Below are 72,089 nucleotides of genomic sequence, written 5' to 3' on the forward strand. Positions count from 1 at the left end.
AATACCCGGTCAGTAGGATTGAGGACATCAGGCAGGGCACCTCGGGCCTGGTTCAGAGCTTCTAGCATGACCGAGATGCCCTTATTGAGACTCTCCTGCTCTATGCTCTCGGTAGCATCGTCGAGTGAGAAGAGTCTCGACGTTGGGTCTCGTGGATCCATCCACTAGAGCTATGACTCACCCCATGTAGGTGAGCAACTGGCCCCAATGTCAGGGCCAAGGGTGACCCCCACTGGTCCTCTCCACCACCACCATGATGCCCGGGGACCCCTCGGCCATGCCCCCCTCCATTCGACCCACGTCAGGCGCCATCACTTGGGCCGCCGGTGGCATGGATCGTGTTGCATCCTTGGGCACCACCGTGGCTATGTCTGGCTGTGCCTAGCATGTCATGGTCATGACCACATCCATTTGTGTCGATAGGGCCTCGACCGGCGGCAGCGCGCCCACCACAGTCGGCGCCATAAGAGCGAGTGGTAGCTCCATCTGCTCTGACGTCGGTAGCAGAATCACCTCTGTCGCTAGTTGCTCGGTGACCTCTGAGGGCACTCCTACAACCCCAACATCCGCTTGACCTGCCAAGGGCATGGGCACCACCGTGGGCGGTGCCTGATAGTTCGATGAGGCTGTGATGCCACCTCCGCTTCCGCCCGCGATGAGAGCGACATCGGGCGATGGTCGTCGTCTCGCCTAAATGGTGATGCTCTTCTTGGGCGCCAGCACCAAAGAAGTACCCCGTCTTAGGACACTGTGAGAAACAGAGGGCGTCAATCTTGCTAAAAATAGAAAATAACAGAGAAAATAGAGTCAATGACTTACATCAACGCTGTCGAGCGGAGGATACGTTTGGGGGATGAACCCCCAGGACCCTGCTTTGCCTCCTCAGGATGGGGCCGTTTTGTGCCCGCCCCCTGCTCTCGGGCCGAGGTGCTCACCTCCCTTGCACTCAGGGGCATGGCGGCGGATCCATCCCCCTTCGTCGGCACCTCGAGCGTGGCGGCAGATCCGCCCACCCCCGCTAGCAACTCGAGCGCGGCAGTAGATCCACGCGCCCCAGCTGATTCCTAAGGCACAGCGGTGGGGCCGCTCCCCTCCACTAGTACCTTGGGCGTGGTGGTAGATTCGCCCGCCCCTACTTGTTCTAAGGGTAGGCCGATGGTTCAGCCCATCTCTTTCGGCCTCACAGACTCACTTCCCCCGCATGAAACAGGAAGGGTACCTACAAGGACGAGTGGATACCTGTCAGTGTATCCTCGCTCTCTAGGTCATCCCACTCTATGTTGGCAACTACCTCATCATCTTCTTCCTTATCATCATCATCGCCACAATTGGTTTCCTCCTCTCGTCCTCCATCGCCTTCCGCTATCGCTCAACCACAGCGCGGTTGGGCGCCGTCATGGCTGGATCCTTTGGCAGCAGAGCCGGGTGATCCATAAGGACGAGTTTCTTCGGCTGGTCCCCCTATCTCAATATCAGCATCAAGAGGTCGGGAGGTCAATAAAAAAGGAGACATGAGGAAAGAAAACTTACGAAGATGATATATCCCAGTTTCGGTCGCATCGAGGGGTGCGTCGGCACTGGATACATGAAATCAAGGACAGCGCCGATGTCATCCCACGGAGGCTCCATCGCCTCCTTGATGCATTGCGCCACTTTGGAGGGGGAGAGTGCTCCCTCAGTGAGTGTTGACCCATCGAGGGACATGCTAGGCACCATCATGCGTAGGGGAAGCGCTCCCTCATTAGCGGCACCACCTTCTGCGTGTGGTAGGCGCCGATGATCCTTGACGCCTTCATGCCCCTCTCCTTCAGGATGCGGATGGCAGTGAGATGGTCCTAGACTCTCTTCTTGTCTTTCTATAGGACCCCCACCTCCTCCACGATTCTGGGACCTCTTCGATGAGGCGCCCAGTGAACTCTAGCAAGGGGGAGGCTGCATCATTCTTGACGTAGAACCAATGCGAATGCCACCCCTTGTTGGAGGTCGATAGATGCATCGGTGGGTACTCGCTGACCCAGTTGTTGTGGAGTTGAATGCCGGCACATCCCATCGGCACGTTCAGCTCCTACTTCTTCTCCCACTTCTTCAAGATGGTGATGATGAAGAAGTACCACCATAGGTCGAAGTGGGGACTAATCCCTAGGAACCCCTCACATAGGGCGATGAACACCGCAATGTGTTGGATTCCATTAGGATTAAGGTGCTACACCTCTACCTTGTAGTAGTGCAACAATCCCTAGAGAAACTTGTGGGTGGGGGTGGTGAATCCCTGCTCGTGGAAGTGAGTGAAGGACATGATGTAGCCGTCGGGCGGCAATAGCATGTCCTCGCCGCCGGGTAGCCGCCACTCCTCGGTGGTAGTCCATGCGTAAAGAAGACCATTGCAAACGAGGCCCTCTAGGGGCTGGAGGGTGATATTGGAGCGGCACCTTGGCTCCATTGGAGGATTGGGGTGGGTGGATGTGAATTTGATGATGGCCAAGATGCGGATGCGGGAGGCTTAGGCGATTGGCGGCAGAGGTAGTAGATGCAAAGGCAAGGAGGCAAAGTATGAAACCTTGGGGGCAAACCCTTTGGTTTTATAGGAGCAATGGATGCGAGGAAGGGAACTGTCTACCTAGATCTCCACGCCTTCCATGATCCACCACCACATCATGTCGTGGGATATGCGCTCCCAATCCCTATCCTTTACCACTGAAGTCGCACCGGACGTTTCACCTCTCCGGGCAGACTAGGACTCTTTACCAGCAAAAGGATATGGGTCAAAAGGTGTTCCTTCAGCCCAGCTGGGCCTAGGAGTTTGAGGGCTAGCCCATCAATGGTTTTGACGGCCGTCCCAAGGCACCCTTACGACAAAGGATGGGCCCACGATCGGCCAAAACTTAGGTGCACAATCTTCATGGGAGTCTTGGCCCGCAATCGAGTCTTAGTCGGGCTGATCCTGACCAAATCCCCATGAACGGGATACCAGGATCCCAATTGAGCTATCCTACTAAACAACCACCAAATCTCACGACCGTACCCGTGAAGGGTCCAACCTCAGCAAAGAAGAAATTGCCATCTTTAGGGCATGCCATGGGCAACAAGAGAAGGCTAGGGCTCACATAATCCTCTCTTTCAGAAAAACATCCGAAGGAGTATCCTACTCCTCCATAGGCTCAGGGGCTACACCCACTAGGTGCGCTTGCGCACACCCGCTGGCATGTCAAAAAATCCCCCAGACAATTCTACTCGAATCGCCCGAGGGCTCAAGGGCTACTATCGGGGACCAATATTAGGGTACCCGAAGAGGAGGAGCTAATAACCATCAAACATTGATTCATCCACGCGATCGAGAGCGCAACTACACCATTTACCGGGTCACTCCTCGTCCATCCACCGAGACCATGGGCCCCGCCCAAACTGACATCCAACATCTAGGGGTAGACTTTGCCTCACCCGATGTCTAGGGGCTAGCTCCGCCTCACCTGACATCTAGGAGCAGACTCCGCCTTGCCCGATGTCTGGGGGCTCGCTCTGCCTCGCCCGACATCTAAATGCAAACTCTGCCTCGCTCGACCCCCTAGGGGTTGGCTCTGCCTCGCTAAGACATCTAAGGGCAAACTCCACCTCGCCCGACTCCCTGGGGGCTGACTCTGCCTCGACTAACGTTTGAGGATAGACTCCACCTTGCTCAACCCCTAGGGGTTGGCTCCACCTCACCCGACATCCGAGGGCTGGCTCCACCTCGCCCGATGTCGGAGGGTAGACTCCACCTCGCCCGACGTCCGAGGGCTAACTCCGCTTCACCCAATGTCTAAGGGTAGACTCTGCCTCGCCCAACATCCGAGGGCTGGCTCTACCATGCCCAATGCCTATAGACAGACTCTACCTCGCCTAACCCCTAGGGGCTGGCTCCACCTCACCTGACGTCTGAGGGATGGCTCCAGCTCGCTCGATGTCTAGGGGCTGGCTCCACCACGCCCGACATCTAGGAGCAAACTCTGCCTCGCCTGACGTCTGGGGCTAGCTCTGCCATGCCTGATGTCTAAGGGCAGACTCTGCCTCACCCGACATCCGGGGTAGACTTCGCCTCACGACATTCAGGGGCTGGCTCTAGCTCACCCACCATTAGGGAGCAGACTCTGCCTCGCTTGACGTCCGAGGGCTGGCTCCACCTCACCTAACGTCTAAGGGTAGACTCTACCTCGCTCAACGTCTAGGGGTAGACTCCACCTTGCCCAATGTCTGAGGGCTAGCTCTACCTCACTCAACGCCTGCACACTGCTCCTTCATAACTACGCACACAAATAAGGCAGGGCACTCAAGTGAACCGCAATACCAAGGACCATACCCTGCACCCCTATAGAAAAGTACCATCAGGATATGATAAGATGGGCGCTTTAAAGCCCTTCTAGGCATGTCAGAGCCTGAATAGTGTTATAGGCGCCGACATTTGCCTTACAGTGTTGTGGGCACCGCCATTTACCCTCGGGCATAGATCCTGACAGAAGAATATGACAACCACTACGATCTAGGAGGAGAATCGCATCCTCTATAGTGATGGACGTGTGGTTACTATGCTGTCCACTCCCTGTAGGGTCACAGATCAACACCCTGGTTCATCATGCCGCCCGTCGAGGTGGGATTGGACGTGACCACTTGCTGATCAAGCTAGAGCATGACATCATCAGTGGACAGATGCCTAGCATGGAGCTATCCCTAGCACCATCTACCATGTCAGCAGGGCCTGCTTAGAGGAAAAGGAAGACCCGACACCTTCGAAGGACCTTCTTTGCCTCTGGTTTTTCTTCTTTCTCCCATCTGTAATCCCTGCTTCCCCTTGGTCTATTAAAGGGAAGGCAGGGCACCCCACTAAAGGGACGGATCTATTCAACACACCACACATCTCATCACACATAGCTGAGCACTAACCAAGCTCTCGGCATCCATTCAACCTTTCCATCAGAGACTTGGGACCTGTCCGTCTCTTGCCCATTTGTAACCCCTACTGTAAACTTTTCGGTGCTAGTAACACGAGCAGCAGCCACAAACTAGACATAGGGATATTCTGCCTGAACCAATATAAACCTTGTGTCCTTTACCACACCATCCGGCTCCAACACGCAATAATACAAATTTACTCGTTGGTGTTTATTTGAAACACCAACAGGTATATATATACCCTTTCTAAAACAGTCATTGTGCCCGACCTCTTTCTCATGTTAAAAATCTATAGGCAAGGTTTGTGGAAATGAACGACTGAGTAAGGCTGGTCGGACTACAAGAAACATATGCCCTAGTGGCTATGGCACTCTTGCTTACCAGTGTGATCAGAGTTTCTTGCCCACACCTTAAGCTCTACAATCTTAACAACAAGAAGGGTCAGAGCGCTTTACCCCTTTTTACCCATAAAAAGGGAAGAAACAACAAATTTGTTCAAACCAAAACAAAAGAATAGACTTGTTCAAACAAAACAAACGGGATGGAACTTGTCCACTTATTACAAAAATGGCCACCCAACCTATTTAACTAACTAGCCCCTCCGGGTGAGAACTATGCCTTCTTTCCTGTCGGCTAGGTCCTATGAAAGGGGAGCCACTGCCATTTCCATCTCCTACAGCTCATGGACTTCTTAACCAGGCACATAGCCATGGCTCATCGCCTCCAGATCGATGTGTCCCCATAATGAGAACGACCAATAGCAAAGGACTGGTTGATCTCAGTGTGAAGGGCATTCCTCTCGAGTTGGCGCACCCGAGCCGTGATCTCGACAGCACAAGCCATGAACAAGCTAGTCCCCTCTGATAGCACCACCTCAAGGTCATCGCAGACCACTCCAAGGGTGGTGCTTAGGATACCAAGCTCGTTACTCTCTGCCTAAAGATTTCTTCTCACCTCAACAAGATGCACAGCTAGCCCGACAGAAATGCTCCCAGCCTCTAGCTTCTAGGTCATCTCCCTTTTGAGCTTGGCCTAGAGGGAGCCCACCTTCTGTTGTGCATCATCATGCTCTTGGCAAGCCTGGTAACGCTATTCGAAAGCCTAGTCGTGCTCCTCGTGAGCCACGCCATGTTCTGAGCAGAGCCTCTCCATGGTTTGGATCAGCTCATCCCACTCCTTGCATAGCCGAGCGACTGCCGTGGCATCTAGGCTCACCCTTTTCTCTAGGGCCGTGAGCTTCTCCTCGGCCCTTAGCTTTAGTTCCCTTTCTTTCTCCACCTTGCCTAGTAGGTCAAAGATCCATAGGCAGGTTTCATCGTCCTTCTAGAGCAACTCATCATGCTCCTTCCTAACCCTAGTGGCTTCTTTGTCATCCATCCGCGACATCACTGATAGGGCCTCTAATGCCTTCTCGGCCTCATCAGCATCCCGACAGGCCTTAGCCACCCGCAACCAAAGATTGGTTGCCTCCTCGGTGAGGGGAGTTAGCTCAACCACCCTCTGCTGGGTGGCAACAAGCTGAGTTGTCACCTCCTTGTGTAGCCATGCCTCCTCAGTGAGGTGATCCCATGCTTCCTTTTGTTGACAAAGGAACCGAGATTTCCCTCGGCTATGAGCTATAAGGGACTACAGGGAGACGATGGTCAGGATACAAAAAGGATATATAGGAAGAAAAGGGCAAGAAGCAGGACCAAGCAATACCTGGCCGAAGGGAACAACAACGTCGCGCAATGCGCCCGTGGCGTGGTCCAGGGCCTCGAGCACATACGCGATCCCTACGTCAAGGCTCTCCTTCTCCATGCTCTCTGTGGTGTCATCAAGGGTAAAAAGCATCAACGCCGAATCTTGTGGATCTGTCCACGGGAGCCGGGGCTCGTCCTATGCGAGCGAGCCGCTACCACCTGACATTAGGGTCAAGGACAACTCCCACCAGCCCTAAGCGTCGCTAACCCCTCTCTCCATGACATCGCCGTCGGGGTGCCCTCTCCGACAATGAAAGGGGTCAGTAGTGCGAACATGAACCTCTCTCCTAGCACCATGACTCTCTAGGACCCCTTGGCCACATCCCCTTTGTCCAGCCCATGCCAGGTGCTATCACTTGGGTTGCTAATGTCATGGGTTGCGCTAATGCCTCAGGCGATGCTGTGGTTGTGCCCGGCTGTGACCCATCTGTCATGGCCGCCACCACCTCTGCCTGCATCGATGGGGTCATGACCGGCTACGTCGCACCTACCATGGTCAATGCCATGAGTGCGGTCGGTAGCCCCATCCGCCATACCATCGATAGTGGTATCGCGGCCATCACTGGCTGCTCTATGACCTCTGAAGGCGCCCCTTGAACGCCCATGTCCACCCATCCTACCGAGGGCACAAGCACCACCGTGTGTGGCACTTGACCGGCCAGTGACACGGTCACACTGGCATCGCTCCCGCCCGAAATGGGTGCGACACCAGCCGACAGCTGCCGCCCTGATTGGAGGGTGATGCTCTTCTTTGGTGCCAGCACCAAGGGATTCTGCTACCTGTCGATGCTGCAAGGGATGAAAAACATAAGTCATGATGAAATCCGACTAGAATAGGAAAAATAGAGGAATTGATAACTCACCTCAGTGTCGTCGGGCGGCAGATGAGTTTGGGGGACAAACCCCCTGACCTTTGCTCCACCTTGTCATGAATGAGGCCGTTTTGAGCCCACCCCCTGCTTGTAGGCAGAGGGGCTCACACCTAGCAGCTCCTGGGGCACGACGGTGGAGCCGCCCACCTCCGCTAGCACCTTAGGCATGACGATAGAGCCACCCACCTTTGTTGGCTCCTAGGTAGGCTGATGGTACGTCTCACCTCCATCGGTTCCTAGGAGGCATCGTCAGAACAGCCCGCCTCCATCGGCTCCCTAGACATACCCCCTCTATGGAACGGGAAGGGTCCTGACGCCTACAAGCACAAACGGATGCCTATCAGTGCATCCTCATTCTCAAGGTTGTCCCACTCAATATCGGTGGCTACCATTTCTTCTTCCTCCACCACCTCATCATTGTCACCATCATCATCATTGTCAGTGTCCTCCCCTCATTCCCATGCCCATACCTTCTGTTGCTTCTTCCTCTTCTTGTCCTCCTTTGTCTTCCTCAGCCGCTTGCCCTCGGTGAGATTCATCGCCCTCACGGCCGAATCCCTCGGTAGCGTCACCGGGTGATCCATGAGGATGAGGTCCCTCGGCTAGTACCACCCCTCTCAAAGTTAGTCTCACCGGGTTAGAAAATCAATTGAAGAGAAGGCAAGAGAAAGGGAAACTTATGAAGACAATGTAGCCTGGCTCTAGCCGCAGTGGAGGTTGCCCCAACACTGGGTAGACAAAGTTGAGGGCGGCACCCACATCGTCCCGCAAAGACTCCATTGCCTCCTTGATGTGTTGCGTAATCTCGAAGTTGGGGAGCTTTCCCTCAGTGAGCGTCATTCCATCGAACGACGCCTCGGGCGCCATCACATATAGCGAGAGCGCGTGCGTCATCAATGGCGCCACCCTCCTCATGTGGTAAGCCTCGATAATGCCCAACCCTTTCAGGCCATTCTCCTTTAGGATGTGGATGGTGGCGATGTGGTCTCAAATCTTCTTCTTGTCCTTCTCTAGGATGCCCCACTTCCTGCATAGCTCTGGGGTCTCTTCGATCAGGCGCTCGATGAACTCCGATAGAGGGGCAGCAACATCATTCTTGAGGTAGAACCACTACAAGTACCACCCCTTGTTAGACGTCGAGAGCTGCATGGATGGGTACTCACCGACCCGATTGTTCTAAAGTTGGATGCCGGTGCACCCCATCGGCATGTGCAGCTCCTGCCTGCCGCCCTTCTCCCTCTTTTTCTAGAGGTTGATAGTGAAGAAATACCTCCATGCTGCTGGGCACCAACCACATAGCCATCGGGCGGTGACGGTGAATCCTCATTGCTGGGCATCAACCACTCCTCAACCGAGGTCCGCATGCAGAGAAGACCATGATGGACGAGGCCCTCCATGCGCTGGAAGGTGATGTCGGAATGGCACCACAGATCCATTGGAGGTGGGGGCAGATGGATGCGAGCTCAATGGCGGTGGAGATACGGAGGTAGGAAACCTAAGCGTTGGCAGCGGCGGTGTGGCTATGGAGGTCGACGGGTGCGAGGAAACCAACCGCCTGCCTTGATCTCTGCGCCTGCCATGACCTGTCACCATGTCTCGTCATAGGGCATGTGCATGCAACCTATGGCTGTCCTCTTAGAAAACATGCTAGACATTTCGCCTCCTTGAATGGGCCATGAGCCATCATAGGTAAGAGTGATACGGAGTTGAAAATGCTCCTACGGCCCATCTAGGCCTAGGAGTTTGAAAGTTGGCCCACCGACAGGTTCGACAACTACTCGGAACACCTTTAGAGTGATGGGTGGAAAGGGATGGGCCCGCTAGAGGCTAGTACCTAGGCACACGAGTGCCGTGGGCATCCTGGCCCATGTTTGAGTCTTGGCTAGATACGATCCTTGGTTTTTCCTTGAAGAAAGGCAGAGAGCCCTTAGGACCCGTCGAACGGACCCGATAACTATATGGATTGACTGCTGAGAATCTAGAGTCGGTCACCAACTGACCCAAGCTAGACCCCCGTGAACGAGATGTTGGGGCCCCACTCAGACTAGCTCGTTAATAGCTCACCGAGCACTATGATTCATCCATAGAGGAAAATCATGGCTCAGCTCAGCCCCTATGTTTTTATCAGAAAAAAACGCTTGAGGGAAGATGATCACAAAGATGAGCCAACCCTCGACCAGACCCCTACAATGGGCGAGGGCTTGAGGAAAGTTGGACTCGCAAGGAGACTGAACGTGTGGTCGCAGAATGATAGTGTTGGCACAAAAATGTGTCAATGCACCTGACACACAGCAAGCTGGAAGGATCTGCATGATGGAGCAAGGCTAGAGATCCGCTTGGCTTCAACGCAGGACTAGTCGACCCTACGAATTCCCAAAGGTGTGCTAGTCAATTTGACCTGCAATTGAGAAGGAGAGAAAGTTTATCAGTAATTTAAGGTGGAACATATCGGTCTTGCAGAGATAGTTCCAAGTGTGCTGCTATGGGAGCAGCCGGACAGGAAAAATTGACTAAATGGCTGATACGCGAAGAAATCAGCTATTAAGGACTGTAAAGCTCATGGGTTGCAATTGATTTTATGATGACAAGTACAATGCACGCAGATGTAAGTAAAATAATCAGCTAGGTGGATATTACCAGTGTAAAGCATTGAGCCGATGAATCTAACAAGAAAAGATATAACATGCGAACAAATCGACCATCTAGTATAAACGCTCTAAATCTAATATGTTACTATCAATAGTGAGGTTCGACTGGATCGATGGCAGCTATGATGATAATAACAAACTAAAAAATTAAAGAATCCATAAAACAATCTATACATTGACAGGTTTTCTGAAAGACATGCTATATGTGTGAAAGCACAAATGAATCCGCTGAAATAGCCGATTTAGGTAGAAAAGGGACTACAGTATGTGAACAATTAACTATTTAACATGGATAGACCTATAAACTCATCAGACCTAGCCTATTATCTTAAATAGTGAGGTTCGATCAGATCGATGGCAGCCATGATAAAGACAACAAATCCACCCTTTAAAGTAAATAGATCTATTCACATTTAACAGAATCATGGAGACACACTGTAGGCATTAAAGCATAAGCGATCGACTATTTAGCCAATGTGGTCATAGCAAATAGCCAGGGTCATGCCTGGTCGAAAGCAAATCTACCAGCTAGCATCCTCTGATCTAAAGTACTAACAGCGGCGGTCGACCGGATCGATACATCCATAATAGCGAGCTATGGACCAGATTCAACTAGCTAGTAAACCTTCTCAAGATCAGACATGCCTTGACCATGTACTATGCATGATGAAGATCGAAGCAGAACGACCGATGAAACATAATCCATCATTTAAAGTAAGAAACGTCGCAATGTAACAAAATAAACGATGGATTAAAAAGGATGTGAGGGCGATCTAGATCGATGTCGATCAGGCAGGTTGATATTGTTGAAAACCAATGACAATAAGAACATCAGCAAGATCGGTAACTTAATGAATCTATCAGAAGGATGCCACCCTTAGGTAGAACCGATAACTTGACCTTAATCTAATTCGAGCAGTGGAGGTCAAACTTAACTGATGCAGCCATACTTGAACTAGACAAGAATCGATAACTAGCTTATGCTAGAGCTCATAGTGGAGGTCGAACTTAACCGATGTAGCCTTATAAATAGAAGTATAAGCCTTGACGGTACTTACAGACAAGCAGGAGGTCGGTCGGACCGATGTAGACCTGCTTGTTGAAGAACTCATTGAGATCTACACTACACCTACTCCTAAGGGTTGGCGTGAAGCCAAAAAAAATAATTGGTATTGATTGATTGGATGTCCTTTTTACAATAACCGGGGTCCAATATTTATATCTAGAACCTAAGCATGAATCCTACTCAAGTATGACTCATTACAATCTTTGATATAAAATAAAACATTCCTAACTTAAGATAACTTGGACCCTAATCTTTCCCTTTTTGTAGAGTCCAACATGTCTTTCCGACGTCAATCATAGATCATTGGCATTATCTGCTGATGTCATCCAAAGAGAGCCGATTCCAGTGCTGCATCTGAATCAGCTGATATCGGTCCTTATGCAATCGATTCAATACTGACCCAATCCTGGAAGCTTTGAGTTCATGCGTTCTTCTTCCCAAATTTTGTTGTAAACACATGCCCCTGAATTTTCAGATAAAATGATTTTATTCCAAAATTTCTATTTACCTGTTCACCATGCTGCAACCGTTTATTCCGAGACATAGGCGTGACTCCTGACTTCTCAATCCGAGTTTTATATAATATCCCAATAGTAACATTTCCAACTCATTTGGTCCATTTGTTTTCCTCTTCTTTCTCGAGCATCGACGCCACCATCGCTAAAGCCTCTGTCACAGAACCGACCAATTTATAAGAGCACAAGTACAAAAAAAACAATCGCCGAAACGATCAAATTCTCAAACTTGAGCCCATATAAACCCGGTAGTCAACTGAAATCTCGAAGGATTTCAAACCAACTTGCATACAACCAAGATCACAGTAATTCAACATAACATATCATACGTTACAACATTTTGTAGACGTTCGCAAATAGATTACATTATCACAGAGTCATCGTTATTACAAAACAAGTCTTGTAAAACATGCGGAAGCAAATAGTTTGACTTACACACCTGAGTTCAATACAAATACTGGTTGACTGATCATAATCTCGTAAAAGCATTCAGATAAGAGAAATGGAGATCATGCCCATGATCTAGTCTTCATAACCCGCCGGGTGGAGACAATACTTACAGAATCCCTGATATAGAAGGTCATCTGCAACAAGAGGGAATAAACCCTGAGTACGAGAATGTACTCAGCTAGACTTACCCATCGAAAACCAAAACAAATGACACCAAGGATTATGCATAGCTTAATTTAGTGGATCTGGCTAACACTTTCTTTTTGCGGAAAAGCATAAGTAATAAGATCAACTCTTAACCTGAACTAGTAGTGACTTTTAGCCATTAACCTATCCTCTACATTAGCACTTGTACTAAGCAATCATTTTATTAGGGTGCAAACATTAATAACCATATCAGGTATTCATTGTGGCAACCTTATCATCATCATCCATTTAACCATATCGTTAAATTAATTGAATCTACATTGCCACTGCTCAGTCAAGTTCTCACTATCCGGGAGAGACGGCAATTCGAATCGATTCCTATCCAGCTAGAGGGGTATTCCTAAACACAAACCCTGCTTCCCCCATTAGGGTCACAAATGAGTCACCTTTGGTACAATTTAGGAGTCGTGAGTCCGAACAGATCGACATTCTCAGAGAACCACTCTGCCAAGGTTGTTCGGGACTCTAACCCGCCTTGGACTTATGCCAATGGCTCTCTGCACATCCTTACTACCTCCAGAATGCACGCCACTACTCACGTCCCTGGCCTGAGTCGAGCTACTAGGCTTCGTGGTTGGAACGACTTATCTGGCTAGCTAAGTGTTAGGCTGCGTTCAACATGACATAAGGACGTATAGCGTATCGGTCCTTAAACGACTCAGACGGAGTCACTATGTCCAAACCTACAAGACTCCACCCGGTCTTAATTCATTATTAACATGGTTCTTTTCCACGATAGCAAATATAGCCAACCGTGATCCTTCTCATCCTAAAGCTCGCAGGTGATAGGAAATCACCTGACTTCTACCGCACTAAGCATGGCTAAGCATTTAACCCGTTCCTAAACTTAAATAGGATTCCAATGCGATATCTGGACAAGGAGGGATATATATAATGCAACAATTGGTTCCAACCAATTCTTATACTTAATGCATCACCAACAAATAAAAGATACTCAATGTATTTGTAAAAGCATGGGAGGCTTAATATGCTTCGGGGCTTGCCTTACAGGAAAGAGGAAGGGCGGTGGTCAGGGCACTCGGGCAACTCCTCCGTGGCTGCTGCTTCGTCGGCTTCCTGCACCTCGGGCTCCTCCTCCCAGTCGGCTCCCCCAAACTCCAGCAACGTCACTCCTTTCGGCACACCTATTGCATGAATGCACAAGATAAATATCATGGATGCACATGACGAATGTCAGGGATGCTCGGGGAATGCACATGTTCGCTGTAGTCTGCATACTCCAACTTAAGCCCTATTCAAATCACTTTACTTACCAAGTTTATACAACCTAATGTATAATTGATCATCTTCAGTTAATGACCTAGTACCTGCACCTAAGCATATTCTCAAGTTAGGCTAACCCCTAAACGATCAACGAGAACATTGCAACAAGCATATACTCAAGCATTTGTATTTCAACAAAATAAAGACTATGTAGCGGTACAGTAAACTAGCCATAACTGGAGATTTATAAATCCAAATGACATACAACAAGACAATTTCGAAAGCTTATGAAATTGTCTACCATTCATTTTCAGACCTCAAAGTATGATTCAAACCTTTACCAAGTCGAATTCGTCACTCAACAGAACTCTGTCCATACAAGACAGAGAGTAGGTAAAACTGGAACCTAATTTTAAACAGATGTAGTTCCTAAATTACTGGGCCAAATGCCCTCAAATTTTGACAGGAGCTAGATACATAAATTATCCACAACTTTTGTATTCATCACATTCACAGCAAACCAAAATATCATGTGGAACTTTCTAAAGTCCCCAGATCTGTCCCGAGGGACATAATGCAAACACATAATTATTAACTCATGATGTAAACAAATAATTGGACAAAACTAACTCTACTCACTTATTACACATATCACAAGAACACCAAAAAGTAAGGTGTTCATCACCAAAACATTTCTTTTAATACCTTTCTTAATTTATTTAATTAATTAGAGGAAATGGTAAACATATATGAAAACTACACCATTAAATCTACAAAAATTACAGTAGATACTACATGCTCTAAGTAGACTACCATAAACATTTCACACCATTTGAGCAAGTATGACAGCCTACACAAAAATGATAGAACATAATGGCTTAAAATGACATAATTAGGAAACCTTAGTGAAAAGTGTCAAGCAATAGATTTCATATTTTTCCTAGCATCCTTAAGGTACTAGGATACTACCCACAAAGTTTCATGGTCATAGGATTCCTAGATAATTTACAAAAATTCACACAAGTATCAATTAATGATAAAAAGAAAATCTATAACTTAAAAACCCTACATGTAATGACTCTCAAATTTTAACCAGAGCTTCTACTAAGCAAGACTAGCTTACCCACCAAATTTCATAATTTTTGGATCACAGAAACTCAAGATGTGATTTAAACAAGTTTGTATGCATTTAAAAACATATTTCAAGTTCCTATTTAATTCTTCCAAAATTTCTACATCATATGCTCATATCATATTTTTCTTAAATACTAGACTTCACTATGAGTCTAACAAAATTTGAATCACACCATTTGGATCTACACATTTGGAGTTACAAAATTTACAAAACAACATTCAAAACTAGAATTTTAAACTATCCTTTTGGACAAACAGTCACTGACGCATGGGACCCATGTGTCAGCCGAACCCGCTTGTCAGTGAGACGAAAACAGGGGAGGCACACGCACGGTGTGGCAGCAGTGAAGCTCGCCGACGGCAACTTCTCCGGCGATACCGAGGACACCGGCGTGATCTCCGTGATGAGGTGATTCTATTGGTGCTACCGGCGAGACCTAAGACCTAGCAGAGGTGGCTTGTCGCCGGTGATGGTGGCACGACAGAGCTCCGGCGCAAGCTATCGGTGACGGCAAGCCATGGTTGCCTCAACTGAGCTCAGTATGAGCTTTAGGAGGTCACTACGATACTACCCAAGCAAATAGAAGAGGACGAAAAGGTTCCTAGCCACCCCGACCACAGTGGCCTCAACTCTGGCGAGGACACGCTCATGGCGGCGGTGGCGGGAATGGTCAATGTGCCCTTACCAAAGCTTAATCGGCTCAGCTAAGAGGTGGAGGAGGTAGAGGAGAACACGGCAGAGCTGTGGTGAAGATGTAGTTTGCGTTTTTGCGGCTGTGAGCAAACTAGGCGACGGTGAGGCTTGGTCGGCAATGGCGGAGCAGCTGAGCTCTATTGTTGTGCGCGGTGGAGGCAAAGGAAGTGAAAAATGGACTGACGAGCTGGTCAGGCAGGCGCGTGGGGGGTTCAAGCACTGGCCTACGATGCCAGGACAGCCACGGCGCGTGGTAGCGCAGTCAGACGGTCGGCGACGAGTGTCACCCACGCGTCGGTCGTTTTCTAAAAACTGTCAGGCACTGTAGCTTCGATTCAGCTAACGTTCGACGCTTGACAGTGAGACTTGATGGTGCTTGATCTCATAAACCATGACGAATTAGTGAAAACTATATACATGAAAGTTGTAGAGCTATAATTGGGCTACAACAATGCTTTAGACATCATTAGCTAATTCACGACGGATCACAAGTTATATCAAGCCAAAGTTGAGTTCATGAAACTGAAACTGCAACTAACACTTTGAAATATTTTCAAGTTTTGAATTAGCTTTCAATTCTTACTTGTGGGACCTTTTTGAGCATGTTGTGCACATTTTCATGACTTGGCTTCTAAACAAAGTTTGTTCCTTATAAAATTTTCTACAACTTTGCTTTAGGTTGCTCAAACATGCAAACACTCTAAGCTACACTTTTTAAACAGTCAAACAAAAGGGTTTAGGGGTCAAAACAAGTCAAACCACTTTTTGAAATCCTATTTAGGCAACATGATCAATATGAACAATGTTCCAAATGACATTCTAGGTGTCACTAAGTTGTTTAAAAGAATTATTAGCCACACCACACATTGGTCACACAAGAATCAAGCACTGTATGTACTGAAACAATGAAAAACACATGAAATGTTACCTTTGTTTCATAGTCATGTTTCACATGTTTCATGATCTTGTTGCATGGAATTAACTAGCTTTGTTTCACTAAAGTGAGTTGCACATGTTGCACACTATTCATTTCATAAAGACAACACACATGAAATATAACGATACGTTGCAATGTTTCGAAATCATGTTTCATGTGATATAAGCTTATGAATGAATGAATGATGCTCATGTTCATGAAATGCAAGTGCAAATGTGGAAGCCAAACACCTGGGGTGTTACAGCCTCAACCCTAGCAAATCCTCTGCTCTATCAAGCTTTTATTCAAGCAATCTTCCTCAGATTCAAATCTATTTTCGGCTACAATGGCAGCCAGCGACCACGTCCCTGAGGTATGCTTTCAAGTTCCCGTTCTCCAAGTATCAGCCGCTACCCTGCATTTCCTTTCTTCTCAAATTTATTTTATCTGGTTTCTAGGAAATGAGGAATGAAATCTTGATTCCATCGGCTGTTGCTCCCAATGTCTATTTTCATGGGCCTATGGGTGACCCTGATCCATCTGACTTTATCCGTTATGAAACCAACCGAATCCCCTTCAAACAATCTATAGTGGATTTGCCCTCTTGGAACACCAAAACTCCCTTCAGAAACTGGCCCAAAATGCCTAGGGGTGGAGAGACTGGTTTTGTAGGGTATCCAGGAAAAAGGCTAGAGATTAGGAGATTTATGACTTGAATCAATGCTTGACACTCTCGTTGTTTGGAATGGAGAAGAATGATTCACTCTTAATTTCTGCATCTTATTTATGGTCTAACACCCTAAATGCTTTCATTTTTTGTCATGACCCAATGACCATCACTTTGGCCGATGTTTATATGTTGACTGGCCTTAGAATAACTGTATCAATGCAGCCTTATGACTATTTAAGTGTTTGTTCCAAGAAATTAGCCAAAATATCATACTGCACAAGATGGGCAAGCTACATTCTAAACCATATTGGAGATGGATCAACTGTTAGCGAAAGAGAATATGTGGCTTTTCTGAATATGTGGCTAGAAAGATTCATCTTCTATGGGTCATCTTGTGGTCCAACTTACAATCATAAACTCATGGCAGAGCATCTAGCAGTAGGCGTTGAGATTCCTCTTGGCAAATATGTGTTGGGATCAACTTACCATTTGATGCATCAGGTGGCTGCTCAGCTGCTGAAGAAAGAAGTGGTGCACACCATTAGCGGCCCTTGGTGGCTAATACAAATGAGGTTAAACTTGTATATGCATAAGATTGTAAGGCCAAATCTCTAGAATTTGAGCTTTCCCTCCTCCAACTTTGATGAGGAATACAGAGGCGAAGGAAGAACCCATCAGTGCATGAATTATGGTGAAGCCGTATCGACCATAACAATTGTTGTCGATGTTGGTCATCTCTTCAAGAAGTTTTATAAAGGGTTTGATGTAGATATCCTGACTTGGCTATCCTATGATGAGGATGAGAACAATGAATTGGTCTTCCCATTCAAATTTTTATTTGAATCAAGCTACTCAGACGAAATGATGGCTGCAATCTTCAATTCCTTCATCAAATCTTGTGTTCTTCCAGCCGAATTTCATCATGGCCACGGCAAAATGTCTACAGGTTCCTTCCTTCCAGGCAACCTTCCAACCTATGAGTTTTACAACCCTTCTTTTGTACCTCATCAATTTGGTCTTCGTCAATTGTCTCCTCAACTATTTTTCAAGAATATACTAAAGTCAAGAGAAGGTATTAGTGAAGTAATGGAAGCCTCCAGAGTCTTTCAACTAGGATCAGATCTTCCTTCCATTTGCTTGCATGACTAGACAAGAGTTAACTTCTCTTCCAACCTTTTTAACTCCTGGTTGCAAGAATGGCACTCCCATATCTTCTATGGGTCGGTCCATCCTAGATGCATAGCTCTAGATAGAGAGTTTGCTTCCGATAATGAGGTAACTTACCATTCCTTTTTAGAAAAAATTATTTGATGAATTCTCCTGCCAACTATTCTAACAAACCTTTTCAGGACACTGAATTTGACCCCCAAGCTTGGACAAGAAGGGGCACTGTATAGATTATTAGCCACCATGTCCAGCCTCAAGAATAGGATCAACTGCACCCCCACTAAAGAAGCTGATCAAAACTCATGCTGCCTCTATAATTCTAACGTATCAATCTTCAAAACGCAAGGCAGCCCAAGGGACAACCTAAAAAACCATTACTGAGAAAAGACTTCACAGAACGAGACCATCAACTGCCCAGGTAAAACAATTCCTCCTCTTCTCAAAATGATATTCAACTTCTAATCCCGTTCCTTTCTTCATAGTTATCAACCATTGCATCCCAATCTGCTCTTGGTACTGAACTATTGTCCCAAGCTTTTAAATCAGCACCAACTAAACCTTCATCGGCTGATCCTCAAAATGAGCCAATTTCAGTTGAAACAACTGATGCTTCCAAGACAGTAGAAGATGTGAGTCCTCCCTTTTCACCCCCTGATGCTGCCAAGGTATTTTTCTCAAAATTCTTGATTTTTATTCAGTTTTCACCCTTCTCTGATCATTTACCACCCCAGATACTTCCTAAAGAAACATTTAAGCAAGGGCAGAAGTCTAGCAGTCTACCCATTGAAGGTGATCCTATTGATGTTGTCACCTAGACTATCGAATCTCTAGTCCAGCAAACAATTGATGGTAAGAAAGCCATATGCTTAGTTTATCTTTCTGCAACAAATATGAACTAAAAAATTTCCTTGATATTTGCAGATACCAATGTTGAGAGTTTAGAGCTGATTCAACTAGACACCATTGGTGCATCATTAGCTTTTCCTTCTCCTCAGATAGAGACTACCACAGAATAGGTACTATATTCACTTCACCGTTTATCTTATTATAATATGATTCAATCCTCCTAACAAGATTCTTTTGTTTATAGATACTTAATGCCCTAGCTCTAAGCTACTCTTTTAATCTTGAAGAGTATATAGATGAAGATGAAATTAGCTCATCAGCCACCTCTTCTAAAGAAGCTTTATTAGAAGAGACCAGAAATCGGTTAAGGGACATATTGCCAATGCTTGAGAAGAATATAGCTGATTTGGTCAAGATGTAGATTCAATGCAAAGAGTCTTCTTAGCCATTAAAGATAATTTATCCTCAGATCTTATCAAAGTCTTATCACCTTTATCCATGATTGAAGATCAAGCCCCAAAGGTGAAAAAGGCTCAGAGGAATCTGTCTAATCATGAAGCTTTATTGGCCAAGAAGAATTCCAACAGATGAGAGGCCAAAGAGCTGGCACAGCTGATCGATAATTTGAAGAACTCCCCCCTTAGGATTGAGCCAGAGCTGAACCAATTAGAAACCAAGCGTGCAGAACTTGAGAAGGAGCTAGAGAATGTGAAGGCTGCCATTGATCACCACAAGTCCAATCTCGGCCAAATACCTAATGCCATTAAGTAGAAGAAATAGGAACTGCTGACCAAGGTCATAGAAGGCAGGGTCATCTGCAGCAGCCTTGAGGATATTCCTAGATCAGCTAAAGAAGAAAAGCAACAAATCACAGAAGTCGATGCTATTCGGCTAGAAGCATTGAAAGTCATCCAGTATGTTCTAAACTTGCAACCTACATACAAACATGTATCTTGTGTGGAACCGATGATAACCATATTTTCTATCGATCTATTGTATTCCTTGTCTCGGCTAAAGAGCCTATTTGAAAATAGCTAATTCCATATCTCTGATCTTAATCCAATTAAGTTTGAAAACACGGCCTTTATTAAGAAAAACTCTTCAATCTTCTGCCCTCAGTTATCAAAACCACATTCTCTTCGGCATTAGTAATCTGGTGCTTCACCTTCTATTAATTGTGGTTGCCTTTCGCACGTCTCGAGATGTCTACTACCTCACTTTGTGGCTACAAATACCAGTCGAGGGCTCTGGCCTCGAACACATCTATACTCGCAACTGCTCCTGTTCCTTTGTTTTTCTCCGCCCTAGCAAACTCTGTAGCGGTTTTCTTCCCCCTTTTCATAGACCCAATCAACCTTACAACTGGTGAGGATAACCAGGGCAAGCACGCGGCAGAGGAGGTTCCAGAGGAGAACCTACCGATGAGCTAGCGCCTCCATTGTATGAGGTGAGATCGATATCTTCTTCTCATGGCAATGGACTTTTCTAACTTGTTTATAAGTTCACCTTGAATGATAGCCATCGTCCTCTTCCTCCTAGGGCCGGTGAGCCGCCAATGCTACATCTGATGCTGCCACCATGTCGGACTCATCGTCTAACTCCTCTGATTCCTACAACGGCAACGACGCCCGGTGTTTCCTCCGAGAGTGGAGGGCAGCCCAGGATCGTTATTCCGAGGCAACTCAAGAAAATGGCTAGCTTGAGATCTACCTCGAGGTCTCTCAAGCCACCCTTCATGCCACCGAGGAAGAGGCCAGCACAGCTCAGGCATGGCTGGCCGAGTCCGACACCATGGTGGCAGGTAAGATGGACTCCAAGAATACCTTTATTTTGATTTCCACTGTCTTTATCTTGATAGCTCTTTTGTTTCTGTGATCGCCAGCCCTGACGATGCAGTTGGAGTCCCTCCAACTAGTGGCAAATGTGGCTACGGCGGCCATCAATGCCCGGGGCCCCCTCATCAATGCCCGCCTCCACGATGTCTCGGCCCATGTCCAGGAGATCGCCCTTCATGGCGTTCATCATGGCGCATCGATGGCGCTGGCCGTGATGCAGGTCTAGACCGGGTATAGGCTCCATACCATGGAGACTAGTTTCCTGGTGGGCGATGGCCCTGAGGAGCATGAGGAGTTGATCGAGGAGTTCATCGATGTAGCGAAGGCCATCATGGACATCACATCCGCTCAGGATGTGATAAACAACGTCTTTGATTAGTTTGTATTTAGGGCAAACTAATCAATGAATAAAATCTTCTATTTTTCCATGATCGTATCTTAGCGTACTTCTGCAATATCTTTGTATACATCATGATTGTTTCTGTGTTTGTTTTTGCTCTATAGGCGATACATTTCGTATCGGCTTTTCCCCTTTTTTGGGTTAATTTTGAGCTAAAGGCGATACCCTTCTAGTACCGGCTATTAGAGCTGATGACTGAACAAGTCGGCTGTCAAGTATGGATACAAACGCTAGGATAATATTCCTTTAGACATTTCCATCGATCGCTTCTTGATAGGTTGCACCAGAACTCTTCAGACCAAAGATTAAATAATTGATCGATCTAGGGTAGCCATCTCATTAAACAAAACAATCTTTAAATTTCCTTTAATAAATCTATCAACTCTAGCTTGTATTTAGGATTCAACTTAGCACTCACATACGTCAGCCTAGGCCTATCTCTAGGACCAATGTCTATCCCCTTTAATTCACCGGCCAACGTGAAGCCATGCCCTAGCTTACCACCTATACCATCCATTGGATTATCCATTAAAACAAACTCTCAGAACCGATTGCTTGGATCAGTTGTTGGCTTTCATCATTGATTTTAATGAAGCCTCCTTCCCATAGCTTGCAAGAAAAACACTCAAAGCCTTCTAGTTCCCAATATACTAGATCAGCTGTTGCGATACTTATAGAATCATCAGCGCGAACCAGCTCGACATCATCTCCATGCCACTGAATCAAGCACTAATGCATGGTCGATGGTACACAATAGTTTGCATGAATCCAATTGTGACCAAGGAGTAAATTGTATGAACCTTTTCCATCAATGATGAAGAATGCGGTGAGCAAAGTCTTATTTCCGATCATTAATTCGACGTTCATTGCCCCTAGTCTTGGATGCATTACCTCCAAAATCCTTAAGCATCATGTTAGTCTCAAACAAATTTCCTGGTCCCTTGCCGAGTTTACGACAAGTGGTATGATGCATAAGATTGACAGAAGCACCTCCATCCACAAACATTTTGCTCATCGGCTTCCCATCAACAAAACCTTTTACATATAAAGCCTTTAAGTGCCGATGCTTGACTGGCCTATCAAATATAGCTTGATGTACTACTGTCAACTTGGCAACTATCTCCTCTTATTTTGATTCATCAAAATCTGAATAGACTTCCTGGTCTGCTGGAGCTCTGAATTCTAACGGTAATAGAAAAGCCATTTGAATATTAACCAATGATTGACCCCTATCGACTGTTTGTTTAGCACGCCACACTTGAGGTCTACCAGACGCCTGAACCTATTCTAACTCTATGTTCCTTAGGCATTGCACTCTTCTTTTCTGGCTTCTTGTCAAACCTCCTAGGCACCATTGCCCTTCCTGCCAAACATATTCTTCTTCATTATCTTCTTCTTCATAATCAGCCCAGTTCTAATCAATAACTCGCTCCTAAGTCGATCATGAACACTTCTATTTTTTAAGCGCCGATCCATATTATTATGATGATACTCATCTCGAGCATGGATAGACCGATGGTTGGCTTGAGATTGTCTGAACTCCCAATATTGCTGACTGCACTCTGGGCAATTATTTCTAGTAGACAATTTTAAACCTTCATTCCAACAGTGTCTGAAGAAAGGACAATTCCAATGTGATTTAGCTTTCTTTCTTTCATACCTCTCTTTCTCCTGTTGATGCTGGTATTCTTTCTCTTCTAACCAACGCTGATAATCCTTTTCCTTCTGTCGTTGCTATTTATTCAACAAAATTTGAGATGTGACACGTGGCCATATTGCCATGTCCCTTGACGTCTCTTCCCGCTCATATCGGCTCTTCTGTTGGTCACAATGCCTTTTAATCTCTCTATATTCGTCAGCCGATATTTGCATCTTCCGGTCAATGGTTCCAGTTTCTTTTGCCCTAGTTGATGTTAGGACTTTAGTCTTCCCTTTGAGCAACCTAGCATGAACCATGTGTCTGATCTCTTGGGAAAGGATTATCATCAACTTTCATCTTCCGAGGTGTATCGAATTTGAGCTTCCCTTGCTGAATAGCCCTCTGTATTTATTGTCGAAAGATTCTGCACTCATTAGTAGAATAAGAAGTGGTGTTATGAAACTTGTAGAACTTTTTATTCTTTAACTGATTAGGGGGCAATATAACATGATTATCAGGCAACTTGATCTGCCCCTTCTCAAGCAAGAAAATGAAGAGCTTGTCCGATTTTGTGATGTCGAAATCATAACTCTCTTCAACTCATTTTCCCCAAGGCTTTGGCACCATTACTGTTTTCTTACCCCAATTCCATTCGGCCGCAATAATCTCTTCTTCTTCATCGTCCTCATAGCCGTCATCAACTGAATATGGATTATAGGCTTTGACAATTGTGGCACTTTTCTAGAATCAGGTATCTCTATGCATATTCTAGAATTGGCTATTGAGCGCTGCCACTCATTGAGCCAACTGACCTAAATTGTCAAATTCTTGCCCCAACAACTTCTCTCTCCATGTTAGCAACATTCCTTGAACTGCCAAAGCAGCTAGCTGATCATCTGTCAAGTTCAACGAGAAGCATAAATTTCTGGTCTCTCAGAACTTCTAAAGAAACTCGGTGCCTAATTCATTAGTTCTCTACCTTATGGTGGTCAAATCGGTAATTTTCTTTTCTCCTATCCCAATATAAAAATATGTATGAAACTTCTTTTCTAGGTCAGCCCAATTGACAATGGAATTGACTAGTAATGATGAAAACCAAGTGAAGGCTAGTCCTAACAGGAACAAGGAGAAGAAACAAACTCGATGGGCCTCTTCAATGGATGCTTCACCCAACTGTGTAAGATACCGACTGATATGTTCTATTGTGCTTATGCAATCTTGGTCAGTGAACTTAGCAAACTCTGGGAGCCTATAATTTATAGGAAGAGCGACCAAATTATACCACTCTGGATATAGGCATTTGTATGAGAAGGTCTGCCCTTTTGGCTTCAAACCAAACTAATTCTTCATCATCTCGGTCACTCTGAGTAACAACTCATTAGCACTTGAATCTGGATTTCTCTACAATTATTAACCCATCTGCGGATTAAAATTCTGAGTACCTTGATACCCTGGATTTGAAATCATATGAAGGGTATTGTAATCTATGCCATAATGATACCCTTGTGGAATCTCTATCTATTAGGTCCTTTGTTGGTTTGCTGCTTGAAGTCTCTGGTTGTAAATGCTAGGATCTGTATCTCTATGAATTCTTTGAACTGATAGCGCTATTTTTTGAGCCGACGACGGTATCTAGCCTGCTGTGCCAAAATTAACCATTTGATTCTGAACTTGCCCCATCGGCTGTTGCACATGCTACACTGATGATCCAGGATTATACTATATCTGATTAGTAGTAGCACCCTTAACTTACTCAGATGAGCTCTGAACTGCCTGGACATCATTATTACCAGCTGGTGCTGCTTCTTGATGGCTAGTACTGGCTTGATTAGTCCCCTGAGTCGATGGATGTGGAATATTATAGTAAACCGGTCCAACCTGATCAATTGGATATCCATGAAACACCTCTTTCATGGTGTTATGGAATGTGTTCAAAAAAACTGTATTATGGTTTAATATGGCATCATGAATAGATGTGTTTACAGCCTCTACGAAGAAACACCTATCCTCAGCTTCGTCTGTATCTAACTGCCCATGCAACAAAACTCTTGGTAGTGGATATTTTTGAATAACTTTATTGTCACGTGTCTTGGTGTAGGACAACAAACACTTGCTCTGAAATTCTTCTATAGCTTTGCTGATGACATCTTTATCCTCATTGGGTAGGTCTTCATAAGGAACCATAAGGATGTCACTGTTGTTGTGAGTTGCCATGGCGATTGTGGGGTCCTACCAGACGTGCTAGAATGTGTGTCGGTGCAAAAACGTGTCAATGCACCTAGCACACAGCAAGCTGGAAAGATTTACTTGATGGAGTAAGGCTAGAGATCTGCTTAGCTTCAACGCAGGACCAGTCGACCCTGTGAATTCCCGAAGGCGTGCCAGTCAATTTGACCTGCAATTGATAAGGAGAGAAAGTTTATCAGTAATTTAAGGTGGAGCATGTCGGTCTTGCCTAGACAGTTCTAAGTGTGCCGCTATGGGAGCAGCCAAACGGGAAAAATCGACTAAACGGCCGATACGCGAAGAAATCGGCTATTAAGGATTGTAAAGCTTGTGGGTTGCAATTGATTATATGATGACAAGTACAATGCACGTAGATGTAAGTAAAATCATCAGCTAGGTGGATATTACTAGTGTAAAGCATTGAGCCGATGAATCTAACGAGAAAGGATATAACATGCGAAAAAATTGACTATCTAGTACAGATAGATCTACAAACACTCTGAATCTAATCTGTTACTATCAACAGTGAGGTTCGACCAGATCGATGGCAGCTATGATGATAATAACAAACTAAAACCAAAGAATCTATAAAACCGTCTATATATTGACAGGTTTTCTGAAAGACATGTTATATGTGTGAAAGCACAGCTAATCGGCTGAAATAGCCGATTCAGGTAGAAAAGGGACTATAATATGTGAACAATCGACTATTTAACATGGACAGACCTATGAACTCATCAGACCTAGCCTGTTATCTTTAATAGTGGAGTTCGACCGGATCTATGACAGCCATGATAAAGACAACAAATCAACCCTTTAAAGTAAACAGATTTATTCACATTTAACAGAATCATGGAGACACACTGTAGGCATTAAAGCATAGGTGATCGGCTATTTAGCCGATGTAGGCATAGCAAATAGCCAGGGTCATGCCTGATCAAAAGCAAATCTACCAGCTAGCATCCTCCGATCTAAAGTACTAACAGTGGGGGTCGATCGGATCGATACATCTATAATAGCGAGCAATGGACCAGATTCAACTAGCTAGTAAACCTTCTAAAGATCAGACATGCCTTGACCGCGTACTATGCATGACCAAGATCGAAACAAAACGGCCAATGAAACATAATCCATCGTTTAAAGTAAGAACCGTCGCAATGTAATAAAATAAACGATGAATTAAAAAGGATGTGAGGACGATCTAGATCGATCTCGATCGGGCAGGTTGATATTGCTGAAAACCAATGATAATAAGAACATCAGCAAGATTGGTAACTTAATGAATCTACCAGAAGGATGCCATCCTTAGATAGAGCTGATAACTTGACCTTAATCTAATTCGAGCAGTGAATGTCGAACTTAACTGATGCAGCCATACTTGAACTATACAAGAATCGATAACTAGCTTATGCTAGAGCTCGCAGTGGAGGTCGAAATTAACCGATGTAGCCTTACGAACAGAAGTATAAGCCATGACGGTACTTACAGACAAGTCGGAGGTCGGCCGGACCGATGCAGCCCTGCTTGTTGAAGAACTCATCGAGATCTACGCTACTCCTACTCCTAAAGGTTGGAGTGAAGCCAAAAAAAGTAATTGGTATTGATTGATTGGATGTCCTTTTTACAATAACCATGGTCCAATATTCATATCCGGAACCTAAGCATGAATCCTACTCAAGTACGATTCATTACAATCTTTGGTATGAAAGAAAACATTCCTAACTTAAGATAACTTGGACCCTAATCTTTCCTTTTTTATAGAGTCCGACATGTCTTTCCGACGCCAACCATAGCTCTTTGGCATTATCCGCTGATGTCATCCGAAGAGAGCCGATCCCAGTGTTGCATCTGAATCAGCTGACATTGATCCTTATGCAATCGATTCCTTGATGACCCAATCCTGGAAGCTTTGAGTTCCCGCATTCTTTTTCCCAAATTTTGGTGTAAACAGACAGACCCCCATGGGGGTTAGAATCAGTAAAGACCTTATCTGACCCACCAAATCTCATGGCTATATCCCCGAGGGGTCCGATCACGACGAAAGGGAATCACCGTCCCCAGGACACGCCATGGGAGACAAAAGAAAGCCAAGGCCCTCAGAGTCCTCCCATTCAAAAAAGCCTCCGAAGGAGTATTCTACTCTTCCGCAGGCTTAGGGGCTACTGTCGGGGACCAATACTAGGGTACCTAAAGAGGATGAGCTAATGGTCATCAACATTGATTCATCCGAGCAGTCAAGAGCGCGACTACAGCTCCAACCGATCCCAGGTACGCTGGCTCCGCCTCGCCTGACCTCTAGGTCGGAGGGCCCGCCTCACTCGACCTCTGGGTTGGAGGCTCTGCCTCGCACGGCCTCTGGGTCGGGGGCTCCATCTCACCTGACATCTCAGGCACGGCTCCTGATGGAAGCCTGTACCGCCGCCAACAACTACAGGCCAGAAAGTACAACCCAATGTCAAACTTCTGACATCGTACAGGGAGCGGGCACATCTCAACATGACTCGTGCCCGCGACATGTCACTCCAGAGAACTCACATCACCAACAGTGACGGACGCGTGGTCACTATGCTGCCTACTCTCTGTACGGCCGCTTACCAGCAAACTGGTTCACCACGTCGCCCACCGGGACAGAATGGGACGTCACGACCCGCTGACAACGCCGGGGCGTGGCATCAGCGGCGAACAGGTGCCCGGCGTGGAGCCGTCCTTGTCACCATCTGCAGTGTCAGCGGGACCCGCATAAAGAAGAAGAAAGGTCCGACGGTCCTGGAAGCCTTCCTCTCCTTGGCTCTTCTTACTCTTTCTCTCTGTGTAACCTGTACTTCCCCTTCGTCTATAAAAGGGGAAGCAGGACACCTCAGGGGAGGGGACGGCGGTTTACCAGTCTACGCGGTTGTAGACATCAAAACACACGCCCTAACACGTCTTAGGGGCACACACATAAAAGACTTGGGACCTGTCCCTCTCTCGCTCGTTTGTAACCCCTACTACAAACTTTCAGTGCTAGTAATACGAGCAGCATCGACGAACTGGACATGGAGACTTTCTATCCGAACCAATATAAATCTCGTGTTGTCTAAGCACAACATCCGAACCAGACACGTAATACAAGAAATTGGTAACTCAAAAAGCCGACACTGCCCTTTGCATTGCGTGCGCTGGATGGATGGACGTAATGGAAGCATTAGGTGAACGCCACCTGCTGTTCATTCATCCCAATCCCCAACTAATAAAGATCATCACCGGGATTAAACTTATCTCTCTCATTCTGGTACTAGCCACGTCACATGCGGCGACCTTTATTCATGCCTGCCTTTTTGCTTGTTTGTTTGCTTGCTCTCCTGGATTATTCTGCATGCAGTTGGTATTATTTATTATTATAATAACTATATACATCAAGCCTAGGATAGATGATGGATCAAATCATCCTCTCCTGGATTATAATAACTGTACTGAATATTTCAGTGGCACGCATGACGATGATGCAATAGAGGCTTCCCGGCCGGGACTTTTTCATATGTGTTCCGTTGGTGAAATGCCAAGAGGAATCTTATATCTTCCACTAATATCAAGGGATTTCTCGATCAGTTCTCAAGCCTAGGATAAATTATTGCTGCAAGAGCTGTTTCATCAGGAGAATGATGTGATGTATCCCATAGATGCATTACATTTTTACTGCTTAATTAATGGTTCGAATTTATACTCAAATCCAAACATTTTGTTTCTATCGGCATGTTCGTTGGGTTTCTAAGCTGATAAGTCTGGCTAGTACTGGTTTGTTGTGAAAGAAAACACTATTGGTTGACTGATAAGCCCTAACTGAAACCAACAAGCGAACATGTTGTATACCTTACCTTTTGGACCTCAAATTTTGATTGCTAGTATTTGTGGCAGGAGAGCATTGTTTATTTGCCTGCTCCGAATGGAATCATGAGGTAATCCACTTGCTGGTTCCAACTAATAAAGATCACCCTAGGATTTGCCATGACATAAAAAAAGAATAGCCTTCATCAAGTAATAACAAATCTAAATAAATCTAGTACTAGCCACAACGTGCCGTGACCATTTTACCGATCTGCTCTCCTCTTTGTGCATACCCATCAAAGTCCTATAAAATCTGATCAAATATTCCTCCCAAGACCAAAGTCTTGTAGCATATGCTTTTCATGATCTGATGTGTGAAATAATTTGACTGGATCTGTAGTTCTTTTTACGCTTTCATGCGTGTACCAACCTTCTTTCTAAAGGAAATGCATGTTTTAAGAGCAAGGCTAATAATACAGCCCGCTGCTGACCGCAAAGATCCTTACAGCTTACCTCTTAGCTCAGTCATATAGTAGTTAGTTCTTCAATATTAATACATAGTCCACCTATCTCTCTCACAAAGTTTTTCGGTTCTTGTGTCTAAGCCAACTGTAAGCGTACAACCCGCTTCTCCTCTCCTCTTCTCTCTTCTCCGCATCACCATTGAGCCTGCTTGCAGCCTGCTATTATACTTGCTCTAACTAGAAAAGAGAGGGAAATGGGGACCTCCTACGAATCTTGTGCAAGATAGTTGCTCACACATCATGTAACCCAATAACCTACTTGGCTTTGCGGAGCAGGGCTGGTCACAACGCATAGGAGCAATATTTTATTCTTTTCACTTGTTTTTAGTTTTTATTTTCATTCTAATAATGTCGATAACTAATCATGTTTACTGGATTGAACATTTACACGTATTTCAAAGTTTTTTGGGATTGTTAATATGAGTTACCTAATTCCACATTTCAGATAAACTAGTTGAACACATCTTATCTGCAAATGTTGAAACAACATATAAAAAGTGTTAAAATGATATATCCACATTGTTCAAATGGAGCATTTCAAATGTTGATTTTTTTTAAAAAGCGAAATAGAAGGGAAAAAACTCATATGGGATGTCAATTTGTTGTATTTATTATAAAAAAAACACCTCAGCTCCAATGGATTTGAGACTGCATTCACGATTTGAGAGAAAATTACATTTCAAGTTTGAGATTGAAACTAACTAATTACCTACAGGCCCACCCATTACTCTATATCAAGTTGTGCAAGATATCATACAGCATACATATGGCTAATTGATTGTCTTTGCATCTCTTCTATAGTATTATTACAGTATTACCAATCTTAGGACTTATTGATTCGCTTCCAAAATTTTTCTTGCCAATGATTATGGCTAGTATTTGGTTTGCTACCAAAACTTGCTAAACTATCACATTTGGCTTGCCAAATCTATGACAATATTTTTGCCTAACTTTTAACTTGTCAAATCTTTGGCATGATAAATTTTTTATGTCAACCAAGCAGACCCGGAAGCCTAGCCCAGTTCTCAAGGGCCCTGAACGAATCTGATCCATCCGTTCTTAGTTCTTACACTGGACGGCCCATTTGAGCCCACCAAGAAGGCCCAAACGAAAGAACCCAAAGGATCACTCTCCATCACGCACTCCGTCACAGGCTGTCCCCGTTCTATCTACGAGGTGAACGTGGATCGGCGGCGGCGGCGGCGCGAGGCGAGGGGAGGCGAGCAAGATGAGCGGGAACGGGGTGGCGAAGAAGGTGGCCGACGCGGCGACGAAGGCCGGCAAGGCGATCACCTAGGATGGCCTGGCCAAGATGCTTGTCTCCGAGGAGGCCCACAAGGAGTTCGCCAACCTCCGCCGCACCTTCGATGACATCAACCACCAGCTCCAGACCAAGTTCTCGCAGGTAATCGTCCGATCTAGCCATCCTAGGATCTGGTTCATCTTCCCTAGATCAGGTTTGATTGAATCGGGTTTTCTTTTGGCGATCCGTAGCAATCTAGGTGCATTTCTATAGGCAAGATTCGTAGCATCCCGGAGTACCAATTTGTTTGCGGAAATCAGGGCCATCTTCTACATTGCATATAATGATATGATGCAGCCGCGCATATGTGTGTAGACCGCAACACGTTTCAATAGGTCGGTGAAAACCCAGGTCTTTTCACCTGCATTTCTGTAGACAAGATAAAACCCAGGTATATGTACTACATTCTAATACTGAATTAGACAATGCTGAATGTAGTATGTTCTGGGTAAAATTTCCATTTTGCACTAAGGCGGCCCAAATACCTTCTGATTTTGTTTTGCTTTCAATAATTGTATCTCAATATGCTTGTTATAAGTACCAACAGAAAAAAATGGTACAGGTCAATGGCTGATTTGCTTCTGATGCATGTAATCAATTGGTATAAATGATTATATATTGTTTTGATGTCCATCAACAGCACTGCAGAGATTTATATTACACATTGGCAAGCAGCATTTGCTTGCCAGTTTAAGAAGACAAGCAGCATGGACCTTATTAAGTAGATAGTCCTCTTATTTGTTAAATGCTCATAGTCCTACTTCATTGTAGTTGTGCATTGAGTTTGGTTGATACTTGTATGCTCTTGGCAACATTGAAATCATGTGCCATCTCTTATGAATTTTTGGCCTTTTGGGGTGATCTTCTCAGTATTTCTTCAATTATTTTGCAGGAATCCAGCCAATTGATTGGGAGTACTACAGAAAAGGAATTGGATCAAAAGTTGTCGATATGTACAAAGAGGCCTACGAAAGTAAGTATTAATTTCCCTCTTCATCTTACTCATGTTTCTGCAAACTGTTGCGCTATTAAATTGCAAGCAATCTGGTTATATTATTTTTGGGATTTACAACTTGCTATCTTTGTTTAACTTGGAATATTGATTAGAACACCATATGCAACTTCCTTTTTCTTTGTATGGAGAGAAAGATCTATAGTAGTATTGTGTAAATAAAGGGTGCTTCATGTGTGCATTTGAATATCACATATTTTTTAGATACCATATTATTGGAGATATTTTTGGTAGAAAATTTCAGCTGAAACTAGGCAGTTCTTACTGGTCTTTATAAATGTGCTACTAATAATATGCTGCATCCATGGCGCATTGCAACATTGAACTCTAAGATGGACCTAGATCTAAGGCTTACCATTACCAAATGGGCTACTAATAATGCTGGTCGGTGGCATGAAATGTCATATAGTGCATATATGTACTGAAAGTTTAGACAGATATTTGTTAAGACGCTCAGTCCAGTGGTCGGCAAATTTATCCCGGACGTTTGTGACGGCTGGGTTTTGGTTATGCTGTAGTTCAGCAACTGAGTTCGTGCACCGCCGACGACCCAGTTGAAAGCTGCATATAGGGAAATATCCACAGCCTGTTCGGGAGGCCGTAAACGATCGTGGATTATTTACTGCTGGCTGGTTTGGTGTGAGAGAAAAACACTGTTCCCCGCTGGAAATTTACGATCGTTTACGAGCAAGCGAACATGCTCGTTTACAGGAGTAGTACTATGTATAGCAATTAAGTACTGTACCACACTACCACGCCTCCTTTTCAATCTCAAGGAATCCGTATTTACGGTCAAGGGTCAATTGCCATTTTTCTCATGGCAAGACGAAAGTCGAAAAGCTACCATTGAGTTTATCAAGTGCATCAACATCTTCTTTTGGCTTCCAACCTTTCCCATAGTTTATGTAACACCCTAGGTGTTAGCCTTGTATAAATTGACTTGCATAGCATGAGCATGAGCATCGAGCATTCATATATAAACATTTACAATTGAAACAGGAGATTGAAACATGTGCAACATTGCTTATTATTTCATGTTTCCATGTGTATATGCATATGATCATGAGTGTAAACATGTAATTGGTTAATATGGGTCATAAAAACATATTAGTAACACTTAGGTTAGCAAAGGGAACCTTGTTCATGAAGGTCACCTTTCATGATCAAGCACTTAAGTGATGTATATGGGTTGACTTGGATAGCCCTATGTGTGACCAATGCATGAAATGATTGTGTGACCTTGCAATTAGCTTAAACATGTTTAGAGTATCATTATGAACAACTTTAGTATTCATGGTTAGGGGTAAATAGGTCACTAGGTCAGAGTTCAAGTACAAGTCATCATTTGAATGTAGCATGTTTGACCAAGTTTGAACTATATGCTAGAGACCTTGCATGGAGGTAGTCACTAAAGCAAAGTTGTAGTGTTTGGCAAGAGGAACAACTTTTGTTTTTGGGTCATTGACTGGTTTAGCTCCTAACATGCTTGATTTAGGCTCACAAAAATCACTAATGCACTGATTTCTACACAGAAATTTTTTTTCTAAGTCTGGATGTTAGATAGTCTGACTGACCTTGAGGATGATTTAACTCGGTTTTGGTTGTGAGTTAGCACACGATCCTTGAAGAGAAAATGTAACTGGTACATAGAGCTACCACTTTTGTTTAGATAGTGTGCACTGATACTTCACTTTTTAAGAGAATAAACGTCACCAAAGTACGATGTTAGGCATTACCATCGCATGACTGACTAACTGAATCGGACGATTCAGTGGCCGACATCGACAGAGCTCGTGCGCCGCGTGGAAGCAAGCACGGCCGCGCATCACCGACGCCCTGCCCCATGCGGCCAAGCTAGGCCAGAGCACGCCTTATCACTCCCTGTGCCCGCCCGCACTGCCCCACGCTCGCCATTTTCATTTCCTTGGCTTCCTTCTTCGCCGCAGCAGCAGCCGCAGCACCGAGCGCTCGCCACCATCGCCCTTTCCGATGCCAGCTCGCCCTCGCCGCTCCTCCACCACCGCAAACCCTCCACCATCTTCCCCGAGCCTCACCGCGTCCGCCCGTCCTCACAGGCCATGCTTAGTAAGCTTCCATGCCGCGCTTGGCCTCGCCGGAGCATCATCGCCGCACCCGTCACCGTGGCTGGAGCACATCCGTCCACCATTGGCCGTGCAATCTTGTGCGCTAGGTTCACCTGAGTAAGTAGATGCTCGTCCGCGCTTTAGATTGCATCGCCGTGGCCACCACCGGCATAGCGCCACCGTCCAGCTCCGCCGAGCCGCCATGGCCGTCGCCGCCGTCCTTCGCATCGGTTATCCGCCCACCTAGATAGCCCAAAGTGTGCGCCGGGTCGAGGGGTTCACCGTAGAGCAGGTGCCGTTGCCGGTGAAGCTCGCCATCGACGAGCCGTGGCCGCGTGGTATCAAGCAGCGCCGCTGCCCTGTTTTGAGTCACTGACGTATGGGGTCCACTGTTAGGCGGGTCCCGCCTGTCAGCCACGGGAGAGTATAGGATAGGTCATTTGTTTACAGATTTGGTGCAATCTTTGAAATTTGATAAGTTGGGCTATGTAGATTCAAAAATTATGAAATAAATTTGGTAGTGTGTCCTTAGGAAGTGTAGTATTTAGAAAAAATATAATCTTGACACTTGTAGTAGAATTTTTGGAGGATTTAAATTGAAACTTGAAATGTGTTTTTGAATGTATGTAAACTTGTTTATTTTATATCTAGAGTTCCTATGCTCCAAAAATTATGAAATTTTTGTGGTAAGCTATTCTTGACATGTATGAGCTCTGGTAAAAATTTGAGGGTCAGTGCATGTATAGATTTGTAGTTATAGATTTTTCTTTTATAATTAGGTAATCCTTGTATGAATTTTTATAAATTGTTTATGGATCCAATATTCATGAAATTTATTGGAAGTTATCCTAGTACCATATGGATGCTAAGAAAAATATAAAATCTGTTGCTTGACACTTTTCACTAGGGTTTCCTATTTTTGCTATTGCAAGTCTTTCTGTCTTGTCATTTTTATATAGAATGTTCTACTTGGTAAAATGGCATGAAACTTTTACAGTAGTCTTTTGGTAGCATTATTAAGGCACTGTAAATTTTTGAGAATTTATGATACACATTTAGTATATGTTTATTATTTAACCTAAGTATCTAAATAAAATGATAAAGGCATTTAAATAAATAGTTTGGGTCTTACTATTATGTTGTCTTGAGTGTATTTTGTATGCTTAAACTGTTGGTAGACTTTATGTTATAAAAATTTGAATGCTTACATGAAATAAAAGTATTGTTGCTTTATAATTCGAGTTGAAAGGGTTTTCGGACAGATTTGGTAGTTTGGTGTGTGGCATAGTGAAAATGATGTTTGCTGTAACAATGATTAATAACAAAGTTGTAGATAACTTATTTAATTATCTTGTATTAAAATTTCAGAGCAATAGGCCAAAGAGTTTAGGAGTTATAACTGTTTAAAGTTAGTATTTCCGAATTGCTTGCTCTCTGGAAATTTCTGGACAGCACTGGATTGATTGTCTGTTTTGGTTAAGATAATTTGTGAATTAGGTTTTGGTGATTGAATAAGAGTTGTAGACAAATTTATAAGCTTTCCAGAAAGTCCAAGATCACCACATTTGGATAAGTAGAACTTCAGTTATGAGTAAAACAAGTAGCTGCTGTTTTATATTATGGTACATGAACTGCTGAAGTGTTTGATTGAGTAAGAAGAGAGATGCACATACTCAGTAAAACACGATATACTTGTTGTTACTTTAGCACCATGATGTTAAGAATACATACAAGAATGCATTCATCACGTATCATCATATTGTACTTGTCGGCATGCATACATTCGCAATACCTTATACCATATTCATGCATCTAGGATCGGAGGAAGAAATAACGTTGCTGGAGTTCGACGAAGTAGTGGAAGGGGACCAGTAGGAGAATCCTCAAGCCGCAGCTCCCGAAGGCAAGGAGCAGAACCTAGAAGAGCTTCCGGAGTGCCCTGATCACCACCGCCCCACGTCCTTTCTGAAAGGCAAGCCCCGGAGCATTCTAAGTCTCCCAGTAATTTACAAAATATTACTCAAAGTTCTTATGATTGATGCATTAGGTTATAAGAGTTGATTGGAACCACTTGATGCATATAAATTTCTTGTCCAGATATATAAACCGTTAACCCTGTATAGGTCCAGGATCGAATATATGCTTAGCCATGCTTAGACCGATAGAAGTCAGGTGATTTCCTGTCACCTGCGAGATATAGGTGGATACCAGAGCACGGTTGGCTATATTTGCTATCGTGGAACAGAACCATGGGGTAAAAGAAAATCAAGGCCGGGTAGAGTCTATGCGTAGGTTGACTCATGTGACTCTGTCTATGCCGATTAAGGACCGTACCGTTGTTGGCACTTCTGACAAGATTGAACGCATGCCTATCATTTGGCTGGCCGGATAACTCGTTCCGACCGCAAAGCCAAGTAGCTCGACTCAGGCCGGGTCCCGTTCTGTTGTACGCTCCTTGTGGGGAGCCAGACTGAGCCCAAGGGCAGGCTGGACCTGAACGTCCTGGCATTTGGTGTTCTTGATTGTGCGGCGCGGTACGAGCTTGCGAAATATGGACCTGAGTTGTACCAAAGGTGACCTAAGGCGACTAATGATCTGGTCAGCCTGGGTTTGTGTTAGGAATAAATTCCTAGCTGGTTGAAATCGATTCGAATCACCGTCTCTCCCAGATAGTGAGAAACTTGGCTAGTCTCAACATCGTAGTAACTGTGTTATGGAACATGATGGTTCGAATGAATATGGAATTATAATACCTGCTATGGTTACTATTATATGCTTTTAAAATGATATACCACATGTTTGGCACAAGTTAGTGGCTAATTTAGAGATGGATAGTTATAATTAACTTGATAACGGAATCATAATTGTATAACTGAGTTAATCGCTTTATGCAAAATGTTGTCAAGCTATCTCCACTTATACAGCCTTGCATGATCCTTGGAGTCATTTTATTTCTGGTTTATGACGGGTAAGTCTAGCTGAGTACCTTCTCGTACTCAGGGTTTATTTTCCCATTGTTACAGATGGCACTATGTATCATGGTTATTGCAAGAGTTGCTTCTATCCCGCTGTGGATGAGGAGTAAGCCTTGGGCAGACTTCTTATTTAATCCTTCTACATGCTTTTATAGATTGTGATCCTATTTCGGCACTGTATTAAACTATGTTGGAAACTTTACTTCCAAACTTAATTTGCTTCCGCTTTTGTTATCAAACTTGATTTGTAATAACTTTGTTTCATACCCTGATGATGGAAATGTATATGTGAACTTTATGTAATATGTGACATATATGTTGAATCATGTACGATCTTGGTTGTTGTAAATCGTTTATCGAGACCCGTCGTGGTATTCGACGAACTACCGGGTTTATACGGGTTCAAGTATGACGCGCGACCGCTTGCGGGCTGCCATTGTACTTGTACTCTTATAAATTGATCGGTTCTGCGACAGTTTATCACATATTTTTTAGATACCATATTATTGGAGATAATTGGTAGAAAATTTCAGCTGAAACAAGGCATTTCTTACTGCTCTTTGTAACATTGAACTCTAGTAGGCTGCGTACATGGCGCATTGCAACATTGAACTCTAAGATGGACCTAGATCTAAGGCTTAGTGGCTTACCGAATGATTTAGTACTTGTTTTGCTCACAGTTGCCGGTCTTAAAAGTTTCAGATATTCTTAGGGCTCTATGCACTTTTCAGCTATTTAACCACCTATTGTGATGTGAATCATTAAAAAAATGCAGGCATAGAGATCCCCAAGTATGTTGACACTGTCACTCCTCAATACAAGCCAAAGTTTGATGCTCTGGTGAAGATTCACTGCTCTCTTTATAATTTGCACTTCCTTGTTTTCTTTCCTTTGATTACTGTCACTATATTGCTTTGACAGTTGCCTCCTTCAGATATTAATGATATTTTCTGTCTGTATGATATACATAGTTGGTCGAAATGAAGGAAGCCGAAAAAGCATCACTAAAGGAATCAGAGAGGATAGAGAAGGAGATTGCTGAAATGAAGGAGGTGAAGGTGAGGTCCATCTTTAACAGACATGGAGCATGTTGCTTGTCATTCTAACCCTTGCTTGTACACACAGAAAAAGATCAGCACGATGACTGCAGATGAGTACTTTGCGAAGCACCCTGAACTGAAACAGAAGTTTGACGATGAGATCCGCAACGATTATTGGGGATACTACGGCGCAGTGTCACCTTTCTTTGGAACATCCAATAATACATTTCGCCCCCTAAATGTGCTTAGGAGTTAACCATCCAAACTTGACGAATTGTGTAACACGTGGATGGGGCGTGCCAAAGTTCCAAGTAACTCGGCTGTCCTTGCACCATGGCCAGACTCCACATTTTTAGTGTCATAAGGGTCTTATGATAATTTTGTTTTTGCTCCTGGGTTCCTCCAGACATTATGGAAATTTACTCAGGTTTTGGTTGCTGGTTTGTGTTTTTTTACTACAAAAAAGAGTTACTGGTTTGTTGGAATGCACTCCTCTAGCCATCCTTCTAGGCCAAGCTCCTGAGAGTCATCTGAAGCCTGAATCTGTTGTGTTAGCTATCAGTTGTCATGGCTCTGCAAGAGCATTGTTGCTTGTGCCCTTCGTAAGCAAGACAACCCCGTGACCCCGTGGACTAGTTCTGTGGTTGATGTGCAGCCGGGTGACCTAATAACGCTGGTCGGTGCCATGAAATGTCATGTAGCACATATGTACTGAAAGTTCGGCCAGATATTTGTTAAGGCGCTCAGTCCGGTGGTCGGCAAATTTACCCAGGACGTTTGTGACGGCCAGGTTTTGGACTTTTGGTTATGGTGCAGTTCAGCAACTTGAGTTCGTGCACCGCCGACGACCCAATTGGAAGCTGCATATCGTGAAATATCCAGTCGTTTACAGGATTAGTACTGTGTACAGCAATTAAGTACTGTACCACGCCTCCGTTAATCTCAAGGAATCCCCATGTACGGTCAAGGGTCAAGTAGTGCCATTTTTTCTCGTGCCATGACGAAAGTTGAAAAGCTACCATTGGGTTTGTCAATTGCATCTGAGATCAGACCTCACTTATCATCAACATCTTCTTTTGGCTTCCAGCCTTTCCCAGAGCTGAGATCGATCAAACTTGGTCTGCGTTCTGACCAAAAAATGCCAAAAAATTTTGTATTCTGAAGTTGGCAGCCAAAGATTCAGAACTGTGGCTTTCCTGTGGTCGGCAAAATTTAGCAGAACGTGGTGGCTGCGAGGACAAAACCACAAAAAGGTCCGGTTGTTCCACAGTTGGTGCGACTGCCGACGCCAACAGCCGGGCCCAAATTACGTACTACTCGAAAGCTGCATCTCGAGGAAGAAGGAATTGTATATTTCAGTGGACGTGTAACAGCTGACCACGGGATGGATGGCTGAGCGAAGCCCGTCATGAACTGGGTGAAAACCACCCAACCCTTCGCTATGAACTGGAGCTCAGCAGTTAGGTTCTGTGTTCTTTTAACTGCTGGTATACATATGGTTTCGTTCAGCTAGACAAGGATCTGTGAAGGAACTGGAGCCAGGCCACGGAAGCCTCTGTTTTTTTTTTACCTAAAAAAGAGGTTTGCACCGACGCATCCGTCGTTTGGTGTTTACCTCTTTGGGGCTGGATTAAGATAATGGTGTTTATGTTCAATTAATAAAGGTCATGCAACCATTCTTAGATAGTAAACTAGTACTCCATACATTCCGATTGAACCCCTTAGTCATTACTCCTTCCGTGCCAAAAAAGAATAATGTTACGAGATTCGTGATAGTCAAACTTCCTTAAGTTTGATCAAGTTTATAGAAAATATTTGTAACATTTATATCTCTAAATAATTTTATTATGAAAATATATTCAGTGATTCATTTAATGGTGCTAATTATACATCATAAGTATTATACATCTAATGGTGCTGAAAATGTTTATCAATTACGAATATATATACATCATAACTTTTTAATGAAAATATATATTTAACATCTTATACATCATAAGACTAGATATGATGTTGACAGCCATTTCCATATTATAGTATATGCAGTATATGGACATTAACCAAGAAGTGGGTTTTGTATTCCATGTTGAAAGGAAATTATGCAAATATTGTACTTGTTTTTTTATGTTGTTTAGCCAAGTTCTAAAGCCACACAAACTGATTTTGGTTCATTGTATTCTTTCTAAAGGAAGCTACACATGTGCCATTTTGGGACTGGTTTGCTCCACATTTTTCAGCTCTACTCCACCATGGAGCAGCTCCACTATGGAGTTGCAGCTCTACTCTAGAGTAGGCGGACCTGTTTGGCACATAAGGTAGCTCTAGCTCTAGGAATGGGTGATTTTTGGGGGAAAAGTCTAATATGCCCCTGAATAATGTTTGGTATATGTTCCGATGTCTGCACATCATATATGAGTCAATAATTTTATTGCCAATTAAAATTTGATATAAAATTTTATAGTTGCAATTGATTTATTTGAGGAAAGGCAAAACCATGTATTTGTGCCAAATAATTCTATTTTTTTGGTCCCATGAATTACCACGTCCATAATAGATAAATAACAAAGTGCATCATTCGAATACAAATAATTGTCCATAGATAACTAGAGAGTATTTTAAACCAAAATGACCACGAATGCAAGTTTTCCAATACATAATTCTAAGCTAGAGAAACAGAGGTGTCCAACTCATCATGGAATGCATCCGTAGTAGGAGCATTGGGTTACATACCCATTTGATGTAGCTACATATTTGTTATACCTTTCCGGTATCGATGGGACAAAATTTGGATCACGATCGAACCGGGCGAAGTCCAAGTCTTCACCACCATGCTCACGAATGAACTAGTGAAGGACCATAGTAGCCACAACAATCATTTTTTGCTTGAACATCGGGTAGGATGGCATCTTATAGAGAATTTTCCACTTCATTTTTAGCACTCCAAATGATCACTCAATAACATTTCGGATAGATGAGTGAATGCGATTGAACCTTTCTTAGGAGTCTTCGATTCCATTCCTCTATGCCACTCGGGCATATGATACCTCTCTCCCTTATAAGGGCAAAGGTACCATCCAGCGTCGACAATGTAATATTACCTAGAAACGTAGAAAATAATATTAGTTTGTATCTGTACACATTTGAACAAACAATATATTCGTAACCATATATTACCTTTTTTGGCAGAAGTGCTAGATTTTCTTTTTGGTATTTATTTGCAAGAATAATGCTACTTTAGGCAGCGTATCATTTGACAGTTAGACACCTATAATGACTTTTTAATTTTAAAATTTACTGGCTCAATCTATCGAAGGTTTTCATAAGAATAAGGTGTGCGTGTGAGCATTTAGCGGATTCTGAAAGTCTATCAAAAAGTTGGGGATGAATTTGGGCTCTCCCTGTTGGAGAACAAAATGAGCTCCAAGAGCACCATACTACTTACTATCTCTGAACTTCACAAAATGGGATCTCGCTCTAGGTCTGAAAGTTGGAGACGGAGGTCAACCAAAGGGTGGGACAGTGGTCAGCACAAAAAAAAGCAGGGGCGGACTCAGAAATCTGCTAAGCCCCAGGCTGAACCATGTATTAAGGGAAAATATGAATTTTTCATTTTTTTTTTACTGATGAAGTAAGTTCATATAGAGTTTTCTGGCCAAAGACCAAGACTGCAGCACGGGCAGCTGTACCCCTTGGTCCGCCACTCGTGGTCAGAACTTAGTGCAAGGCTAAGCAGAGATTGTGGGTTGCACTCCCTCCATCTCAAATTATAAACGATTCGCTCCGTCCTAAGTTATAAGTAATTTCAATTTTTTTGAAGAGTCGAAGCATCTCAAATTTGACCAAATTTATATAATAAAATAATAATATTTATGATACCAAATAAGTACAATTAATTCTTTATTAATTATATTTTCATAGCATACGTATTTGATATCATAAATCTTTATAATTTTTCTCTATAATTTTGATCAAACTTGAGATGTTTTGACACTCCAAGAAAGTTAAAATAACTTATAATCTGTGATGGATGGAGTAACTTTTACAAATCACAAACTGAAACATAAAAGGAACATCTATCAGATTACAAAAATCCACCTTGTGGATTGTTACATTGTTATCTGTTTTTCATAGTGAAAGAGATGAAAAGAAAACAAGGGCTGGAGAGAGTACCCATAATTTTCTCATCACTTGCATTCCTCCTTTATTAATTAACTTGACTTCAATACAGCAGGGTACACACGTGGACAACGTTACACTTGGCTTTCCACGCACAACATACACACTGTGCTGCTGCACGCTCCACACATCACTTGACCGAAGCTACTGCTACTACATTAACCACGCCGCCGGTGGTCTCCTTCTCCGTTCACCTTAAACTGCGGAGGAGGAAGAGCTGAGTAGCCGGCCGGCCGACGAGATGGGCCTAGGCGTTGCTCCGGAAGGAGCCCTATCCCCTGGCGCTGGCGCGGAGGACGATCTGGTGGTACAGCGCCGCGATCGCTGCGCCGACGAACGGACCCACCCAGAAGATCCACTGCACCAACGAACAAAATTGTGTACATGTCAGTTTCCAATTAATCCAGGTCAACTAATCGATGAAACCATAGCTAACAGCTTACTCCTGCCAGCTGCTGCAATCTTGCAAAAATGTGCGGAGGGGGATATGTAAATGTAATACCTGGTCGCTCCAGGCCTTGCTGTTGTTGTACACAACGGCGGTGCCGAGGCTCCTCGCCGGGTTGATCCCGGTGCCGGTGATCGGGATCGTCGCTAGGTGCACCATGAACACAGCGAATCCAATCGGAAGCGGCGTCAACACCTGATGATCATCTCGTTCATCAGTACAGAAAAGGAGCAACTCATCGGCTTGCCACGTGCAAGGTGACAGCTCAAAGGAGTGCACAGCAAAACAATTACCGGGACGTGGGAGTCGCGAGCGTTGCGCTTGGGGTCGGTGGCGGAGAAGACAGTGTACACGAGGACGAAGGTGCCGATGATCTCGGCGGCGAGCCCCGTGCCGGTGGAGTACCCGGGACTGACCTCATTGGCGCCGCCGCCGTAGTGCGAGTAGAAGCCGCTCTGGAATCCCTTGACGAGCGCGACGCCGCAGATGGCGCCAAGGCTCTGCGCGGCCATGTACAGCAGTGCGCGCACCAGGGACACCTTCCGCGCCAGGAAGAGGCCGAACGTGACGGCCGGGTTGATGTGGCCACCGGAGATGCCGGCGGTGCAGTAGACGAGGATGAAGATCATGCCGCCGAACGCCCATGCTATGCCGAGGATGCCCACGCCGCCGCACGCCGCGTCCGGGCCCGACGCGTCCGTCTGGTGCTTGTACCCGATCACGGTGGCCACGGTGATGTACAGGAACAGCAGCGTGGCCACGAACTCGGCGATCACGGCGCGGTAAAGGGACCATTTGCCGAGCTCGTCGATGTCCACAAGCGGCGCTGGCGGAGGGTCGACGTAGTCACGGGCGCCGCTGGCCTCCAGAGTGGACACGTCCACCTCCTTGGCCATTTGCTCTGCGCTTGACACAAGCTGTTGCTGGAAGCTAGCTTTGCAAGAGCTGCTTGAGAAACTGCTAGCCCTTGCTGTGTTGTGGTTTTGGTGCTGTCATGGGGTGTATTTATAGGGGTTTAAGGTCCTCGAGGGTTTAAGCTGTAATGCATTTTTTTCTTTTTATTAACTTTAAATAGTTTGGGTACTCATGAGTAGCTGTTTCACATGGGACACAGCTATGGTATACATGTGCATGTCCCAGAAGTTCATATTGGATACATCAAGCTTTCCGGCACAACCAAAATGTTTATCTTTCGGCATATAAGATTTAGGAAACATGAAGAATGAAAAGTTTGTACGTGTTGTGTACTGGCACCGTGGGCGAAGGGACCCAGTGGATGGCACAACAACGTCGGCAGACCGCGAGCGAGGCTGCAACCTCCTTCAGCATCAGGTCCTTCGAGACCTCGCGTGCGGTGTCGTGGCGTCTAGGTACGGCGTGAGCGTCAACAGGTCAAGCTCGTAGAGGCCCCTTATGTTGGCGCGTCTCACCTGTCGGCTCGCCGTCAGCTTCCCAGGCAGCAGTGTCGTCGGCGGCGTTTGCCGCTGGCTCTGACATCGGCGTCAACAACCACTGCCGCCACGCCCAGCGGCAGTCAGCACAAGTCCACCCAAGCCCGGCGTACCGCCGTAAGTCCGTGGCTGAGAGCGTGAGGGCTGATCGCGACGACCCTAGGTAGAACGTCGAGGAACAGCGTTCGTGCCACTAGGAACGCCCATCCTGACAGAGGCGGCCGTCACCAGTGGCTGCTTGCGGTCGCGCGCACGATGGCAAAAACCTCTAGAATGCACCCTGTGTGAGGAGGAGAGGCAGTTGAGGCATTTCCCGTGCAGCTCCGGCGGGAAGCGGGGCACTGGTCATGGCTTCCTGACGGTCCTCGCGATAGGACCCCAGCCGTCGTCGTCTGGAGAAGAGAAGCACTATCTGGCACCGGAGGCAGGCTGTGGTCCTAGCCTCAGATGGACTGCCCACACTGTGTGCGGTCGCGGGCAACCCGGCTGATCCCGCCGTCGACGTCTCGGCCACGGACAGGGAGCCCTTGGATGAGCGACGGACGTGGCCGACGATTCTTGGGGCGCTTACGTCATCTGCCGCCGTCGTCGACAGGGCCACCCGCCTCACCGGTGTCACCGCACTTGCCTTGATGATGGTCTTAGACAGCGGCGACATCTTCGGCTGTTGCTAGCCTGATGAGCCATGTCAAGGTGGGGGGTTGAAGAGGTGGGCAGTGACCGCTCTGCATCCAAGGCGTCAAGGAGTCTATCCTCAGCCCAACAATGAACCTTTGAATGTCACCCTGAGCGCTCCCCCGGTGGTACTGTGGGGTGAAGGGACAGAGTGAGGACGATAAGCCAGTGGCTAGGAAATCCGAGGTAGCCTACGGTGCTAGGCTGATCTCACCGCCAATTGGGCTTCCTGTGAAGGCCAGCGACCCGAAGCAACTGGAGGACAACTGCGGCACAGTAAGGGGCGTTCCCCAGGCGGCAGGCCGTGCAACCCAAGATCCCGGCTTGCCGGGCCTCTCCGGCACTAGAGGCTATAGGGGCGGCCACGGAGGGCGGGTGGCCGAGGGGGGCGGTGCACCTGTAGCCGACGATGGGGGAGGCATGGGCCCTGTGGGCGGCGTTGGCGGCTGGCCAGCCGGCCGGTGAGCACCATTGGTGAAACAATGCTGATTTTCTCAAAGGGAAATCCACATATTCAAAGTATAACTCGATAGTCCCAGGTGATCATCCCATCACATTATCAAATAACAGTTGATATCACACTCATACATCGAATACCTATCTTAAAGAGAGTACAAATAACAATGTTTACTCATTATTACATCGCTACTTGGCGGAATCACTCAGGGCATACAGCATCCAGAACAGCTTCAAGTAGAAAGGCAGCGGGCGTCGATTCCATCTTCTCAACCAAACTTGAGCGCAGGAACAAGACCTCTAATCCTCCCAACCGTCTCCCTGGTAGTTGTACTCAGGCTCGGAACCTGTCAAACAATTATCAGTACGATTTGTACCGGCCACTGGCTCCCACCCTATGCTTTGTGGTAGTGGAATGCAAGGGTAGCGCAAAAGACGTATTTATGGTTGTAGTTTTCTTGTGCGAGTATGTCAAGTTTTAATAATAATTCATCAAGTTTCAACCCATCTTGTCCACATGTTCTCCCATCCCATCACACACATCTCACCACTCTCACACTCTCTAGGCGACACGGACGACTCCCGCTCGTACCTTGCCTCATCGATCGAAGACAGAAATCAACACAAGAACCCAGGGAGAGAGAAGAAAGGACTCCACTCACTAATCAAGGAAAGCATAGGTCATAGGAATGTCCATATCTGATGACGTGGCTATACGTATAGATCAATCAACTCTGCAGAGTGTGTACACCTAGAACCACAAGATCACTATCATCGGCGGTGCCCCTCCTAGGCTACCATCCAACCGGTGCGATGCCACCCTACCACTCAACCCTGGGCCACCCCAGAGTCCACCGAAACACTGAGACTGTGAGACATAGTACCAGGCCCCAGAGGTCACTACGCTGTCTTATGAGGGTGTGGGCCATACGTACGTACCTCCCTACACTATCCACTTCCAACCTAGTAGTAGTGGCACCATCCTAGCTGGTCAGCATCTATCCCCCGCCCATTCAGGGACGAGTGGCATGCACGTAGGGTCCTATGATCCAGTTCTCTCGACATACCAGTCCTTAGGGGGATTGGACAAGATATCTTCTCAAAGGGGAAAACCAACATCCCGTGCCTCGATGGCACCTCCATCTTGGGGCTTCATCCCACAAAGACCTCCACCCTGGGATCTCCTCATCTCACACACGATGGCACCCAGTGCCTTAACCACTCACCCAAAACGCATGCCAAGATCTCCCCAGTTATTACCACATTACCAGCACCCAGTGCCTTAACCAGTCACATACAATCCTCCACCAAGCATCACATCATAGATATAATGCGTAGTAGAAGTAGTAGCAAGTAAGTAAGCGAGCGTCTAACGTAACAGTGGGTGTGTAGGGGTATAGTTGTGACAAGGTAATGGCTCACAAGCAATTCTACCATGTAACCTATCATAGATCATTTGCATAAAAGTAAAGCACAAGCATCTACATTGTAGCATGTCTAATAGGATTCTACGAGGTTGGGTGGGATGTGGCATCTGGCAGGTTGTGGGGGATATACCCCCGAGTACCACAAGATGGTACATGGGCCACACCATCCGAGGTGGCCCGGCCCATAAGATCAAGGCGTACACGGCTAGATTACAAGTTGTACCAGATATTGTAATAGTACAAAATATGATACTTTACTTGTAACCCTTCTCCTCCAGACTATATAAGGAGAGGCAAGGGTCCCCCTCAGGGAGGACAACAGATCTCACCCCAGATCAATACAAATAACAGAGCACAGGATGTAGGGTTTTATGCCACACTAGCGGCCTGAACCTGTATAAATCTTGTGTCTTGTGTCTCTGTAACCATCCAGTTCGTGTCTTGCGCACCATCATCGACAATCTACCATCATGGGCATACCCCTCGATGGACTACCGACCATATTTCGTCGACAGTGGCGTGCCATGTAGGGTGTGTGTGTATAGACTCCCAGGCGAATCAGATGGCGATCTTCTTCATCAACATCATCCACGGCGACTGCTTCCCGAAGCAGACGTCTGTCAACAACAATTTCTATGACAACTCGGCAATATCTTCGCGTGCGACATCTTCGTGATGGAATCAATCTACTACTACGACATCTTGGCGATGGACAATCTGCGACATCCTTCAACAACGACCCACGATGACCTACAGCGGGGCTCGTTGTGCTTCCTACGTCTGCCGCATAGGCAGATCAGATCGGCATGTGCCAGCTCAAGAAGCGGTGTACAACTCCCCGACCTCGCTAGCACCACGTATGTCAGGGAAGGTCTCAGCCCATCATGGCAACACCACATGATGGATTTTTGGGCAACGCTGTGTCGTCGAGATGCAAACAAGGAAGATGTGGATTTGCATGTACACGTACAAACCAGAAGCCTGTACAATCTACATGCCCATGCAAGGAACGATGCATATTCATGTGATCTAAAATGATGCAATCATTGTCGTATATGGATATATGTGCACGTGTGTACATCTGCTGGAGCATTCAAAAGCAAGACGTCCACTCATGTTGAGCCATCGCCGAGCCATGTCAAGCCACCGACCGAGCCACTAAGCGAATCGCGTCGGGCCATCCAGCGAGCCATGACGAGCTCCGACCACATCGACCACCAGACCACCAGACCACGTCCCGAGCGGCTCTGCCGAGCTCCAACCACTAGACCACCAGACCACGTCCCGAGCGACTCTGCTGAGTTTCGACCACCAGACCACCAGACCACGTCCCGAGTGGCTCCGTCGAGCTCCGACCACTCGACCACCAGACCACGTCGCAATGATGATCACCACGAAGAACGGCGCTATGACAACCGCGACCACCATCACAACAGGCCAAAAAGTACGAGGATCGGACAACTTTATCGCCATCGACCAGATTTCTATCAAAGATAAGTACACTTCTAATATTTATATTTAATATAATTTTCATTACGACGTTTCTCCACAACGTCCTTGCCATGATTATTCTTCAAATAACGTTTGTCCATGTATACAATCTTAAATATAACATACAACTATACTTAATACAAATCCTCGACCAGTCATGTTGACGCTCGATGTCTCTAGAAAAGGCCCTGTCTCCGGCTCCTCCCTACACATGCACGAGCGTCTGCCCTCTGCGTTATGGGTGGTCGGCAGCGGCTCCTTAGCGATGCTTTGTTCTTCCTACACGTGCACGGGCTCCGCGCCCCGCGTTATGGTTAATGGGCTAGCTAGGGCTGGAGACTCAGCTACATACTAACTGGTTGGGTAATTTATATTAAGTATAAACACAAACTTCACATTAACACTGATGTTTACAAAGCACCAACTGCTTTATCACATCATGCTCATTTGCAAATGACTACTGAGCGTCATACGCTATTTCTTTACCGCTGATTTTTTCTCCATAATTTATTATTTTATACATCATGTACTACCATTCTACATATTTATATTGCAGGAATTTCGAGCTATGCTCGGGGACTTCGTCGCTCGCTTCTCGACCTACGCTCGGGGACTGCCTTGATCACACTCCGACCACAGCTCGGGGACTTCATCGCTCGCTTCTCGACCTACGCTCGGGGACTGCCTCGATCACTCTCCGACCACAGCTCAGGGACTTCGTCGCTCGCTTCTCGACCTACGCTCGGGGACTGCCTCGATCACTCTCTGACCATAGCTCGGGGACTTCGTCGCTCGCTCCTCAACCTGTGCTCGGGGACTTCCTCGATCACTCTCCGACCATAGCTCGGGGACTTTGCATCTCAACTACATGCGACTGGCGACTCGCATATAGTTGGGATATTCTTTCTCGTTTAGACCTTGCTACAAGGCTCATACCTTGCCTTCCAGCAAGCTCGGGGACTACATCGGTACGATGCACCTGCCGGTGCATCTCGTATCGCCTGTACGACGATTGGATTCTTAACTTAACTAGGAATTATTTTTAGACCCTAGCACCACATGCCTACGTCACCTACTACCAGGCTCGGGGACTAAGTGGGCACACTTCACCTTGTGGTGAATGTGTTTGTTTTCGACCCCTACGCCTCTGATGATCAAAGACGCTATGCTTCAAGACGCACTTACATTTCTTTTCTGAAATACAAGTGGGCACACTTTCTAGGACAGAAATCTTTTTCTTTCTTCTTAAGAGCACCATACATTCTTCGGACAACCTATTTCTCCGGTGACAACGGTAGTCGGAGATGTCAAGAACTAAAGCCTCACTGTTCGGAGAAGGTTAAAATGGCATGTCGCATCAGAATACATGGCGCTCGGGGACTAGCTGTGGGGGATATACCCCCGGGTACCACAAGATGGTACATGGGCCGCACCATCCGAGGTGGCCCGGCCCGTAAGATCAAGGTGTACACGGCTAGATTACAAGTTGTACCAGATATTGTAATAGTACCAAATAGGATACTTTACTTGTAACCCTCCTCCTCCAGACTATATAAGGAGAGGCAAGGGTCCCCCTCAGGGAGGACAACAGATCTCACCACAGATCAATACAAATAACAGAGCACAGGACGTAGGGTTTTACGCCACACTGGCGGCCTAAACCTGTATAAATCTTGTGTCTTGTGTCTCTGTAACCATCTGATTCATGTCTTGCGCACCGTCTACCGACAATCTACCATCATGGGCATACCATCGATGGACTACCGACCATATTTTGTCGACACAGGTCATCTCCAAGCTCCTCAGTGTAGTCAGGGTCATGCTCCTTAGTCTGTGGCTTGTCCGAGTCTGTCAAACAAGACATGTAGCTGCGATAAGATCTACTATATATGATCACAAAGAAGCAACAAAAATTCAAAATATTCAAATGCACTCAAACACAAAAAAGAAAAAGATGTAGAGCTCGTTTTTTAAAAAAATTGGGCACTGGTTTCATATTTTCTGAGGTCGTATGAATTTTCTAAGTTTAAAATCATTTTCTAAAAACGAAAAAGAAATGGAAAAACCAAGAGGCTGACACGTGGTAGCATGTGATTGCGCGAGGTGGTTACGGTCACTGATAGGTGGGGCCAGGTCGTCGGTCAGTGTTGACCGATCAACGATCAACGTTGACCGTGCTTAACTTGGCCCAATAGGTCGGGTCAAGGGCCGGGTTGGGCCGGTCTGGCCTAAACATGTGTCGCGCAGGCAGGCGACCACGTGGTGCAAGCGGGCTGCTACTAGGTTCGTGTCCACAGGGCTGGTCCACGGTGGACAACGCCGTGTGGGTCTATGGACCGTAGGCATAGTCTGTGATGGACCGTGTGCACTCTCTCTCTCTCTCTTCGGTCTACGGTGCACCGATGCATGTGGGGGTCATGCGAGGGCACGGCTGCCTCCCTCTCTCTTTTGTTTCTCGCGGCAGCACCCTTCGCCAGTGGTGAGCTCGCTCGACCTTGCGATACGGTGGCCTAGCGAGGTGGGTAAGGGGCTCTACAGCTACGTGGGCTCACGGTGATTGCATCAAGGGGCTACAGGCGGTATCTTGGGGCTCGGCTTGGCCGGGCATGGCAATGTGGCGGCTCACGGCAGCGCAAGGATGGTAGTGAGGTGCTCTAGGAGACAGTGAGGCTTCGAGGAAAGCTCCATTGGCTTCCCCCACGCCATGGAGGACATGGCTAGGGCTCTAGGGGTGGCGCTAAGGGCTTTAGGCGAGACAGCCATGGCGCCAGTGGCTCGGTAGTGATGGCGGGCGGCAGCACGGTAGCCACGACATCAATTGGAGCCTAGGTGGCTCATTTCCTTCGGTTGGAGTCACCAAAGAGCCAAAGGGCTCGCCGGCGATGACCAACAGGCACGGCGACGTCTGCTCCACAGCGATGGCACACGGTGGAACTCCGGCGAGCGCTTGGCCTCGATGGACCAAGGCAAGGTGGGGTTTTTCCTCCAACCGACTAGACAGCTGGGTGCGCGGGGTCTAGGTGATGCTCGATGGCCAGGTCTCATCTCGTGGGGTGGTCGAAGTTAGTTGGGATGGTCATGGCATGGAGGTGGCATGAGAGCGCGACCGCACTGGCGTTGCAATTCGACCAACAGCCCCTAGGGCTTCTCTTCTTCGTCTATCTAGCACACATCGTGTCCCTCAGCAAGGCGAATCTCACTGGGGTGGTTGTGTTACCTCTACCGGTGGGGTGAGGCTGGAACATGGTGGTGCCATGGGTGGCCTCAGCTATGGCGATCGTGCGGTGCATGGCGAGGGCACACTGGTGTTCCTGAGCACCCGAGGCTCGGTAGGGCTATCTCTTGGCCTGTGTACGTGCGTGCATATGTGTGGGTGTGTGTGATGACCAAATATGAGGCCTTTGGGTCTCCCGGGTTGGAAGACCATGTTGGTGGCCATGGCGCGAACACGAGGGCGAGCAGAGGGGTTTGACGGGGGCTCACCGTGGGCTTGGGGCAGCTAGGATGGCAGTGCAGTGGGACTCAAAGCAGTGTCAAGGTGTAGCAGTGCCATGCCGATCCATGATGGGGAAGAAGGAGATAGGCGTCGTCCTTGTCTCTGGTAGGCTTAGCTCCTCCCCTCCTTCCTTGTCCTCCCTCCTTCTCCTCCTCTAGGGCATTGTAGTGTTTCGTGGGTTGGCATAGAGTGGCAGTGGGGTGTAGGACAGGCGCTAGGGCACTAGGGGTGCCCTCTTATAGGGAGGCTACGGCCATGGTGAGAGACGGACAGTGGGGAAGGGCAGAGGGGGTACATGTAGGTGGATATGACCTCTAGGCTAGGGTTTTGGGAGCGTAGGGTGGTTGAGGGCCCGCTGGCGCCCCCAATTTCAGACATTGGCGGTCAAGGGAAGGATGGGGTGGCATCAGCAGTGCGGGGCCGCGACAGCAACATTACTCGACATGGGTGCGAGCTAGAGGTGGGTGCAGGCATCGTGGATCACGGACGTGGCGCACATCCGCGCGTCCGTGGCTAATGGCCTGAGGGTGAACGGCTACGAGCAGCGGGGGACCGGGAGAGATGCTTTGGCACCGGTGCTCTACTCTGTTCGTAAAAGCAGAGGAGGGTGCTAGGGAAAGGGGATGATAGGTAGGGCCCACCTGGCATTGGCATTGGCATTGGAAGAAGGCAATGGCGGCACATCGTGACACGGGGCATGACGTGGGCCACGTTGCTGGGCTACGTGGGCGCATGCGCGAGCGCGGACATGGTGCTGGGACACGACGACTAGCTGTGCTATGCGGGCGATGTAGGCCAACAGGCGGAGCGTGGGCATGGGCATGGGCGCGCCCACATGGGGGCAAAGCTAGGCCGCTGCTGGGCCAGCTTGGGCTGCTCAGACTGCTTTCCTCTTTCCATTTTCTCCCTTTTTCCAATTCCTTTTCTATTTCTATTTCTATTTCTATTTCCACACTACACCTAGGTCTCCTATGCATGTATACATGAGTTGCTAAGCATGTGCACACCCTAGTGGGGTCTGCTGGGGTTATCTAGGGTTTTGAGGTCCGAGCCAAGGGTTGGCAATGCACACAACAAGTTATTTATAAAGGTAGAATTGATTTTATTACATCACATAAAATCATGAAGAAGCAACTCACATGTTGAATTAAATGCAAAATGCTCAACCATGCTAACTTGGGTTCTACTTATACAACTACATGGGTGGTTTCCTAGTATGCACAGTCACCATGCATGGGTTTGGTTAGAAAAATTTTTAAGTTTGGATTTTTGGGTTATTGGAAAACCTAGGTTGTTATAGTCCTCCCCCTCATAGAAATCTCATCCCAAGATTTAAGGTGAGACGTACCTTTCAAAGAGGTTGGGGTAAAGCATCTGAAGTTCTAACTCTTTCTCCCAAGTGGCTTCTCATTCAGTGTGGTTGCTCCACTAAACCTTGCACATGGGTATGATTGTGCTTCTAGTTTCCTTCTCAGCTGTGTCGAGTATCCATATTGGGTGCTCCTTGTACTCTATAGTGTCCTGTATATCAAGTCCCTCTGTAGGTACTTGCTCATCGGGTAGCTTCAAACACTTGCGTAGTTGAGATACATGGAACACTTGGTGCACTCCGGTCAATTCCTCAAGCAGTTCCAACTCATAGGCTAGCTTGCCAACTCTCTGACAAATCCGATAAGGTCCTACAACCTTGGCACCAACTTCCCTTTCACATGGAACATGATGGTGCCTCAAAGTGGGGGACTTTGAGATAAACATAGTCCCCAACTTTGAACTCAAGGTCTCTTCACCTTTTATCTACATAACTCTTCTGTCGGCTTTGAGCAATTCTTAGATTCTCTCGCACTTAGGTGACTCCTTCCTCGACATCCTTGATCTTAGCGGGGCCAAAGAATGATCTCTCCCTGACTTTCGACCACATTAGAGGGGGTCCTACAGTTCCTCCCATACAAGGCCTAGAATGGTGACATCTTGAGACTAGCCTGGTAGTTGTTGTAAGAAAACTCTACATATGGCAAACTCTTCTCTCAATCAGACCCATATTTTAAAACACAAGCTCGGAGCATATCCTCCAAGATCTAGTTCACTCTCTCTGTCTGGCCATCCATCTAAGGGTGGTAAGCGGTGCTATAATCCAGTCGAGTCCTGATTGCCTTGTGGAGACTCTTCTAGAACTTGGACACATATTGCATCCCTCAATTAGACACTATGCTTATAGGGGCTCTGTGAAGCTAGAGAATGTTATCCACATAGAGATCTACGAGCTTCTTAGTTCTATAGTCATTCCTCATAGCTATGAAGTGAGCTACCTTGGTCAATGTATCAACAATTACCCATATCGAGTCATGGCCTTTCAGGGTTCGAGGTAAACCCACTATAAAGTCCATGGATATGCTTTCCCACTTCCACATCGGAACATCTAAGGGCTTCAACAGTCCCACCGGTCTTTGGTGTTCGGCCTTGATCCTATTGCAGATGTCGCAACGCACAACATGCCCTACAATATCAGCTTTCATATTCTTCCACCAGAAAAGCTTCTTCAAGTCAGCATACATCTTGGTACTCCCTAGATGTATACAATACTTAGAGTCATGACCCTTGGCTAGGATCTCCGCTCGCAAGGCTGCATCAGAGGGTACATAGATTATATCCTTGTACCAGTACACTCTCTATTCATCTTCTTTGAACTTAGGACACTTTCCTAGCTATATGAGCTCTCAGATTTCCTAGATTTCAAGGCATTCTTGCTGGGCTTTGTGGATTCAACCTTCAAGATTGTACTGCACTTGAATCTCATTCAGCATTCTCTTCGGAAGGATTTTGAGTCGAAGGTCCTCCATCTCTTGACTCAACTCTGGTGGTATGATGACTCAAGGCATCTGTGACTACATTAACTTTCCCTAGGTGATAGTGTACCTCTAGGTTGTAGTCCTTAATTAGCTCAAGCCATCACAGCTATCTCATGTTCATATCCTCTTGAGTGAAAAAGTACTTTAGGCTCTTGTGATCGGTGTAGATGTCACATTTATTCCCAATCAGGTAGTGTCTCCAGATCTTTAGGGCATGCACAACAGCTGCAAGCTCATGATCATGGGTAGGGTAGCATTGCTCGTGGTCCTTTAGCTGGTGGGAAGCATAAGCTATAACTCTCCCATTTTGCATCAGAACACAGCCGAGTCCCTGTCTGGATGCATCACAATAGACCATAAAGTCTTGCTGAATGTTAGGCAATGCTAACATAGGAGTGGTGGTAAGCTTCTATTTCAAGGTCTAGAAGCTTTGCTCGCACTTGGGCGTCCACTCAAACTCATTGGTCTTCTTGAGAAGGTTGGTCATCAGGTTGGCTATCTTGGAAAAGTTCTCAATGAAGTGGCGGTAATATCCTGCCAACCCAAGGAAACTCTAGATATCAATCGCATTGTGGGGTTGTTCCCATTCTTTTACAGCTTCAATCTTGGTAGGATCAACAACTACTCCCTTAGTAGTGAGAATGTGACCTAGGAAGGTGACTTCTTTAAGCCAAAATTTGCACTTGCTGAACTTGGAATACAGCTGATTCTATCTTAGTTTCTCTAGCACTACTCTCAGATGCTGCTCATGTTCTTCTGCAGTGGCCAAATAGACAAGAATGTCATCGATGAATACCACCACAAACTTATCCAGTTCCTCCATGAACACTTTGTTCATCATATTCATGAAGTAGGCGGGGGCATTGGTGAGTCCAAAGGACACAATGGTGAACTCATACTGCCCATACCTAGTGACAAAGGTTGTCTTGGGAATGTCCTCAGTCCTAATCTTCATCTGATGGTACCCAGATCAGAGATCAATCTTAGAAAAGAACTTGACATTCCTCAGCTGGTCTAGCAGATCATCTATCCTCAGCAGTGGGTACTTGTTCTTGACAATCACGTCATTCAAGTTCTAGTAGTCAATGCACATCCTCATGGAACCATCCTTCTTCTTCACAAACAAGATAGGGGAACCTAAGGTAAAGCACTAGGCCTAATGTACCCCTTGTTAGACAACTCCCTAAGTTATTTCTTGAGTTCCTCCAGCTTGTCAACCGACATGTGGTAGGGCCTCTTAGCAATAGGTCTCGTACCTGGCAGAAGGTCGATCACAAACTCCACATCTTGGTTAGGTGGCATACTTGGTAGCTCTTCGGGGAACACATCAGGGTACTCACATACCATAGGCACCTCCTTAACTAACTTGGCTTCCAAGGCACACAACATGGAAACAGTCTTCTTAAGGTTGGGCTCACATTGGATTATGTGACCACTCGGGTGTGTTATCTCCACATACCATGATGAGAAAGATATTACTCTCTTGTGTTGAGTCAGCCAATCCATCCCCAGTATGACATCCAGTCCATCAGAGGGAAGCAAGGTAAGATCAGCTAGAAAAGGGTGAGCCTCAATGGTGATATTCACTCCCTGACGTCTCTTGGTGCATCTGATGTTGCCCAAAGGTGAACTAGTGTCTATCTTCGTGGAGTTATGGGTAGGTTACGCTCTTGTGCAAACTTGGTAGACACATATGAACATGTAGCACCAGAATCAAATAACACCGTAGCCTTAGACCAATGCACTAAAAACATACCATACACCACGTCGGGGGCGTTCGAGGCATCCTCCGTGGTCAGGTGGGTGAGATGACTATGGGTTGGTCCCATGTTGGGCTTGTGTGGCGCACCATGAATAGAATCCTTTCTCGCTGGGGTCGGAGTGGGTGGTGTAGCGTTCTTCATGGGGCAGTCAGCAACCTTGTGGCCTGGCTGACCATAGCTGAAGCAAGTGAAGGGCACATTGCCTATGGTGGTGGGCGTAGCGGTCTTCCACGTGTGAGGGATCTAAGCAGGGCGGCTCTGAGTGGGGGGGGTGGTAGTTGGTGGTGTGGGTATCATCTCCATGGCTTGAAGCAGGTGTGACTCCCTAGATGGAATGAGGGTGAGGCTACGAGGGCACGTGAGCACACAGCCTCTGAGATGCTAGGGCACGAGAGGTGCTCTTGGACCGACGCTTCTTCTCCATATAGAGGGCATCAGCCTCCAGACGATCCCTCTCCATCACCAGGACCTTGTTAATCATCTCCTGAAGGGTGTAGTAGGTATGACCCGAGAGGGCCACCTTGAGGCGTGTGTTCAGACCCTTCTTGAAGAATTACATTTTCTTCTTCTTAGAGCCTGTCTCACTGGGAGCGTACCTCATCATGCGAGTGAAGCGATTCGTGTAGTCATGAATCTTCTAGGATCCCTAGGAAATGTTGTGGAACTCTTCCACTTTGGCATCCATCATGCCCTCGGGCACGTGGTGCTCGTGGAAGGCTTCGGTGAACTCCTCCCATGAGATGTGCGCGGGGTCAGCCTGGGTGTCATAGTAGTTGTCCCACCACACACGTGTGGCGCTAGTGAGCTGGTGGGCTGCGACTCCAACACACTCCTCATTAGAGAAAGTGGTTAGGTCCAACTTCTTCTCCATCTCACATAGCTAGTCCATGGTGGTGATGGGGTCATTGTCTGAGCTGTTTAAGGTAGGGGCCTTAGCATGAGGAAACCCTCCTACTTCCTCTAAAAGTCATTGGGTAGTCCCCCATTACAGCGCAATAGCCCCTCAGCCAGTGTCTCCATGAGACGTGTCTAGCGGTCCATCACCTCAGACAGAAGTGGCGGTGGTGGTAGAGCATCGTCGCCCCTAGGTGGAGCGTCCTTGCCCCTAGGCTGGGCTGCACTAGCTCCTCCAGGATGGGTGTAACACCCTAGGTGTTTGGCTTCCACTAAATTGCATGTCATTTCATAAACATATGCATCATCTATGTCATCATGCCCTTGTCACTGAAACATACATATGCAACATTCGCATATTCTATTTGTTTCGTACTTGATTGCTTATGAATGGTAGTAGTGCAACATATGAATGCAACATGAATTTCTCATACCTTGAAACATGGCAACAGGGTAGTAATATGACAAATATAAAATAACAACAAGGTCATGAAACATGTGAAACATGGAATTGAAACATATGAGTGAATTGCTTGTTTTAAGTTGCTTTATCACATGTGATCATTAGAAGTTGGTATAACAATTTGTAAAGTGGTTGATTATGGTCTATTACACCTTAACTACACTTAGGTTACATGTTGGGACATTGTTCATGTAGATCAAAATGACCAAAATGCCCTCAAGTGGAGGTTTGACTTGAATTGACCCTTGGAGTGTCACTGTTTGACCGATTCAAAAGACCAACTTAGAGACCTTGCATGGCTATGCACTCTTTATCAAAATTGTAGCTAATTTATTAAGGAACAAAAGTTGTTTTATGATCATCTCATGAAAATGGCTAGAATAAGCTCAAACATGGCCCACAAGTCAGAATTTCATGCTGATTTCATACTTAGAAATTTTCTAAGTCCTTAAGTGTTTTGCAGTTTTGTGTACCCAACTTTTTCACCTTGTATCTCCCTAACAAAGCCAAACCAGCTCGAGCTCCAATAATAAGAGTTGTAGTTCACATATAGATGATCAACTTTGTTAACTATGGCATAGTCTAGATCGTCACGGATTAGGGGCTAATCACCGTCAAACTTGCTCTGTCAGTCATCGTCGGTGATCACTGAATCGCCATTTTCAGAAAATGGTCAGTGTCGCCATGGCCGACCGGCTCAGGCGACACTCGCCGTGTGGCATTCATGCACTGCTGGGGTCTCCACGTCGTGTGTCCGCGCTCCAGAAGACGGCCAGTGCCTGCCCAAACGCACCGCCTGCCCCATTCGCTTCCCTCTCGCCCTCTCCGCGCACAGCGCCGAGTCCGCAGCCGTCCGCCATTCTTGACTGTGTGTCGCCATCGTCGTGTGCGCTTGCCACCATGAAAATGCGTTGCCTAGCTCGTCTATGGCTTCACCGTGATCCCCTCTACCACCTCCACCGTGCAATCGGGTCAATTGAGTCTCGGTAAGGATGAATGCATCGTTTTCTTCCACCGCCACCATGGCTGCCCTCGCCGGAGTTGGCGCTCCATGTGGCCAGCTATCCTCGTGCCCTTGCCATCCCTCCTCTGTCTCGCGCTAGGCCCTAGGAGCACTGCTGAAGCTCGTAGGGTCGCCATATAGGGCTGCGACGCCGTCATCTCGCCGGAGTCGGCCATGCCGCGGTCGTGCACCGCCATTGTTCGTCGCCAACCCCTGTAGCCGCAGTACTAGCTTCAATTGAGGGCACCAATAGATGCGCACTATTGTATTGAACGTCGTAGCACCGCCGACCTCGCTGGAGGAGTCACCGGCGATGAGCTTCGCCGCCGTCTCCTTCTCCTCCCCTGCCTGTTTCTTTGTCACGCGGGCCCCGGCTGTCAGCAGCTGAGGCTGAGGCGGGAGCCTGGCTGGGCCGCGCCGTTCTAGGCCGCACCTACGCCTGCTCGTGGGCCGCCGTTCCTCGGGCTGGCCCACCAGTAGCTGATAGGTTTTCAAATGTGTTTTTGTTTTATTCTTTTTACAGATTTGTATAGATATTCAAAAATATGTATCTCCTAGTAGATAGATCCAAATGATGTGGTTCTAATTTTGTTGAGTTCATGATAATGTCTAGTTTCTATTAAAAATATAATCCATGCCATGTTCTGTTATGAAAATAGGAGTTTCTATTTATCTCTTTTAATCATACAAAAAATAGGGGTAGTTATATCTTTTTCTAGGTAGCTCCAAATGGCATGAAATTTTTATGGTGTACTGCTCATATCATGAATAGCTTGTAGTTAAATTTTCATAAATTTTGGACACTGTATGTAAGAGATAGAAAATTATCTTGTTTGCATAAGTGGATCTTGAGTGAATTTTCATAATTTTTCTATAGATCCAGTAAAGGTAAAATTTGGTGAGTGCTATTCTTATGCTAGAATGATACTAGGAAAAATAAGAAATCTGTTGCTTGATACTTTTCAATAGGGTTTCCTAATTGTGCTAAAAATAGACATGCCACCTGTTATTTTGGATACAACAAGTTCTGCTTGCTCAATGGCTTTGAAATTTTTATGGTAGTTTATATGAAGCATGAGATAGCTACTGTAATTTTTGTAGATTTTTATGAATAGTTTTACTATATATTGCTTTAATCACCTAATTAACTAAATAAATTTGAAAAGGATATTAAATAATTTATTTAGAAGTTGGCACTATACTTCTAGTGTTTCTCTGGTATGCAAAACATGTTGGTAAACTTGGTTTGGTCAAATTATGCTTTTGCATCATCATTAAATAATTAAGTTAGTAACCCTGTCATTTCTGGACAGATTCTAGGTTTACTGGAATTCGATTTGGTTAACGTAAGTATCATGCTGTGATGTTTACAATTTTTTTGTAGAGAATTTCATAAGCTTTCCAGAATGTCCTCATGCAAGTCATTTGGAATTGTAGAACCCTGGTTGTGATTGAATTAAGGGACTACTTGTGTGCATATGAAACTTTAAATGTTGATTTATGTATGCGTTTACTATTTCTAAGTTTGTGGTAATGTTCCTAGGTGTTAGGCCTTTAACTGAAGATGAGCATCTTTATCTTAGGTTATGCAAGTTAGGTAAGTTGATCTTGTTCTTTAAGTTAAGTTAGATACATGCTTAAAGTGATTTGAATAGAGCTATTTTACTCGGTAAACGGGTGTCCATTGATGCTTTCGTAAACACTTACTGTGATTCATTCATCATGAGCATCATGTCATTCCTTATGCATCCATGATATTTATCTTGTGCATCAGCATGCAATAGGTGTACCGGAGGGAGTAACACTGCTGGAATTCGAGGAACCGAGCGAGCAGCAGCAGCCGACACCAGAGGTTCAGGAGGTGCAGCCTTCAGGAGAAGTGCTAGACGAGGTCACCGTTGAGTGCCTGGATCACCGTCCTTGTAACTTTGTGAAAGGCAAGCCCCGGTGCATATTAAGCCTCCTAATTTCCGAAATGCGGTTATAGTATTATTGTTACATATATATATTGTTGCATTAAGTTTAGGGGTTGGATGCAAACACTTGCTGCATTGGTTATCCAATCCTTGTCCAGATATTGTTACCCTGAATCCTATGTAGCTCAGGTTCGCATAGTGCTTAGCCCTGCTTAAACGCGGTAGAAGTCGGGTGATTTCCTGTCACCTACGAGATATAGGAATATACATGTGGCACGGTTCGCTATATTTGTTATCGTGGAAAAGAACCAGTCTTAATTTGAAATGAAGACCGGACGGAGGCTTGCCGGTTTGCAGTGACTCCGTCTGTGTTGATTAAGGACTGAATCTTGGAGCCTTTCCTGTTCATGTTGAACGCATGCCTCGCTCTTAGTTGGCCGGGTCTAGAGACCGACCACGAAGCCGAGTAGCTCACCTCAGGCCAGGAGTCGATAAGTATAAAGTACGCCTCGGAAGGGAGCCGTAGGCATGAGTCCAAGGGCAGGTGATTTAAAAGTCCTGATTGTCCTGGCAGAAGGGTAATCCCTAAGAGCGCTGGCACTGATCAAACCCACGAATTTGGTTCTTGAGTTGTCCCAAAGGTGACCCACGGCTACCCTTGCAAAGTATGCTAGGGTGAGAGTTAGGAATACCCCCTCAGCTGAGTTGTAATTCGATTCGAGTCGTCGTCTCTCCCGGTTAGTGAGAACTTGATGGGCTTATCTCCAAAGTAGATACACTAAATAACATGATGGTTCGGAAATGATGATATAATGATGACAGCCTTATTATACCTGCAATGGTTAATATTGTTTGCTCCTAATAAGTGAGTGCTCTAGTACAGGTGCTAATCTAGTGGACAGGTAAATGATGATAAGCTTGATGCTAAGTTTAAATTGGTTACTATAATCATAAGCTCTTTTATGCAACTGTGTCAAGCTAGCCCACCTGAAAAGCCTTGCATGATCCTTGGTGTCTTTTATTTCTAGTTTTGACGGGTAAGTCTAGCTGAGTACCTTCTCGTACTCAGGGTTTATCTCCCATCTGTTGCAGATGACCAGTTCTACTTTGGTTGCTGCAAGTACTGCCTTCTCCCAGCTGGGGATGAAGACTAGACCGTGGGGTGCGGTTTCTACTAGTTCTCATACCTGATAATGCTTTTGTGGGACATGACTTAGACTTGGCAATGTATTTGAAAACTATGATGTTTTGTACTAAACTATGTTGCTTCTGCACACTCAAACTTGGTTTGTAATATGTTATTGGAACTCTGATGGATGTAATTCGAATGCTACTTGTGAAATGTTGTAACGAATGATGTGTTGTGTTGAATCACTACGATCTTGGTTTGTATGTCGAGAGTTGGTTGAAATCCTTCGTGATTTCCGGACTACCGGGATTATGGGAGCTTAAGTACAGGAATTTGATCGCTTCGGTGATTGTTTTTATACTTACATTCTTATGATTTGGTCGGTTCTGTTACAATGGGCTCCTCCATGTGCTGCTCTCTAGCAGGCGGTACCTCCTCCTTGAGGTTGAGGGCAGCACGGGTGGCAGTGCGTCCTCCTCCATGCCCATGGCCACGACCATGACCACGGCTAGCGGGCACAGGGGATGGAGAGTGATGGTTCATGCGTTCTACGTGGCAACATGACATCTTTGCTGCAAATGTTAGGTTACAAGTTATTATCAAGTGGTTAGATGATTTATCAGCAATTCAATTAGTAATTTAATTCTATGCATACACTCAAACAAAGAAGTAGGAATAATCATAAGAAGCATTAAGATCCAAACATTCATTACATGAGTTTGTTACATGGCGATGTCTCCAGCAGCTACACTAGAAACTTGCGAGGAATCACACTACATGCAGGTAGACTCCAAAAGAGGGACATTCTACTCTACTCCTAAAAGTGAGTCATGTCTCATAGCCACACAGGGCTCATCATCAACACTATGACTACTACATTATTAGAGCATCGCTAGGAAGCTAACTCTGACTAGGTGGTGGTGAAGTGCTAGCATCCATCTACTAGAGCTCTACATCGGTGTTGTGCATCCTCAAGATGTACTCTAGGGCCTCATCCAACTGCTCAGTCTTCGAAGCCTCGGGGTAGTCCTCGGAAGGGCATGCCTTCAGATTGAGCTTAGTGTGCTCAACCTAGAAGGGCTCCTTGTGCGGCCTCTTGCATGACTCAAAGGGTAGGAACTTCTGCATCTCCTTAAACTCCTTAAGTCGCCTAATGTAGGTGTCAACCATGCCGAGCTTATCCTATCTACCCTATCCTTCTGGAATTCTATGTACTTCATGTACTCAATAAGGTGGCGCTGGTTGTGAGCGGTGTTAATGCTCAACTGAACCACCTCCCTCTCCAACATGTTGCAATGGCCCTCCAGCATCATCTTCCTAAAACCATACCTCTTCTCCATCTCAATGTGATCCCTCGGGCACCTCTACTTGTGCTCGAGGGCATCCTCAAGCTCAAGCACCTTGTAGTCTAAGTAGTCATTGCGGAGTCCAAAGTCTCTAGCCTTGTCTCATAGATCTACAATCTCCTCCTTCAGCTTGCTCTCACATGCCTTGTAGTAGGCCTCCATGTGGTCGTAGACCTCACACTCGACATGGATGGTCTCCTTGAGTACTTCCTTCTTCTCTTCCTCTAGGAAGGCCTTGTTAGCCTAGAACAACATGTCCTGGTACTGACAGTTCTGCAACTCAACCTCTAGGATGTACCTATCCTGGCAGAGGATGTACTGTCCGGACACCTAAAGGCAAGGGCCCTCCTCAGTGTAGACAGTCTGCTCAGTGGCCAAGACTTGCCTCCTGGTACTCTAGGTAAGGTCTAGGGCTCAGGGAAGCAAGCAGTACGGTCCCCTCCTAAGGTGCTCGTGGGTGCTATGCATCATGCGGCGAAGAGCTAAACGCAAAATGGACTAGACACAAGCTACGATGGAGGTCTCCACCTGTAGCTCCTAGAAGGTATGCAGCTCTAGTAGGGTCTAACTCGTAGGAACCCTACGGTGGATGATGATGTGGCCCTATAGTCTGTTGGGTCCTGGCTCACCATGACAGACGTACTCGACCTGCTCGGTAGGGACACCGAGCTCCTCGAGGACATCATAGAGCATCTAAGCAAAAGGGAATCAATGGACTAGACAAAGATAAGCCATGCATAAAAATATGCAAGGTCGGTACGTATAACCAAAGAAGACAACTTCCATTCTGATTTCTACTGTCCAATCCTAAGACTCTCATCCTAGGGTCAAGTATGGCTCTAATACCAACTGAAATGATCTCGATTTCCTCAAAGGGAAATCCACAGATTCGAAGTATAACATGATAGTCCCAGGTGATCATCCCTAAACATTATCAAATAACAGTCGATATCATAGTCATACATCGAATACCTATCTTGAAGAGAGTATAAATAGCAAGGTTTACTCATTATTTCATCGCCACCTGGTGAAATCACTTAGAGCATACAACATCTAGAATAGCTTCAAGTAGACAAGCAGCAGGCATCGATTCCATCTTCTCAACCAAACTTGAGTGTAGGAACAAGACCTCTAATCCTCCCAACCGTCTCCCTGGTAGTCGTACTTAGGCTTGGAACCTATCAAACAATTATTAGTACAATTTGTACTAGCCACTGGCTCCCACCCTAGGCTTTGTGTTTGCTTTGTGGTAGTGGAATGCAAGGGTAGAGCAAAAGACCTATTTGTGGTAGTAGTTTTCCTATGCGAGTATGTCAAGTTTTAATAATAATTTATCAAGTTTCAACCCATCTCGTCCACATGTTCGCCCATCCCATCACACACATCTCACCACTCACACTCTTTAGGCGACATGGATGACTCCCGCTCATACCTTGCCTCATTGGTCGAAGCCAAAAACCAACACAAGAACCTAGGGAGAGAGAAGAAAGGACTCCACTCACTAATCAAGGAAATCATAGGTCATAGGAATATCCATATCCAAGGACATAGCTATATGTATAGATCGATTAACTCTACAGAGCATGTACACCTGGAACCACAAGATCACTATCATTGGCGGTGCCCCGCCTAGGCTGATACCAGGCTACCTTCCAACCGGTGTGATGCCACCTTACCACTCAGCCCTAGGCCACCCTGGAGTCCACTAAAATGCTAAGACTATGAGACATAGTACCGGGCCCTAGAGGTTACTACACTATCTTAGGAGGGTGTGGGCCATATGCCCATACCTCCCTACACTATCCACTTCCAACCTAGTAGTAGTGACACCGTCCTAGCTGGTCTACATTCGTCCCTCGCCCATTCAGGGAGGAGTGGCATGCACGTAGGGGGCCAGACATGATACCTTCTCAAAGGGGATAACCAACACCCTGTGCCTCGATGGCACCTCCATCGCGGGGCTTCATCCCACAAAGACACTCTACCCCAAGATCTCCTCATCTCACATGCACACACCATAGGTACTGCTCGTAGGGGATGCCCAGGTCGCACCCCACTAGCAAGACTTGTCCCAACGACTCATCATAAGATCCTACCCGATCGACTCAACCCTCACCACACACCCAAAACACATGCTAAGATCTCCCCAGTTGTTACCACATTACCAGCACCCAGTGCCTTAACCACTCACATGCAATCCTCCACCAAGCATCACATCACAGATATAATACGTAGTAGAAGTAGTAGCAAGTAAGTAAGTGAGCATCTAACCTAATAGCGGGTGTACTGGGGTATAGGTTGCAACAAGGTTATGGCTCACAAGCAATTCTACCATGCAACCTATCACATATCATTTGCATAAAAGTAAAGCACTAGCATCTACATTGTAGCATATCTAATAGGATTATATGAGGTTGGGTGGGATGTGCCACCTAGTTGGTCGTCTCCAAGCTCCTCAGTGTAGTCGGGGTCATGCTCCTTAGTGTGTGGCTCCTCCAAGTCTGTCAAATAAGACATATTGCCGCAATAAGCAACTCCTATAGATGATGACAAAGAAGCAACAGAAATTCTAAAGATCCAAATGCACTCAATCACAAGCCTATGATGTAGAGCTCATTTCTAGAAAATTTTGGGCACTAGTTTCATATTTTTCTGAGGTCATATGAATTTTCTCTGAATTTTTTAAGTTTAAATCATTTTCTAAAAAAGAAAAATAAATGGAAAAACTAGAGGCTGAGACGTGGCAGCATGTGATTGGGCGAGGCGGTTATGGTCACTAACAGGTGGGGCTAGGTCATCGATTAGCGCTGACCGGGTTTAACTGGGCCTAATGGGTTGGGTCATGGGCCGTATATGGGTCAGGTTGGGCCGGTCTGGGCCGGGCCAGGCCTAGACACATGTCGCATAGGTAGGCGGCCACATGACACAAATAGGTTGCTACTGGGCTTGGGTCCACGGGGCTGGTCCATGGTTGACGGCGCCGTGTGGGTCTATGGACCACAGGCATGGTCCGCGGTGGACCGCATCCACTCCCTCTCTCTATTCGGTCTACGGTGCACTGGGTACACACGAGGGTCAGGCAAGGGCATGACTGCCTCCCCCTCTCTTCTGTTTCTCATGGTGGCACCCTTTGCCGGTGGCGAAGTCGCTCAGCCATGCGATGCAGCACCCTAGCGGGGCAGGTAAGGGGCTCTATGTTTGTGTGGGGTCACGGTGATTACATCAAGGGGCTACAGGCGGTAACTTGGGGCTCAGCATGGCTGACCATGCTAATGCGGTAGCTCGTGGCAGCACGAGGATGGTAGTAAGGTGCTCTAGGTGATAGTGAGGCTCCGGGGAAAGCTCCATTAGCTTCCCCCGTGCCATGGAGGACATGGCTAGGGCTCCAGAGGCAGCACTAAGGTCTTTAGGCGAGGCGGCCACGGCGGCAGCGGCTCGACGATGAAGGCGGGTGGTGGCGCAGTGGCCCCAGCCTCAATTGGAGCCTAGGTGGCTCCTTTCCTTCAGTTGGAGTCACTAGAGAGCCAAAGGGCTTGCTGGCAATGACCAATCGGCACAGCGGAGTCTGCTCCATAGCGAGGGCACACGGTGGAACTCCGGTGAGCATGCGGCCTCGATGGACCAAGGCAAGGTAGGGGCTTTTCCTCTAGCCAACTAGATGGTGCGGTGCACGGGTCTAGGCAAAGCTTGACTGCCAGGTCTCGTCTCACAAGGCTGCTAGAGTTGGTTGGGATGGTCACGGCATGAGCGCATGGCCGCACTAGCATCGCAAGGCGACCAGCGGCCCTCGGGGCTTCTCTTCTTCATCTATCTAGCGCATGTCATGTCTCTCAGTGAGGTGAATCTTGCTAGGGTGGTTGTGCTACCTCTACCAGTGGGTTAAGGCCGGAACATGGCAGTGCCATGGATGGCCTTAGCCATGGCGACCGTGCGGTGCGCGGCGAGGGCACACCGGTGTTCCTGAGCACCCAAGGCTCGATAGGGCTGGCTCTTGGCCTATGTATGTGTGTGCATACATGTGGGTGTGGGTGATGGCCAAAGGCAAGGCCTTTTGGTCTCGTAGGTTGGAGGACCACATCGGCGGCCATGCGTGGGCACGAGGGTGAGCAGAGGTGTTCGACAGGGGCTCATCGTGGGCTTAGGGCGGTTGGAATGGTGGTGTAGTGGTGAGTCAAAGTAGTGTCAAGGTGTAGCAACGCCGTACCAATCCACGATAGGGAAGAAGGTGATTAGCGTCGTCCTCGTCTTCGTTGGGCTCGGCTTCTCCCCTCCCTTCTCCTCTAGGGCATGTGTGGTTCATGGGTTGCCAAAGAGTGGCGGCAGGGTGTCAGAGGGGCGCTAAGGCACTAGGGGTTCCCTCTTATAGGAAGGTTGTGGCCATGGTGAGTGGCGGATGGTAGGGAAGGCTAGAGGGGGACGTGTAGGGTGGATCTAGCCTCTAGGCTAGGGTTTTGGGAGTGCAAGGTGGTTGCGCACCCACTAGCGCCCCCAACTTTGAACGCCAGTAGTCAAGGCAAGGATGGGGTGGCGTCAATGGTGTGGGGCCACCATGGTGATGTCATGTGGCACGGGTGCGAGCTGGAGGCGGGCGTAGGCATCATGGATCGTGGACGTGGCGCACATCTACGTGTCCGTGGCTAATGGCCCAAGGGTGAACGACTATGAGCAGCGGGGGACCGGGCGAGATGCTCTAGCGCCGGTGCTTTGCTCTGTTCGCAAAAGTAGAGGAGGGTGCTAGGGGAAGGGGATGATAGGCAGGGCCCACCTGGCGGCGACAACACATCATGATGCAGGGGCGCAACATGGGCCCCATTGCTAGGCCACGCAGGTGCACATGTGAAAGGTCCTAATGGCTAGAGGGGGGTGAATAGCCTATTAAAAAATTTCTACAACAATACTTAACAAACCGGTTAGACAAATATGAGGCAAAGCGAGTATTGCGTTAGCCTACTAAAAATGCAAGCCACCTACCACAATTCTAGTTTCTATAGTCTCTATCCACACAATGGCTATGTCACTACACTAAGTTAGTATGCTCTCAAAAGCTAACTAAAGAGCCACACTAACCAAACTAACAAGCTCTCACGACTAGCTACACTAAAGGGCTTGACAACTAGTTTGCGGTAATGTAAAGAGAGAGAGAGAGAGCAAGATAGTTATACTATCGAGTCGAAGAATGAACCAATCAATCACAAGAATGAATACCAATAAATACCAATCACCTCGGAATCAAATGATGAACACAATGATTTTTTATCGAGGTTCACTTGCTTGCCAGCAAGCTCCTCCTCATTGTGGCGATTCACTCACTTGGAGGTTCATGCGCTAATTGGCATCACATGCCAAACCCTCAATAGGGTACCGCACAACCAACACACGATGAGGATCACACAAGCCACAAGCACTTTACTAGAGTACATTTTGGCTCTCTGCCGGGGAAAGGTCAAGAACCCCCCACAATCACCACGATCGGAGCCAGAGATAATCACCAACCTTCGCTCAATGATCCTCACTGCTCCAAGCCATCTAGGTGGCAGCAACCACCAAGAGTAACAAGTGAACCACACAGCGAAACACGAACACCAAGTGCCTCTAGATTCAAACACTCAAGCAATGCACTTGGATTTACTCCCAATCTCACAAAGATGATGAATCAATGATAGAGATGAGTGGGAGGGCTTTGGCTAAGCTCATAAGGTTGCTATGTCAATGCAAATGGCCAAGAGAGTGAGCTAGAGATGACCATGGGGCTTAAATAGAGAGCCCCCATGAATAGAGCCATTGGCTCCTCTGTTCACTAAAAAATCAGGGCGACCGGATGCACCGGTTAGAATGACTGGACGCACCCTGCCAGCTTCTGGTCAACGGATGGCCACCACGTCATCCCTCACTTCAAAGGCTAAGCGCCTGATCTCAATGGTTAAGTTATGACCGGACGCAGCACGGTGCCAAGACCAGACGCGGGACTCCAGCGTCCGGTCACTTCCAGTAAGGTTCCAGTCATGACCAGACGCATCAGTTCGATCATGACAGAACACAGGAGGGGACACGTCTGGTCGAGTCTAGAGAGCTCCTAGAGCTGCTCAACTACTACCGGACGCGTCCGGTCAGTCATGATCGGACGCAACAACAACGTCCGGTCCTTCTCCTCTTCTCTATGCCACCACGTCAGCGGGACTGGATGCACCCACTCCGCGTCTAGTGACAAAGTGACCTAGCGTTCGATTGAAGACCGACGCCAGCGTCTTCACTGCTTCCACTCACCGGATGCGCCGATCCAATTGAGGCTAGCATCCGGTCCACTCTGTGAAACCCTATCTTTTCTGTATAGGGCGTCGGTGGCACCGTCGGACTATCCGTACTCCACCGGTGAAGTTTTGAACCCTTGCTCCCAAGTGCTAAACACAATGTGTATCACCTTTGTGCATGTGTGTTAGCATATTTTCCCAAACATTTTCAAGGGTGTTAGCACTCCACTAGATCCTAAATGCATATGCAATGAGTTAGAGCATCTAGTGGCATTTTGATAACCGTATTTTGATATGAGTTTCACCCCTCTTAATAGTATGGCTATCGAACCTAAATGTGATCACACTCGCTAAGTGTCTTGATCACCAAAACGAAATAGCTCCTACCACTTATACCTTTGCCTTGAGCCTTTTGTTTCTCTCTTTCTTCTTTTTCAAGTCCAAGCACTTGATCATCACCATGACATCACCATCATCATGTCATGATCTTCATTTGCTCCACCATTTGGAATGTGCCACCTATCTCATAATCACTTTGATAAACTAGGTTAGCACTTAGGGTTTCATCACTTCAGCAAAACCAAACTAGAGCTTTCAGCGTGCGAGCGTGGACACGGTGCTAGGCCGTGTCGGCTAGCTGGGCTGCACAGGCTAAGCAAGTTGGCGGTCAAAGCGCGGGCATAGGCACGGGAGCGCGCATGTGGGTAGAGCTGGGCCGCTGTTGGGTCAGCTTGGGCTGCTTTCCTCTTTCCATTTTCTCCCTTTTTCCAATTCCTTTTCTATTTCTATTTCTATTTCCACACTACACCTAGGGCTTCTATGCATGTATACATGAGTTTCCAAGCATGTGCACACCCTAGTGGGGTCCGCTAGGGTCATCTAGGGTTTTGAAGTCCGAGCCATGGGTTGGCAACACACACAACAAGTTATTTATAAAGGTTGAATTGATTTTATTACATCACATAAAATCATGAAGAAACAACTCACATGTTGAATTAAATGCAAAATGTTCAACCATGCTAACTTGGGTTCTACTTATGCAACTACATGGGTGGTTTCCTAGTATGCATTCTCACTATGCATGGGTTTTGTTAGAAAATTTTTAAGTTCGGATTTTTGGGTTATTGGATAACCTGGGTTGTTACAACTAGTGTCGACGTCCGTGCTTGCGCTTTGTAGAGGAGTGCACGACAGGTGGAGGCCAGACACAACAGGAGAAGGGAGGGGAGGAGGAAAGAAGGTGCCACTAGAGCCGGCGATGGGGAGTTGGCGGCACATCTAGATGGGGTGGATCCATTGCTAGCGCCAGCTGCAGAGGCGAGGCTGGTGAAGGTGGGTAGATACACGGTCATGGAGGAAGGAGAGAGGGGAAGGGAGGGGGGAGAGGGCCGCCGGCGGGGGGGTGAGGGGCACTGAGGCCTATCAGTCGTCCTCACAAGACAAATTTTCCTCCCTATGCTTTAAAGTGTTGAACAGGAGCATTCAAATGAGATACTTGCAACAATGTCAAGCTATGAAATCAATCTATGGTTGTATATTTGTGTGGTAGATTTCTTTGTCAAAAAAAATGTATGCTAGATACATCTTACAAACTTTTATGGCACAACTTGTACCGCATAACTATTTTTTTTTTTGAGGAAACAGGAAGTGCCGGATCTTTTACTGGAAATTTATTAAACCAAATAATTATTTCTCTTTAGCTAACTTTAGTACTGTTTTCTTTTCTATTTTATTAATGATTGGTAAGGTTATGGCACCCTAAACTAAGAGAAGAGAGGCAATTGCTAGTTCGCCTTAGTAAACAAAACCTCATGATCGATGATTGCTAGTAGTTCGTTAGTTGGTTAGGAGAGCCGGCCAACACCGACCTCAATCCTTACAGTGACATCATATCCTGAAATCCATCCATCTCCATCAGGCTCCTAGGCCCACCACCAGCTCCCATTTGGGCTCATCCCGTGGTCAGGGAGGCCAGGGCAGGCTCACTAATTCATGACACCCTCCTCAATCGTGATGGAATAAAATTAGGTCACCATCACAGAGTTGATAAGCAAAATCAAAGAAAAGCTAAGCCACGTTTACAACCCTGCGCGGTGGATGACAGTAACTAGTAGCACCATAAGATTTTCGGTTTATTTGTGTACCTCACCTTTACAGGTCAAGTTCTGGAGACCAGCTTATCTGGAACTGTATTTTTTTTGTTTTGCAGAATATTTCCTCTGGTCATAAATATGTGACGTTTTGGAGTTTTCTCAATTCAACCACGTTGAACTTTATTTGCTACTTTTAATATCTTGAGTATGGATATAAAAACCAATAGTGGTAGTTTTTTTGTTTCGAATCTAGTTTTTGTAAAAGTATACTTTAGAAAAAAACATTTTGTAACAAGAAGTAAGGAGTATTTAGTATAGAGAATTAGGGAAACACCTTGTACCCATTGTGGACTATGGCTTCATGTGTTACATGTGGTACATATGTTATTCTAGCTATACATATCTCTTATAATTGGTTATAATGTCACTGCAATAAAATAGCCTATGTAACAACCCAGCCCATAAGGAGCTTGCAGTAGTTGTGAAGTTGGCTGATGTAGCACATGCGGAGTTGCAGTTGGTGGGTCGTTTAATACCACCTTAGAAGTTTAGGTGGGTAAGAGTCAGCTTATAATCCGTATCGTTCCAAACGTAGCACCTATTGTCTCTAGGTTAACCCTTTTACACGAAGCAAGGACGACAGTATATGAGAAATGCTACGTGAATATAGGGACTGTTACACATGCGGGGCTAGACCATACAAGTAGTTATGGACGTGGGGTGTTACAGCCTGGTCTTCTATTCCATTCATTTCTCAATGCACCCCTAGAATAATTCAATATTTTTATGATTCATGCGCCTAGTAGCCACTTTTATGATTGTACCGGGTGTGGGATGGTGCCGTGCAGTGCG

At 46.3% G+C, this 72,089-nt stretch overlaps 1 protein-coding gene and 1 long non-coding RNA gene across 2 annotated transcripts; one reads left to right on the forward strand and one right to left on the reverse strand.

Annotated features, from left to right (window-relative positions):
* The first annotated feature begins 31,701 nt into the window (after positions 1 to 31,701).
* On the forward strand, positions 31,702 to 37,934 carry LOC136551433 (uncharacterized). Its single transcript, XR_010782559.1, has 3 exons — positions 31,702 to 31,778; positions 37,652 to 37,716; positions 37,848 to 37,934. It is a non-coding gene; the product is annotated as an uncharacterized lncRNA (long non-coding RNA).
* Positions 37,935 to 42,098: 4,164 nt separating this feature from the next.
* On the reverse strand, positions 42,099 to 43,501 carry LOC136551434 (aquaporin PIP2-6-like). The gene is made up of 3 exons (XM_066542982.1): positions 42,834 to 43,501; positions 42,595 to 42,735; positions 42,099 to 42,450 (listed from the first exon to the last, which is right to left on the reverse strand). The coding sequence occupies exons 1-3, from the start codon at positions 43,434 to 43,436 to the stop codon at positions 42,364 to 42,366; spliced, it is 831 nt and encodes a 276-aa protein (XP_066399079.1). The 5' UTR covers positions 43,437 to 43,501; the 3' UTR covers positions 42,099 to 42,363.
* Between the last annotated feature and the right edge of the window lie 28,588 nt (positions 43,502 to 72,089).

Source organism: Miscanthus floridulus, chromosome 4 (assembly GCF_019320115.1).
Source record: "Miscanthus floridulus cultivar M001 chromosome 4, ASM1932011v1, whole genome shotgun sequence".
NCBI classification, from domain to species: Eukaryota; Viridiplantae; Streptophyta; class Magnoliopsida; order Poales; family Poaceae; genus Miscanthus; species Miscanthus floridulus.

Excerpts from the sequence above, each read along its gene's own strand:
- LOC136551434 (XM_066542982.1), bottom strand. The coding sequence starts at position 43,436 with ATGGCCAAGGAGGTGGACGTGTCCACTCTGGAGGCCAGCGGCGCCCGT. Across the intron at positions 42,736-42,833 it reads CTCGCGACTCCCACGTCCCG|GTGTTGACGCCGCTTCCGAT; the intron begins GTAATTGTTTTG and ends GATGATCATCAG. Across the intron at positions 42,451-42,594 it reads GCAAGGCCTGGAGCGACCAG|TGGATCTTCTGGGTGGGTCC; the intron begins GTATTACATTTA and ends TCGTTGGTGCAG.